General features: G+C 42.7%; 5 protein-coding genes, 1 long non-coding RNA gene and 1 pseudogene across 15 annotated transcripts; 4 read left to right on the top strand and 3 right to left on the bottom strand.

Annotated features, from left to right (window-relative positions):
• Positions 1 to 6,645: 6,645 nt before the first annotated feature.
• Positions 6,646 to 13,252, top strand: LOC120643476 (protein ZINC INDUCED FACILITATOR-LIKE 1-like). Of its 2 annotated transcripts, none has more exons than XM_039919846.1 (17): positions 6,646 to 7,036; positions 9,355 to 9,395; positions 9,584 to 9,644; positions 9,750 to 9,852; positions 9,941 to 10,043; positions 10,117 to 10,170; positions 10,258 to 10,320; positions 10,397 to 10,446; positions 10,528 to 10,603; positions 10,702 to 10,905; positions 11,138 to 11,225; positions 11,541 to 11,626; positions 11,712 to 11,819; positions 12,116 to 12,160; positions 12,249 to 12,337; positions 12,693 to 12,736; positions 12,830 to 13,252. In XM_039919846.1, exons 1-17 carry the CDS (start codon positions 6,880 to 6,882, stop codon positions 12,931 to 12,933), a joined length of 1,476 nt encoding a protein of 491 aa, XP_039775780.1. In that variant the 5' UTR covers positions 6,646 to 6,879; the 3' UTR covers positions 12,934 to 13,252. The 2 variants fall into 2 exon arrangements, with proteins under 2 accessions (XP_039775780.1, XP_039775781.1); XM_039919847.1 differs by lacking the exon at positions 6,646 to 7,036 and adding an exon at positions 8,007 to 8,579.
• Positions 13,253 to 13,590: 338 nt separating this feature from the next.
• LOC120643480 (protein ZINC INDUCED FACILITATOR-LIKE 1-like) lies at positions 13,591 to 31,461 on the top strand. The gene is made up of 17 exons (XM_039919857.1): positions 13,591 to 13,738; positions 27,860 to 27,900; positions 28,013 to 28,073; positions 28,216 to 28,318; positions 28,446 to 28,548; positions 28,682 to 28,735; positions 28,832 to 28,894; positions 28,969 to 29,018; positions 29,109 to 29,184; positions 29,425 to 29,595; positions 29,672 to 29,756; positions 29,921 to 30,006; positions 30,079 to 30,186; positions 30,357 to 30,401; positions 30,499 to 30,587; positions 30,770 to 30,813; positions 31,028 to 31,461. Exons 1-17 carry the CDS (start codon positions 13,591 to 13,593, stop codon positions 31,123 to 31,125), a joined length of 1,425 nt encoding a protein of 474 aa, XP_039775791.1. The 3' UTR covers positions 31,126 to 31,461.
• LOC120643482 lies at positions 18,632 to 23,081 on the bottom strand. Its single transcript, XR_005663020.1, has 5 exons — positions 22,544 to 23,081; positions 21,986 to 22,190; positions 20,453 to 20,623; positions 19,659 to 19,750; positions 18,632 to 19,410 (listed from the first exon to the last, which is right to left on the bottom strand). It is a non-coding gene; the product is annotated as an uncharacterized LOC120643482 (long non-coding RNA).
• A 664-nt stretch (positions 31,462 to 32,125) lies between the features above and the next one.
• Positions 32,126 to 33,213, bottom strand: LOC120646482. The gene has a single exon (XM_039923040.1). The coding sequence runs from the start codon at positions 33,211 to 33,213 to the stop codon at positions 32,188 to 32,190; it is 1,026 nt and encodes a 341-aa protein (XP_039778974.1). The 3' UTR covers positions 32,126 to 32,187.
• Positions 33,214 to 33,655: 442 nt separating this feature from the next.
• LOC120643478 lies at positions 33,656 to 37,730 on the top strand (annotated as a pseudogene). Its single transcript, XR_005663019.1, has 13 exons — positions 33,656 to 33,875; positions 33,989 to 34,042; positions 34,228 to 34,333; positions 34,417 to 34,495; positions 35,021 to 35,194; positions 35,318 to 35,416; positions 35,595 to 35,769; positions 35,933 to 36,036; positions 36,111 to 36,250; positions 36,331 to 36,403; positions 36,854 to 36,966; positions 37,072 to 37,189; positions 37,344 to 37,730. The product of XR_005663019.1 is annotated as a glutamate-rich WD repeat-containing protein 1-like (transcript).
• A 513-nt stretch (positions 37,731 to 38,243) lies between these two features.
• Positions 38,244 to 39,638, top strand: LOC120643481 (neo-calmodulin-like). Its single transcript, XM_039919858.1, has 3 exons — positions 38,244 to 38,539; positions 38,628 to 39,003; positions 39,479 to 39,638. The coding sequence occupies exons 1-3, from the start codon at positions 38,455 to 38,457 to the stop codon at positions 39,558 to 39,560; spliced, it is 543 nt and encodes a 180-aa protein (XP_039775792.1). The 5' UTR covers positions 38,244 to 38,454; the 3' UTR covers positions 39,561 to 39,638.
• A 138-nt stretch (positions 39,639 to 39,776) lies between these two features.
• Positions 39,777 to 45,253, bottom strand: LOC120643479 (CBL-interacting protein kinase 32-like). Of its 8 annotated transcripts, none has more exons than XM_039919852.1 (15): positions 44,997 to 45,253; positions 44,024 to 44,082; positions 43,769 to 43,946; positions 43,482 to 43,544; positions 43,256 to 43,327; positions 43,005 to 43,112; positions 42,848 to 42,928; positions 42,626 to 42,679; positions 42,395 to 42,520; positions 42,224 to 42,313; positions 41,366 to 41,488; positions 41,159 to 41,269; positions 40,740 to 40,853; positions 40,552 to 40,608; positions 39,777 to 40,469 (listed from the first exon to the last, which is right to left on the bottom strand). In XM_039919852.1, the coding sequence occupies exons 3-15, from the start codon at positions 43,937 to 43,939 to the stop codon at positions 40,296 to 40,298; spliced, it is 1,344 nt and encodes a 447-aa protein (XP_039775786.1). In that variant the 5' UTR covers positions 43,940 to 43,946; positions 44,024 to 44,082; positions 44,997 to 45,253; the 3' UTR covers positions 39,777 to 40,295. The 8 variants fall into 8 exon arrangements, with proteins under 8 accessions (XP_039775786.1, XP_039775787.1, XP_039775788.1 ...); XM_039919853.1 differs by having other exon boundaries at positions 39,777 to 40,188; positions 40,395 to 40,469; positions 43,769 to 44,082; positions 44,997 to 45,250; XM_039919854.1 differs by lacking the exon at positions 44,997 to 45,253 and adding an exon at positions 44,683 to 44,956 and having other exon boundaries at positions 39,777 to 40,188; positions 40,395 to 40,469; positions 43,769 to 44,082.
• Between the last annotated feature and the right edge of the window lie 7,177 nt (positions 45,254 to 52,430).

Below are 52,430 nucleotides of genomic sequence, written 5' to 3'. Positions count from 1 at the left end.
TGATAATAGAGTTTCTATAGCTTGGGCCATATTATAACACTTTGGGCCTTTTTGGGAGCACTATGCTCCATGAAATCTATCTCCGCTCCACCAACTCCAGCATGGAACAACTCTACCTCTTGGCTTTAGAAAAAATGTGCAGCTGATGAACCTATTTGGCTGATAATGCAGTTCCAGCTCCTGTAATAGTAGGGTATGGTGGGAATAGTCTATTTTACCCATGTTGGATAGATGGGCACTACTATAGCAATCATGAAAAAAACAATGCTGCTGCGGGCGCTAAACTGCATGTGAAAAGAAAATTGATGCTGCAAGTGTAGTACGAGATGTGGCATCCATGCATGCTAGGTTAATACTTTTGATATGAAGTTTGGAACAAGTTCAAGGTTATATAAATATGTGGACCTATCTTGATTGTTATAGACAAATTTAGCTTTCATGTGTTGTAGATTTATAGTGGTGAATGTTAAGATGGTTGATGGTCTGAATCATTCACATAGAAATTGAATAAGTGCTTAGAAAGAAATTAAGGAAGTTCCATGTCTAAGAACAATTTATCTATAACATATCAATCATAATGTGTAGTAGTAGCAAAGCATAAATAAAACAAAATCATAAGAAGAATGTGTCATCCCATAATATTATCAGCTACTTATATCCAATAAGTATATCTTCTCATTCATTGATGATGAATTTTTGAATGATATATTCTTGCTAGGCTGAATTTTTTTATAGAAAGTGAGTTGCATAAACTTTTCAGGAGACATTGCATATGCACAGACTTGAAAAAAGAGAAGATCAAGCAACTGATTTACTAATGGCACATTTATCTAATTCTGAAGATTTCGTTAGGAAACACAATACTTCAACTTGGAGCTTATTCAAAAATTGGCCATTGATGTCATCTATTATTCTCTTTTGTATTACCTGCTTTGATGATATGGCTTATTTAGAGGTATATTGTAATATTTAAATTATTGTTCATTTTCTTTTCTATTAATTAAGTATTGATGATTGACTAATCAAAATAATATATATGAATAACATTTCTACCCTTCCTATCAATTAGAAATTGTACGAATAAAATCCTATCATGTTGTCATACTATCTACTAATTATTTGTATTAACAGAATATTATTTTATTCCACTCCGTCTAAATCAAAATTTGATAAACATAAACAGTTTTATATCATTTTTGGTTTCTTTGAAAGCATGAATTCCCTATATGACCACTAAATTTAAAATTTCTTTATTGTATACTACTAAATGACTAAAAAAGAGTTTTGTAGAATATTGTATATATTGTAATTTAGAGAAAATATTAAGTACAAATATTTTAGATTGAAATTGCTATATTCTAGCATTTAGTGCAACTTAAAAATTAAGGTATCTACAATTTTATTTATGGAATACTAATCCTTACTTGTTAAGATGGTTAATCTGACATAATGCATAATAGTAGTTGTTTTGTCATCATGGTTGCACTTGATAATTTCTCTTTTCTCACAACTTTCTATGCTTAGGGGAAAATAGATTATCCAAAGCTCAAGCTATTTTTGTTTCTTTGATGATAAATTTATCTATTTTTCTAGAGTATTAGCCTCTATATCTAAGTCAACTTTTGATATATCAAATTGCGAATTAGATATTTCCTTTATGGGCGGAAAGCAACAAAAAATATGGAGGATTAGGCTTCTCAACTGAAGATGTTGGTAATGTACTTTTGGTGACAGGTATCAACTTCCTAGTCCGCCAAACCAATTTATCAATTGTATTGTTATTCTTATGGTCTATGATCGAGGTGTGACATTGGTTCCCTATTCAAGATATGTGGCTTTTAACAAACCTTGCTAGATATCTTATTTGATGGTGAAAGAGACATGAGCTTAGTATGGATTTTCATATGTGCACAAAACATTGAACTCACAAATATTCTACATATGTTGTGTATGCTACTAATATGGAAATTTTTAGTGTAATGCAAGATTTAGGATAAAATCAGATCATGACATTAGTTCAAGAACTTTTGACATGACCTCACTACAATATATAAAAGAAAATTAATTGAAAATAAATTTATTTTGATTTGAAACCTTTCTTTAACCTCATTCTTCTACAATTTGTCATAATAATTATAACATGATTTAATCTATTATTTTGCAGGTTCTGGTGTACTTTTGTATCAAACTTTTGTTTATCCTTGTATTATAAAAGTTCTTGGATTGATCAATACTTCTTGTGTTGCGGCTGTGAGTACAAGTTACCATTATTTTTAAATGTTAGTTTCAATACTTTATTTTTAAAATGTGACAATCAACGTTGCAGATTCTATCTATGATGCTTCTTCTTACTTATCCACCTATGGCGAATTTGTCAAAACCATGGTTATATTGTGCAATGAATATTGCATCACTGCTGAAAAACAATTGTGTCGTAAGTACCCTTGGAACTTTAAGTTCAATGTATGGACACCTAAAGCATTTATTGATATTCCAATATTTCCATTTGGTTATTTTCTTCATATAGACCAAGATAAAACTCCAATTAAAATAGAAGAGTTATTTATTGTAGTCCAAGATCAAAATTAAATAAGGTAGTCCATGACTAGGGATCTAAAGTTTTCTACAATAAAAATAGCTTATTTACAAAAAGTATCTTATACGTAACACACTAGCATAAAAAATTGTAGATGTCTTTTTTACATTTATAGGAAACAATTGAGTCTAATTGAATGTTATTATTAAGTATATATTCTTCAGTACCATATTAACATTTTCCTTCTATTTATTAGGCTACAATTGTAACATGCTCCTTCATTCTTCAGAATAACTCTGTGGTATGTGCATTTACAATCTATTTTCATTAAACCTACTTTCCTAAGTAAACTTTATAGATCTTGTTTAACTTACAGCCTCAAGATCAAAGAGCAACTGCAAATGGAATAGCAACTACTTTGATGTCCTTTTCTAAGACATTTGCTCCAGCGGGAGCTGGTATCATGTAAGTAAAAGTTTAGTTGCTCAAGTTTGCCAAGAATAAAATCTTGATTTCTATTAGGAATCTTAGAAGAAATCTTCCAATTTATTATTTTAACAATTTAATTTACGATCCTTTTAAAATACTATTTTGTAAAAAATAATCAGAATCTTATAGCTTTTTCAATTTTGTAGGAATAGTTGGCATGCTCATATTTTTTCCATATAACATCTTTTTCCCATTATTTAGTGCTATATAGGAAGCTAATACTAAGATATTAGTATATATGGTTCTATAAATATAATAAATGAGTAAATTTATGTAAAACATCATGCTCGTATTTTTATGTTAAGGTGAGCTGAATACACTTGCTAACAAAAAGAACTTTATTATCTAGTAAATACATGGTATTTATTAATTGAGAAATGTTTCTTAAACTGACTGTATATATTACTACCACACATGCTATGCTTCAATCATATCTTGTTGACATATCACCTTACTCTATCAATGTAGGTTCTCATGGGCACAAAAACACCAACATGCTTTCTTTATTCCAGGTAAATGTGTAAAGAATTATTAAGATCAGATTGTTTTACATGCTTTTGGCATCTAATAAATCATCATAAGATCTATCAAGAGTTATTTGGATTGGACCGAACCAAAATAACCATGAACCAACATAGCTTCTCTAGGTTTTTGTCAGTAGAATATGGCTAGCAAAGGAACCATGGAAAACTAGTCAAAAATTGCAGTTTAACTCTTGAATCGGGTGGTTTTCCTGCATTAGTATACTAGAAACAAAAGAAACATGAAAGGGAGGCCAATTGAGGTCTGAACCCACACCCCAGTCTTGGGAGGGAAGGATTTCCACCACCAATATATGTTTTTATTGTGACATAGGCATAGTATATCTGAACCGGCACCCAACTGTGGTAGACTCCAACAAATCGTGTACCGTGAGGTAAACAGTTACTTGAGTCTCAATAACTATCAACATATCCTAATTAATAAATACCTTATGTTGTTTAATTTAGTCGGATTAAAGAACTCCAGTAGGATAGTATTGTGTGCATAGGGGATTGTTGGATAGCCCTTTCTACTAGGAACCATATCTTGATTCTCCACCATGGCAAGTAATGTATTTGATATTTTAATGCGTTAAGAAACTCACATATGTGATGTCTACTACCTTCCCATTCTTTAAAAAAAAAGGAGTTTACTTTGTTCCAAATTACATGCCTATATATGCCTAATGTTGTCCACATTTCACCCATCCCCTTACAATATAAATGGAAGACTAATAACTTACCCTAATCTATCAATTATGAGCTTTTTGTATTTATTTGACCTTTTTATTGCATTACTTGGTTTTGTAGGTGACCAAATATTGTTCTTCCTTTTAGCCATGGTCGTATTTGTGGAATTTATATGCACGTTCAAGCCCTTTCTAGCCATGACAAAGGAATCTTCTTCTGGTTCATGCCATTGAAAAGTTGTGTCCTGTTTTATTATGACATCTCATGTCTACAATCATCTATACAGATGTCATTTTGAAAGCTTGCAATAACCCTGCTAGTAGTGTTAGAAATAAATATCTGGTGACCTTCTTTGGTTTCCACTAGCTTATTTATGTGTTGTATGTAATCTTGGATGCTTATCAACGCACCATGTTTATATATGAAAACATCGTAACAACTTTTTACTGGTTCAGAAATCATATTGTGACCTAATTTAAATATTAAGCTTAAGAGATGCTTGGATCAAGCCTTTGATAAAATGATACGCAAACAAATTAAAACAAATGTAGAGACTCTGCTCCGTAAAAGGGTGATATCATGGATTTTAGCAATTACCATAAGATTCATTGCTATTGAATTATTTGTATTATATAGATACAAGAAAGTTGTTTTTAAGCAACATGCTTTATCTGTACTAATAAAATATATTAAGGGGAACATGGTAATCGAAGTGATCAAAGAAGAAATCCAATTGATTCCGAAATGGATATTCTACTGTATGAAGATGAGCATATATACTGCAACGGATTTTCTTTTCCATTAAGCCTCGTCGGCTATTTACACAGAGTATGCGGTGGTTTGGATGTAGAGTAAGAGCATCTTTAGCAGTCCTTAAATGGGGGATATCTCCATACCACTCACCACTCTTATTAGGCTTATTGGGAGATGTTGAATCACTTCCCCAATAAACTCGCCAATATGCCCATCATCCTCTCCATTCATCATTTGCTTACTAGAGACACACAGCCTTGTTACATATACAGGGGCGGATCTAAGGGGGGCTGAGGGGGCTCCAGCCCCCCTACTGCCCAAAACTCCATGGAGCCTCCCCCTAAAATTTTGGAGACCATTGATGAAGGAAGAGAGGGAGCAAGGAAGAAGAAGGGTCACCAGCCCCTCCTGCCTTCCATTCCTGGCTTCGCCACTGTACATATATACTATGTTTACATAAAAACACGACAAAGCTAGACGTCTATATCGCTCTGATCATTCTTATTTCGCGAATCAAATTAGTGAATGCACCTGAGCATCTGAATTTGTTGGAGGCGAGCTTGGTTCTTTCCTTTCTGTTGATATGAATAGTGCACGAACTCGTGCCAGAGATATATAACCAGAAGCATGGAAGCAAGTTCTTCCTGGAAAAAAAAACAAGAAGCAGCAGCTAGAAGCATGCAAGTTGGTTTTCAACTTTTCCTCCTCATGTGGGATGACTCGCGTTCAATTATTGGGGAGAAAGAAACAAAAGGATGAGGAGCAACAAACTGATATCCCTGACGCATGAGCTGATGCCACGCCTTACTGGCATTTAATTAGGTTTGCGCGGCGGACAAGTAGCAATTGGCCGGCAATTCGGTTTGGCTTTCCTATTGCTTGCTTTTGGACATGACACGACTCGAGCTGGAGACCGGAGAGTGTAGAAAAAAAATGACTTAGTACTTATCATTTTCAGGATATAACGCCTAATCAACATAAGCGCAACCCAAAAGAAATGACAAGTTGTATATCTAGACCGGAAAGAAGTGGCATCGCAGACGTAGCAGATGTTCCAGCCATTATGGTTGGGGATGAGAGCGACGTAGGGGCTGTAGTCGTTCCCGTAGTTGTAACCGACGTAGTGGAAGGAGTTTGTTGTGGGTACCGCCTCCCTTCGGGTGGCCACCGGCACTGTCCAGGGACGGCGGCGGCGGATTGGCGACGGCCTTCAGGAGGCTCCAGCGCCGCCACTGATCGGGCGGTTGTAGTGGGGCGGCTAGAATTTGAACTCAGTTGGACTGACTTTTCAAAGGCCGGGCCCCACTATTTATTATGGCACTGGACGACCTGGGGCCGCAACCACGTGTACGGTTGCGCCTCCGATCAGGGCGCAGAACGGGATCTAACGGCGTTCTTATTCTCTTTTTCCATTTTCTTATTTTCTGGAATTTCGGCGTTTTTTACCACCAAAAAATCCAAGAGAGTAGTACTAGTAGATGAATCCAATCAGCTTAGGGTACTGATAGCAGCTTGACCACCACGGAAGCAGCTAGCCACCAAAAAACAGCACGTGGTCATTGATTCCATCTCTTCTGTGGTAGGTAGGGGTCGCGGCCAGAAAAAAAAAAAGAAGAAGAAGAAGGAGGAGGAAGGGCCGGGCGTGTTCGATCAATATGCACGTGCAATTGTGCAGAGATCATCAGACAGCGGTCCAATCAACTCCTACATATATAGTCGCCCTTGTCAGCCATTCGTTGGAATTCATTCATTCATCATATTAGTCATATATAGATAGGGATCAGAGTAGAACAGCCGATCGATCGCGCGCCAGGAGGGAGCTAGGACAAGAGAATCGAAGACAGCTAGCGAATCGAGATCTTCCAACTAACCAAGAGGCAACGTACAATAATGGAGGAGGAGGGGCAGTCGTCGGCGCCGTTGCTGGAGGAGAAGCAGCCGCAGACCGCCGGGTGCCCCGGGTGCGCCGTGGACAGGAGGAAGGCGGCCAACCCGGGCATCCCCTACGGCAGCTTCATCTACGTCTGGATCGTCACCCTCTGCACAGGTACCATCCTCCGATCCATCATATCGAAATTAATTATCGCCTGCTTCCTAATAATATAAGTTGCCAATTACTCCTACTAGTACTAATAATAAGCTGCTGTTACGGCTGCTAGCACGTATCGATTTTGGGTGTTGCTCGTTCTCATTCCAATTCCAACCTACGCGCCAAATCATGCATCATACGTGTGGTGTGCTTGATTAGCTAGCCTTCATGTACACCCCATCTTATTAAATTAACAAAGTCAACGTGCATGTGGCTGCTACCTATCTTCTAATTAATATAATATTGTGTTTTTCTTTAGCTGATGATGATGTGGAGTTGCCATCTCGATCAATAATATGCTGCATGCTGTCACCACTGCATTATTCCTTCTCTTTTCTTTTTGACAAAAGACGCACACGTACTTAAAAAAAAGGAAAAAGTCCGGTTTACACCCTCCAACTATCGAAAAAATCTGATTTTCAATTTTTAACTATAAAACCGGACAACATAGGTCATCCAACTATCAAAACCGGGCAAATTTGACCATTGGGTGGTTTTGAAGGTGGTTTTGTAGTTGAAGGTTGAAAATCGAACTATTGCGATAGTTCGAGGATGAAAATTGGATTTTTTTCCAAAAAAAAAGGAATAACGAGAGGCGCTGCTGTTGATGAAGAAGACATGGAAAAATAGAAAATCAGGTTCAACATGAAATGGGGCCAGAATCCTATTTAATTATATAGGCCTAGCCCATAGAAGAATCAGGTTCATAGAAGAAATTAATGAATAGGCTTGCTCAACCGTGTTAGCAGGCTGGGCTTTGGGCCTGTTTCCCATCCGATCCATTTGGTCTGGCGGCCCGGTTTACGCGACTCCCTCTGCCGCGAACCTTTCTTCTCCGAGACTCGAGAGGCTGCAGCCATCCACCCATCCACCTCCCACACTCTTCCGTGTACCCGTGAAGGTCGAGAACTCGAGATGCAACGCATGGCGATGCGCCGCTGCCAATGCCGTGATTGGATTGGATCCCGTTCCGTTTGGCGCCACCCCCGATGTGGACTGACGACGAGGTCGTGTTGCCTTCGTCTTCCTCGTCCTGTTGGCCCGCGGACGCCTCAAACATTGCAACACGCCCCTCGCATTGGCCAATAATTGCCCCCACCATTAGGGCAGAGCGAAAGGAAGCATCTTTGGCGATTCCCGTGGCCGACGGGACCGGCCGATTTTATTGGCCATCTGCCACCGCTGGAAGGATTGGTTTTTGCCTTCCTTGATTCGATTCTCCTGGCCGAGAGGAGAGGAGGAGGCATTGATTGCGCGCCCCCTGCTCCCATCTCTGCCTTCGGGCCTCCATCCAATTGCTGTTCTGAGCATTGAGGGGGGCGAGCAAGGAACTCGCTGCCCGGCCGGCCGGCGATGGGGGAGGAGGGCACTTGGCCGTTGCTCAAGGAGTACCACTACCACCCGGGGTGCCCCGGCTGCGCTTACGACCGGAGGAAGGACCTCCTCAGGGGAATGCCGTACAAGGAGTTCCTCTATGTCTGGATGGTTTCTCTCACGGCCGGTACACACTTCTCTTCCTTACACCGCCCTCTTTTCCAGCTCCTCCTCCTGTCGGGTGACTTTTCTCTTGAGCTCGTAACTTTGGATAATTTGAATGACCACATGTTACAATAGCAGAATAGCTATAGCAGGTCCTAACTTGAGGTTGGCAGGACAGAAAATCTTTGTGCTTGTTGTTGGTAGGTCAATGGTCCAGTATGCTAACTACAACTTTTATTCATTGGGGGATTACTGTACGGGGAAAATGTGGATACCATATAATTCTCTGCTACTGTGTCATAGCAGCTAAAGTTCAATCCTTGACAAAACTTTTCCTGCTGTAGCGATGTAGGTACTGCTGATTTTCTTCATAATTTTAGGTTGTTTTGCACTTGCAGTCATTGCGGTGTCTCCCTACCTCTACTATATAACACCTCCCTCACTTTCTGAAGATGTACTGACAGAGATACCATGCACCTCCCGTTGGATTTTTATTTGTGAGAAGTTGCAACATCACTCCAATTAGGCGGCATATATAGGACATAAGAGTTAAAACTTTTATACTTATGAGACTTGTTCATCATATTACAACTCCAATTATGCTTTTTTATTTAAGGTTGATTTTTCTGAGTGCACGACCACTTTTCTCAAGTCTTATTAAGCAGTTCCTCAGTTTCTATTATTGAACTAACATGATAGATGTCAGCATCTGCACTTTTTGACCTACAGAACATAACTGGGGTTTTTTCCTGTATTGCTAATATTTACTGTTTCTAATTTTCTTCTCTCCTTTTCAGCTTTACCAATATCATCATTGTTCCCCTTCTTGTATTTTATGGTATGTACACAATTTCGTACTCTTTTCTCTGGCTACTCAGGGTTTTGTGTTATATGACCAATATGTAGCTCGTACGTCAATTATGTTTTTGGATACCTTGACTGCCTATAGTTCTTTTTCATCTATACCATGCATCTGTTAAGTTGCTTCATCTGACAAAGGTTCATATTGTTTCTTGTACTACACAGATAAGAGACTTGAATGTTGCTAAAAGAACAGAAGATATCGGCTTCTATGCCGGTTTTGTAGGTTAGTTTTTTATGAATTTCTCCCTCATATTATGCTTAGCTTTTCAGTATTCATAAGTAGTGAAAAATTTGTGATTGATCAGTTACATGCTCCGGATTTCTTCAGGTGCTTCATTTATGTTTGGTAGATGCTTGACTTCAACAGCTTGGGGAATAGCGGCAGACCGTATTGGGAGGAAACCAGTTGTCATGTTTGGCATTTTCTCCGTGTTAGTAACATTTCGCCTCCATTTATATGAAGGAGTAGTGATTCAGCGTGGAAATGAAACTCAAACTTAGTTCTTATAAATTTCTCAGGGTTGTGTTCAATACTTTGTTTGGGCTAAGTGTCAACTATTGGATGGCAATTGCTACTCGATTTTTGCTGGGTGCTTTAAATGGTCTACTTGGACCAATTAAGGTATGGTGAATTTGCAAGCCCTTTTTATGTTACAATGTGATGCAGTCAATAGCATCTTGCTTGAATTTTACAGGCTTATGCCATTGAAGTTTGCCGACCAGAACATGAATCCCTAGCATTATCACTTGTAAGATACAAATTTCATGCTGATGTATTACTAATATTTCATATTCCAATGATTTTGATACTGGAACTCACCTTCATATAATTTTAGGTCAGCACAGCATGGGGAATAGGTCTCATCATTGGTCCCGCTCTAGGAGGCTACCTTGCACTGGTACAGCATCAGAGGCAATTTAGCAATGTTAAAGCATATCTAATTGTCAATGCTAACCTGGTTACCTTTATGGCAGCCTGCAGAAAATTTTCCAAATATCTTTTCACCTGACTCGTTCTTTGGAAGGTATCTCTTTTCAACATAGCACAAAACATAGTCTCGAATAATCATTTTAGTGAATACTTACTTTCGGCCTAAACTTGTCAGGTTTCCATATTTCTTACCATGCTTATGCACATCAGTCTTTGCTGTTGTTGTTCTCATAAGCTGCATATGGATGCCGGTATGTGAGATTCCTCTGAATTCATTTCACATTCACCACCAATTGCACAATTTTGATTATTCCGTACTCACCATAATGCATCTTAAAATATTTTCTAGGAGACTTTGCACAAGCATAAAGTTAGTGAAAATGAAAACCAGAGCATTGAAGCTTTGGAGGCTCATCTGATTGATCCAAAAGAAAAGGTTGAAGAAAGTGGAAGTTTGGGTACCAAGAAGAAGAGCTTATTCAAGAATCGGCCATTGATGTCATCAATAATTATCTATTGCATCTTCTCCTTCCATGACATGGCTTACACAGAGGTATTTGTTTATTACCACTTGTGGGATGTTTATTTATGATTTTAGGAAAAACTATGCATGTTATGAACGTACCTAGTACCAATATATAACTTTTGTATTTCCATGTTTATTTGAAAATGATCTAGATATATGATGTGTAGTTGCTTTTACCTAGAGGACATAGTCTTTTTTCCTTGAATACTCTAGAGAACTTTTCAGCATGTCATAGAGCACTAACCAAAACTAATTCCAGGTGTTCTCTCTATGGGCTGAAAGTGACAAGAAGTATGGTGGACTCAGTTTATCGTCCGAGGATGTAGGTCAAGTCCTGGCAGTTACAGGTGAATTTTTCTCATTATTGTTAGTGTTATTAACTTGGAAAAACCCCATTGTAGTCTAAAGTGGTTCATGCACTACGAAATATTAATTAGATGATGGTAAGTACCAAATTTTTTGATGGAAGGTAAGTACCCAATTAGAACCTGTCATATGGATGTAGAAAAAAAAAGATTACTCAATCATTTCACTCACGCCGTACAGAATCTGCAAATCCTCTCTTCCATCTGGTTGCATGATTGTGGTTCTCAATATTTTGTAACCAACTTTTTGTTATTTGTGGTACCGCCATTTACATTATTTTACCTCTTCCATTTCAGGTGCCAGTCTTCTTGTATATCAACTGTTCCTGTACCCTCGTATCAATAAAGTTATTGGGCCTATAAATTCTTCTCGAATTGCAGCAGTTAGTAAAAGCTTATGTTATTTAGTTCATGCAGTTTTTTTTCTCTTCTTTCTGCACATATGAACTATTTTACTCAATCTTGCAGATCCTGTGCATACCTATCCTCTTTGCCTACCCTTATATGACATACCTTTCAGAACCTGGATTATCAATCGTTCTCAATATTGCATCGGTGATAAAAAATAATCTTTCTGTGAGTATCTCTGCATCCCATGATATGACCATTTATTTGATCTTTTGGGACCAAATAACTACATGAATAGCAGTTTTGATACATTTACAAAGTCTTCAGTAATCTGCTCAGAAAATGGAAAAGAAAAATTAAAAGAAAATAGTTCCTAGTGATGGTTGGCAATATCAAACATATGAATCTTGTATATTTACCCACCACTTAGCAGTCTGTGCCCTTTTTCTATTGAATATTTAGATTGTACGTATTATTTATTTTTCTGTTATAATTTATTTCATTTCAATGACATACTATATCAGGTTACCATCATTACAGGCACTTTCATCCTTCAAAACAATGCCGTGGTATGCACACATGTGTTCAGCTCAATTTTTATATTATTAAGGATCTGCTCCTAATCTGTAACTGACCGATTACAATACTTGCTAACAGCCTCAGGATCAAAGAGGAGCTGCAAATGGATTGTCTATGACAGGAATGTCGTTTTTCAAGGCAGTTGCTCCAGCAGGAGCAGGCATTGTGTGAGTATAATTTGCTCCTTGTACCTTCTTAGAAGAAGTTTCATAAAAAAAACTTCTTAGAAGAAATTTTTTTAGTTCTAAGTTGAAATAAACTTGCAATATGCACCGTTGCCTTCATAGTATATTTAAATGAAATGTTCTTGAAGCTTTAATAATAGGAAGGCTGAGCTATAGTCTACTTTGAATTTTTCTACTGTGCTGCTAAATTTAATTTTCAAGTAGCAAAGCTGAGATATATACTGTATATTGGATCTACTACTGCCCTCCTGGCTACTGCTTGTAAATTTATCTGCAAATGTATCTGCTCCACGCGAAGCATGTACTGCTGCTAATTTTTCCTGGGGTATTTATTCAGGTTCTCGTGGGCACAGAAAAGGCAGCATGGTTTTTTCTTTCCAGGTAAAATTACTTTCCTTTTTGAGGAAATTTCAGATGCCTTTTCTTTTTCTCTTTGGCAGCATATAATTAATTCTTCTAATTCCACCCGTGCAGGTGATCAGATGGTGTTCTTTCTTCTGAATGTGATTGAGTTGCTTGGACTTATCCTCACATTCAAACCCTTTTTGGCTGTGCCTGAGCAATATAATAGAAATTAGAACTCAAATTGTAGAAGCTTAGGGATATTCAAACAGAGTCTTGCACCAGTGAGGTAGAGGGCATAATGCCCATCCACAAGGAGGAACCTGAAAGAGGGAGATTGAGTAGTTGTTGCGTGTAACTGCAAGTGTTGTATGTAATTGCAGCAATGCAGTAGAGGAAATGTATAGTTGGTAAATGGCAGCCAATCGATTTCTTGCTTTTGATTAGGCAGGCATTTTGTGCCGAGTTGCTGCACTGTAAAGTAGAAATAATGTGAGGAACAGGAGCTCGAAATTATTTGTTCGACGTGAAATTCGTAGACATTTCTATCCTAAATACTTGTCTAGTTTTATTTATTCTGCTGATTGGCTCATCCTTCTGCGTCGAGTAAAAAACATGGCATCCTGACGAAAAAGTTGAAGCAAAACTGCGGAGTACATACATTTTTTTTTGTCAGCAAAAATGAATGCCCACGTATTCGGTGGCTCAATGAGGTTGAAATCTTACTGGAGCGGACAAGTTCATTCTTATGCGTCGATCAAAGATCGAACGGCTTAGCATTGCCGTGCGAGGTGCATATATAGAGGAGCAGAGCTTGAGCAGCAGCATGCGTGCCTGCTGGCTGCTGTGGTGGTGACTTTGCAGCTAGCTAGGTGATCGAAGCGATCGTCGAGATGGGCAGCGAGGAAGCGCCGCTGCTGCTGCTGGCGCCGGTGGTGGAGGGTTGCCCCGGCTGCGCCATAGAGCGGCAGAAGGCGAGCAGCAAAGGGAGGATCCCCTACAGGGAGCTCTTCTTCGTCGGCGTCACCTCCTTCGCCTCATGTACGTATATAGCAAGCCTCCATCCATATCAATTACTGTTTGATCTCCATTAATGCTCTTGCATTGCATCTGGCCGGGGCAATGCCTTGCACGAGTGATGTGTTGATGTCCTTGCGCGGCAACAGGGTTCAGTCTTCAGACAATGCATTCAACTCGAGCTCTGGCCTGCACTGTGCCAACTCTGACTGTTGCTGGATTGTGCCTAGTTCGGTCGTCAGGGAATGCTTACATTATGCTCTAGTAGCGTCCGCCGCCGCTGCCTGCTCGCCGGCGATGAGCGTCGTCGGAGACATGCTGCCTGCTTGCCGGTGATGAGCGTCGCCGGAGACATGCTGCCTGGATCAAGTCAAGTGCAAGGTGTCTGGGCCAAACAATTGCAACATGTACGTATTACGGGTGTGTGTGTGTCCCTGCGCGATCGGCACTGCAGTCTCTGCAGGCACAGCGACGGCAGCGTCGCGCTGCTGCCGGCGCCTTCCTCTCCGGAGCCCCGGCCGGCTGGCCTCGGCAAGCACCGCCCTCCACCGCGTAAACGCCATCAAGGAGGACGTGCGGTGGGAGCGAGGAGCAGCAGCAGCAGTACTGGACGCGGCCATGGTGGAGATGCCACTGACGGGAATGCAGATGGCGCTCGAGATGATGATGGACAAAAAGTGCTGCAACAAGCTGCTAGACCATGATCACCATCATATCATCATGGAGATGAGGGATCAGATACGCCTCGCCCTCCTCACGCCCAGCAGCAACAAGCAGCAGACTGCTGCTGCTGATGGTGGTGGTGCTTTTATCTCCAAGCCGCAGATCAGCAGTCTGTGATTGCCAACAAGGAAAACGACGACGTCGCAGCAGCCCGAGCAGCTGGCTCCTCGGCTGTTCCTCTTCTCCCTCTATCAGCTCAGAGACGGCTTGTTGGTCGCCAACAATGCCAATGCCAGTGTCAACATGAAGGTCGCGCCGGCAGCCCAAGAATCCGAAGAAGAAGGGCGGCGGCAACAAGTAGCAGCAGCCACTGCAGACAACCCCTGCCGGTTCCGGTTCCGCCGGCGGCAGCTCTTGGCGGCTGCCAAGTGCGGCTTCTCGCTGGGCCTCGCCGTCCTGCTGGGCCTCCTCTTCAGCAACGACCACGGATTCTGGTCGGGCCTCATCGTCGCCACCACCTTCACCACGGCCCGCGAATCCACCTGGGCTGTGGCCGCTGTCGGGCGTCAACATCATGGGGCGCCGCTACGACGAGGCCGCCATGGCCTTCACGGTCGCCCGCCTCGTGGAGACCTTCATAGGCATCGCCTGCGCCCTTCTGGCTGACATCATCTTCCACCCTGGGGCGAGGCCAAGGGAGCAGCTCGCCCGCTGCATCGCCGCCGCGCTTGCAGCCGCAGCCGCTGATGATCCATCATTGCAATCACAGTCACTGCTCATCAAGAGCCTGCACCAGCAGCTGGCCCTACTCATGAGACATGCAGTAATTTTTTATACTTGAATAATCTTGATTTTTATTTAATTTTCTCATTAATTCGGCAATTGATAATGTCTTTATGCTGCAATTTGTAGACACGATGAAGAGGTTCAGGACAATGAAATCATTTCTTTTTCCCTGCTCCTACTCCTGTAATTTCGCTTCCTACTGTTGATGAAGATTGTAGGCTCTGGTTCACTTCCAACTATTGATGAAGATATGATAGGCAGGGACGGGAATGAACCAAATCGACATTGGTTAGGTATATTACTTCTATGGTTTAAGTTTTTATTAATTTTGCTATACAATTAAACCTAGAATTGACATACAGTATGTACTCTAAATCATGCACTTTGCGTGCTTATATGGGCTGAATTCAATGGTTAGATGAGTCGCCCTAGGCGTGAAAATGCTCCAGCTCCGCCACTGCATGGATCGGACTCGGAGACAAGCAAACGCAATGGCCGCGAGTGTAGGGCGCTGCTGGCTGCTTGCATTGCTGGACCGCTAGCTGACAGTAACGTCTCAGGTCTGCTTGTCTGTACTATGCATGTGTGGGCCTGCAGCCCTGGACGCTGGACCCCAATGCAAATGCAATGCATTTCCAACACTTGATGCATTTGAACCTGATGTATCTTAAGCACTGCGTAAAAGTCCAGGCAACATGAGGAAAACGCAAGATGATGAGCAAAATAGATGACGTCCTGGCAGAACGACAACCGACTGCTCATAAGTTAATATTTAGAGCCGTGCAAACTAAGCTCCTTCAGATTCGTATAGTCAAATTTCGCTCATACTCCATTGCATTAAAGGTTTATTATATACTTCTTCTGTTTCCAAATGTAAGTCGTTTGATTTTTTTAGTCTGAATTTGACCACTCGTCTTATTCAAAAAATTAGTTATGGCTTGCTTTATTAACTAAAGGTCTTTAAGAATAACTTAAATTTGACCATGTTTGCACCAATTTTTTGAATAAGACAAGTAGTCAAACTTGTAATCAAAAGTCAACTGTTGTGATCCGGAGGGAGTAAAAAACAAGTCTTCTTGCTTTGATTTCCTCTTGAAGGGAAGCTTGTGATTGGAGTAAAGTTCAGGCTGTGACTGACTTCGCAGCACTAGCCGTTTGACTTGAGATCACAAAAATAGACTTCATTTAGTATTATAATTAATGGTCAAATTAGGGTGAAAATTTTTTTCACCCACCAACGACTAGAGCAGTATCAAATGTGCTATCAAGGTGAACGGGTCCTCATTACTAAAAGTAAAAGAAAGGAAATGCAGCCTATAATTCTCAGCAAACGCCTCACAAAACTGCATATGGTAACTGCCATGGAAATCCAAATGAATGATAAAAAGAGAATACTATGTTGTTTTCATAGGAATGACACATGGTGGGATATTAGATTTGATTTTATTTGCTCTTCCCTTGGACCAAACTCATGTCTTTATGGGCTGACTAGACCCTTTTGGCCCAACCGGCCCCGCCACCCCGAGCGCACCGACGACCGGACCCCACCTGTTGCCGCCAAGCGGGCCCCTCCGCTTTCCCCCTTCCTCTGTTCCCCTTCCTTCCCAAATCTGTCGCGGTTCCTGTGTCCTCCCCCTCACGCGAGCGGGCGCGCTCGACCACAGCACGTGTGGTCTGCCTCCTCAGCGGGGTTTTCTTCGGTGCCAAGAAGCCTAGGAACATTCCGGAAGGAAGCGGGAGGCCGCAGGATGGACGCCACGCGTTGCGCCTCGGCACGGACGCCGGGGATCCTCTCCGCTCCCGAGCTGCGAGCCCTAGGTGCGCGGCTAAAAAAAACCTCGGCCACACTCCTTTCTGCAACCTAGCTGCCGCCACGCCAGAGAGAGAGAGTAGGAGAAGGAGAGAGAGGGAGAGAGAGAGAGGGAGAGGCAGGAGCGTGGGAGATGTTTTCACTGTGCCTGGCGCGTGTCGCCGCCCGGCGCGGGGTGGGGGCCTGCCGCGGAGGCGCGGGAGCTGAGCAGGGCGCTGCTCCAGCGGGAGGGTCGCGTCCAGATCTAGATCCAGGAGGAGCCGCCCCGCGCGCTCCAGCGCTCCGGGGAGGCGGGGCGGCTCGCGGAGTACCCAATTGGCCTGAGGGGCCTGCTCCGGGGCCTGCTCCGCCGCCGTTACGACACCGGACCGGCACCGCCTCCCTCCTTCTCCGACTCCGCCACCGGCGAGGAGGCCGTCGACGACTCCACCGCCGTCGACGACTCCATTGCCCGCGAGGCGGACGACGACGACGACTCCGCTGTCGCCGACTCCGCTACCCGCAAGGAAGAGGACGACGACTCCGATTGGGAGTTCGATGTTTGGGAGGACTTCCTCAAGTCCCACGGCTCCAGGGTTCATCCTTCGGCTCCCGCGTGGAGTTGATTGGACATCCAGCTCCCGCGTGGAGTCGAGTGGAAGGATGAGCACGACTTCTGGCTTCCCGGCTTCATCAGCCTTAGGGGTAGACCTGGCACACTACACCTGGTGGTAGATATCAAGATCTACAAGGAGGGGGGAGGATGGCGACGAGCATGAGGAGGGGGAGGAGGATGGCGAGGAGTGCGACTTCCCACGTTGGATGTTCTCCTGGATGACAAGGAGCGCTATCTGTACTTCCTACCGGACATGTTCGAGCTGGAGGAGGCCGAGGCGAGTGCCATCAAAGATGGCGTCTTCCTTATCACCATTCCCATGGTAGTTGAGTAAGAGGAGGTAGAATCCACATCGCCCGATCAATACAAGTTTGGTGTCGTCCTAGTTAGTATGAGTCACTGTTTAAAATAGCGGGATAAAACATTTAGCGGTTGGTATTTGTAGAGGCTAGGAAAAGCTATAGCGGGCTACAGTTTAGCTAACCCATATAGTGGGTTTATAAATACCATGTGTTGAAAAATCAGCCCACTAACTTTGACACCTTCTTTTTGTAAATATTATACCCACATTACACCGAAAAAAACCTCACATAGACACTAATATGAGAGACCAACTCTATATGAGAACTCAACTCTTTATTCACCATAACTTATTACAACACAAGACTCTTGTACTCTTTATCTGGCTATCCTACCATGACACTACTACACTACATGACAATCTTATCATCTCCTATTTGACACCTCTTATGCCATGGTGTGGCAACAGGGGAGGGGAGCACCCCTATTTATATGACTCTATGGCTCATATGGTTTTGCCATGTGTCATCTTCTACACATTTTTTACAAAACTAGGTGTATGCCCGTGCGTTGCTACGGGAGTTAAAAAATTCATACTCCTAATACTACTATTTATATAGAATACAATGTTCCAAGCTTGCATAAATCATTTGATAAATATGTAATCCAATATCGACATAACATTGTGGAGAGCAGTTAGGATTTCACCATGATAAACTTACACGATCAGTATTTTCAACATGGCATGCCCCAACTTGCACAGTTTTATCTCAATCTGTAAATATTTAATCAAATCTCGTGTATCCATAAATCATAACAACCAAATGTATAATAAACAGTAATACAGTATACATCCTTCGAGAGTGCACATAGTCTACATGGGGCAGCTTAAGCAACTCCATCTCAATAGCGTTTATAAGATATATAACCCCTGGCAAGACAAAATAGCACATGACTGGAAGTCGTACTGTGCAAAAAGCCATACTGGAAGCAAAAAGCACGCTGAATTCTGAAGCTACGAACTGCTCTCTTAGATAACGAAAGCCTTATTGTCTAGCCTTACAACAATCAATTGGACCAGGAACAATGTGACCTAAATTGAAAAATAGCTGCTCAGATACACCATGGAGGAGTACAAATAGCACCTAAAGAAATAGAAATACTGAACTTTCAGCTTACAGAAAAGAATGCATGGCATTTATGCTACGCTAATTTTTTAGTTAGCGGAAACGTTTCGGAGAGCTAGAAAATCACTTGAAAATCACTACCAAACTAAAATATAGAAGGCTGCATTTCACACCTAAAAATATTTTATTCATATCATTGCAACTTCATGCATGAGTCTCCTGGCCAAAGGGAATGAATACATGGGAATTTGGGAAGAGTGAATCACTTATCCAGATTGCATCCACTATTAAATGTTGTGGAAGCAAAGCTCAGTTTTTATAAACGCCATGCAAGCTCTGTGCTGCTACCGAGCTGCCACTGCATCGTAACAGGGAAGCTGCAGCTGTGTGAGAACTGAGAAGGCGACAATCAGACCTGCACAACCATCCAAGAACAGTTGCTATTTCTTCTCAAGATAGTAATCAATCAAATAGAGAGAAAGATTTGTAAAAACCAGAACATAATTGGAAATGCAAGCGAGATGCAACCCATACACCTGATCTTTCAGTTCATGCACTGAATGATTCTGCATATGCGTAGGCATCAAGCAGACTACATATATGGTGAATTTATATCAAGATCCACTTTAAATAAAAAGACGACAAGAGATGATGGTCTGATACCTGCAGCAAACAGGAGAGCTTTCTGATCATAGTCATTAAGATCATTAAAAAGTATTCCCCAATCTCACGCTGTTCACCATGAATCCATGATGCTGCAACCAAACATTAATAATCATCTCCATTACTTGTTCTCGGGGCCAGATAAGCATGATAGCTATATATTGCGAAATACTGAATCAGAATACCAACATAATAGCACTTTTTCAGATGTCTGGATCAATTCAAACATGAGATTTGCCATGCATCAGTGACAACATCAAAATTGCCAGTTCAAATTATTACAATTGTCAGTAACATAAAATGAACAGCTCAACAAACAAACCTTGATATAAAAGTAGTCACCTTATCATTTTCTCTTTACTCTAGGAAAAAAGATAGGATCGAATTTATCACATGTTTGTTTCTACAAGGAAATGTCTAAATAAATCTACAAGGAAGTCTTTATAAGTTCAGTTGTCACATATAATTATATTAATCCAGGTATGAAAACAATTCAACTTTGTAAAAACTTCTACAAAATTCAACTCTAGTGGTAAAAGTTTTTATAGCACGACGATGATCTTAGCTACATGCTATTTTAAGGCTAACTGAGACTCGAACAAAATTAAGTAACTGAGACTCGAACAAAATTAAGTAACTGAGACTCGAACAAAATTAAGTAATTGATGAAATGTCACATATTTATGCAACTGCCTTGTGGAGACATAGAAGACAATAGCCATTGCTAAAATGAGCTTCTAAAAATTTGAGATGAATAAAATAATACAATATGTTTGATATGTACAGAATAATACCAAGAGCTCCAGGTATGATGCAAAGTATTGTCAATATCTTGCATGTGCACCACCAAAAGCTTCTTGCCAAGTATCTATCTTGATGGTGTTACGAAGTATGTCTCTCTCAGCAACATGAAGATGGAAATGTCCCCACAACTTTTTGGGCAGGACAAAACACACGACGGTTTGCTGCAAAATTGTTTGTCAATTGGGTAATATCAGAACTAACATAGCAGAAGCAAATATTGTACATGCCAGCAACACCATGGAGAAAGATAACTGAGAATGAGATTGCCAAAGAGATACTTGTGTTTCAATAAGGTCTAGAATATTTGAGGTTCTACAGTAATGTATTACTATAGTATAAAAAATAATCTTCAATAGCCGAAGAGATGTAAATCTAAGCTACATCATGCCGACTAAGCTAGCAGACTTCCTGCCTTGAGCAGCTAGCATATTTCAACTCTGCTATCTCTGCTCGTGATCTAATCATGTTCCGGAACAAAATCTTTTTAGAAGAGAAACATTCTAAGAAAATAGAAATTTCAATTGTGTCCAAGTAGCACCTGCATTATTAACTACTTACTATGTACTGAAGGCACCCAGATGCAGCATGTGCAATTATGTAGTCAATGTTTTCCTAAACGGTAAACACTAAACGAACGGCGACGCTCTGTTTAGCGTTTAGGCTGTTTAAACGCCGTTTAAACGGGTTTAAACGGGCTAAACGGTATGGTACTGTAGCACAGTTTTGCATGTATAAAAAGGAAAAAGGAGTCCACAACCATCAACTATCTGGCCCATATACAAGCCCACATGACCCCCTTTCTTCTCTTATCTGCTCTGTTCACGACCCCCTATCCAGCCTACAACACCTCTTCACGGTAAAAAAAAGAAAGAACATTATCTCTTCACCCGAATCGTGCTCTTCTCGTCTCCCTCTCCTCTCCCAACGCCATGGCTCCACCTTCCACCTAGAGCTCCGCTCAGATCTAGCCCCACCCTGGTGCCCCGGAACTCCAGAGGCAACATGCAGGGGGGCAGCAGGCCTGCGCGGCGGCGGCGAATCAAGAGGTTCCCTCCTCCCCTGATCTCTGCTCCTCGATGGCTTGCGCGGCAGTGTCCTACCCCTCTCTTCTCGTCTCCCCGCTGCTCCTCCAATCCTCCCCGGCTCTCTGCTCCCCGCCCAATCTCCCCCCTACTCCCCTTCAATCTTCGCATTTCAGTTGTCATGTCTTCTCTCTATCGCCCAAACGGGATGGTACACGGGCTGAACGCCACTCAATCCGTCCAGGAACCGTCCCCGTTGAGGCCGTTTTTGCCGTTTTTCCCCGATTTTGACCGATTAAACGGGTCAACCGTTTAGGAGACCGATTAGGCCCTAAACTGTGCGGTTAGGGTGCGTTTAGTGTTTAAACCGGTCTAAACGGCCGTTTAGAACCGTTTAGGATAACATTGTATGTAGTATGTACTGAAGCACGACAGGAGTAAATAGTTCATGGTCATGAAAAAAAAATGAAATTAATCAAAGTCCAGATGGAGGAAGGATACCTGCAAATGGGACCACCATGGCACAACCATCAGTTGGCCAAATTAGCTGCCATTCAGTTCCTAGCACTGATTTTTCCAATCACGACATCTGTTCATTTTGTTCAAGGAAATAGAACAATCTGACCCAATTTTAGTGTATATAGGTCCTCTATCCATATGAAGAATGATCATCATGCTCCTATTGCAGGGGCAGGAAAAGGGATATCTAAAATAGTGAAGAACATGTATTAGCTGTCAGTTGATGAAGAAATAGTCTGTTGTTTACACAATGGTAAAGGACCGTAAGGAAGCAACCTGGGTAATCTGGACCAAATTCCACCCAAATGTGACAATGGAACAAAAGCACACTTAGAAAAGAAGAGAGCCACGGAAGCGGCTGCAAAGTGAAGCAACCATTGGGCTTCCAGCCAGAGCCAGCAATTTTCATAAAAATATATTTTTATTCACGTCACCACGAGAGATCGGAAAGGGAAAACTATTCACATGGTCATTCAATGTGAATTGGATTATAAATTGCGGATTGGTCGAATGGAATGAACGAAGATTGCAAGTGATTACCTCAAGGCCTGCACGGAGCCGAACTTGCTTGCGGAGAAATCCAAATGCTGCAACCGGGGGAATGGATGCGGCTGTTGTCGTTGTTGGCGGAACGCGACCAGTGTTGCTGCCGCAGGGAGGAGAAGCCACCGCGCCTGTCGTTCCGCCTGGCGGCGCGAGGGCACAATGTGTCGACGGTGCAGCACCGGAAAGCCGGTGATCCGCACTCGTCGGAGAGGCCGGAGTCGGACGCGGCGAGCGGCGTCCGCTGGGCGAGAGCGAGGAGCCGAGGAAGCGATTGGCGAGCGGATGTGAGGGCGAGCGCTGCGGCGGCGCGAGGCGGCGAGGGGAAGGGCGGGGCGCGGGGGTTGGCGATTGCGAGGGCGGGCGCGGACTGCGGCGGCGGCGGCGGCGCCGTGCGGGGGGCGCGGCGTGCGGGCGAGATTGGATCGGAGGAGGACAGGGATCGGAAGCGGACTGCGGCGGCGGCTGCGGCGTGTGGGGAGCGCGTCGGGCGGGCGAGATCGGATCGGAGGAGGACAGGATCGGACGCGGACTGCAGCGGCGTGCGGGGGGCGCTGCTGTGGGAGAGCTGGCGTGCGGGAGGAGGAGCGGGCGGGCGAGATTAGCGGGCAGAATGCAGGGAGCGGGCGAGATTGAATCGGAGGACAGGGATGGCAGGTGAGTTCACAACCGTTGTAGGCTTAACTAAAGTTGGGGAGGTAAGGATGTACACTAAAAAAACGTCACCCTTAGCCCCCTTTCTAGTAGTAGAGAAGAGATATATAACTCTAGAATTTTCCTTGTACTTATCTAATCATACAAATATCTAATTTCTAGAGTATTCCATATTTCACCATAAAGCATGGTAATAATAATTCATACATATATACTCTCTAATCTTCTAGAACCTTCTCACAATTATGAATTTCTACTTCAACACCATGCATAAATCTATGAGCAATTTTGCATATAAACATGAAATCAAGAAAATTTTATGTACTGAAATACGTCTTGGACTTCAATCCCTCGTCACATCATTGACAAAATACTAAATTTTGTAAATGACGAAGTTCAATACTAAATTAACAATAAATAAAGACTAATTCATATAGTTTAGCTGGCTAAATAACTCTTAGTTTAGCGGCTATAGCGGGATATAGTTGTCTATTAGCGGATTTAGCGTTTTAGAGCTAAGAGATGGAGATCCTAGCTTTCTTCTCTCTCAAAAGCTATAGCAGGCTATAGCGGTGGCTATAGCCGTCTATTTAAAACTTTGGTATGAGTAAATGTCAGACGGAAGATTTTGGTGGCATGTGTTATCAATCTTTGTTTTGATGTAAGGCTGCAAAAGCCCGATCTATCTATCAATGAATTGAATGGAAATCAGTTTGGATGCTGTCTTTGAATCGTTCCTTATTTGTTCAATTCAAATCTTGAGTTGATTGCAAATCTTGAGCTGAGGAAAACGAGTTCTTCCCCTTCCTCTGATCTACCTCGGCGGGCCCAAGCAGCAGAGGCACTGGCGGGAGACGCCGCGCACACGTACAAAAGCTGACTGCTGATGCAAAGAAATCGTTTACTGCATACTGGGTTGCTCGAAAATCTTTGCAGCCATAGCAAAATCGCCTCCCAATGCGTTTAATTTGTCTGAATTATACAGGTTGATGGATGCAAAAGGTACTGCTGCTGGAGGTCTAACAGGTACGTACCTCAATGCTTCTACCCCTGTTGTTGTTTATTTGTTACTAGCAAAGTTCACTCTATCCATGAAACCTAGCTTCATCATTAGTAGTCCCTTTTATTTGGTGTCAGTAAATACTGAGGATGGTTGTTGTTTATTTATATTTTTGAGATGCAACATCCTGAGTCTTTAATATAATAAATCAATAATACAGGGCCACCTTCCTGTGTGTGGTCACATGTCCTCGCAGTTTCTGTCTTTTGACGCATGGTGTTTTCTGCTTGGTTCGCATTATTTCCCTTAATCTGAATCTAGGTATATGCACTACTGATGCTCATTTTACACGGTTGTCTGCAAGTGTCCATGCATGTAGGATTTGGTGAGCCTTAAATAATTGAGAAACCGTGTAATATCATGCTTGCTTTGGAGAATTAGTTTTAAGTATTGCGCACTATAGGGGCATTCGACACTTTATACATTGTATTTGGTTTCATGCTGTCACCTCCCAAATAATTGAGAAACCGTGTAATATCCTGCTTGCTTTGGAGAATTGGTTTTAAGTCTTGCGCACTATAGGGTATGCTTCATACATCGTGTTTGGTTTCATGCTGTCACCATTATCATAGTTATGGTTTCTGTTGTTCGCCTTTCTATTATTTGTCACTTGTACATTCATTCATCTTTGTTCCTCTAACATGTACCCATTCTTATTCATAGTGTTCTCATCTTCATTATTTCAGCACATATCAAGGGTTCAGCTTTTATGTTGCAATGCCTATTTCAGTTTGTTTAGCTACTACTCCCTCTGTATCTAAATGTTTGACGCGTTTGACTTTTTACTCAACGTTTGACCACTCATCTTATTCAAAAAATTATGTAATTACTATTTATTTTGATGTGGCTTGCTTTAGCATTGAATATATTTAAAGTATATCTTACATTTTCGCATAGTTATCTAAATTTTTTGAATAAGACGAGTGGTCAAATGTTGAGTAAAAAGTCAACGGCGTCAGACATAAAAACACGGAGGGAGTACATTTTTATTACTGTTTGGGAGCCACTGCAAGTCTAATTGGCTAGAGTATCCAACAACTTGAACCATTAGTGAAAATACTATGGGAATTCAATTAGTCTGCCTCTTTTTGTAAGTATATATTACTGCTTCGGGCCGCTATAGGTCTAAATGGGTAGAGTATCCAACAATTTTAACCATTACTAAAAATACTATGGGAATTAAATTAGTTCGCCTTCTTTTGTAAGTATATATTTGTCTATCATAAGGACAGTTAAGGATTTCCAAATTCGAAGATCGAGGATGGTCTTATTTTGACAAGCAGCGACATCTGGTGGCCCATTTAGGCTAGCTCTGTTTGGGCTTCAGGTAGCTACCATCGTGCATGGTTTTGCAAAAAATGAAATCTGGGAGCACACTTTTGAGAACTCCTTTCTAAATGCTGTCAGCTTTCTTAGAGAATAGGCTTCTTTTTCAAATGGACTTACAGGTAAGCTTCTAGGATTGATTAGTTGCTTCAGAACTGTGCAGAAGTGTCAAAAGAATGGGCCTTTGTCGCTTTCTATTCCTCAAATTTGGTTCTAGATAGTTGGCTCTATTCTGTAAACAAAATTCCAGGATAGTCTGATAAAGGAATGCCATCAAGCATGTGCCTTTCCATTTGTGATTTATATTCTGGGCTCTAGATTTGCAGCGCACTCTTTGCTTTCAATCTTAGATTCTGCGTTTCTTACTATTCGTCTTCCTATGTCGCAGAATTGTCTACTTCAATAGCCCCGCCATCAACCTCTCATGGTATGCCCATCGACGTAAGTTCTTCGTTAGTCCTCTTTCCCTTATGTTTCCTTCTCTATTATGTCTATGTACCTATCACAATAATGATAGTAATGTTACTGGCGATGCTCTACAGATACCAAATACATGCCTTCGTTGATGATGTTGCAAAACAATACGGTTAGATGTGGCTGAAAGATACATTGATGATTCATCATTCATCATATGAAGACTTGGCTGCTCTAACAATCTTCATAAATTCGAGGCTATAACTTGTGATCAGATCTCGGTCAATGTAACAGACAATGTTACTGGCAATGTATGAGCATATTATTTTTTTCAATAATTTGTACTCTCGAACTTACATTAAACAATGTCTCTTTAACCATTAAGGGTTGGATGTTATGCATCGCTAGCCCCACAGCAGTTGCTGTGGGGCCTGCACTGCAAGCCGTCCTGCTCCGCGCTCTTTAACCCCTTCGCGCGTGTCGACTTCGCCACCAAGAGCTGGATCTGCCCGCTCTGTTTCTATCGGAACCACTTCCCGCCGCACTACGCCGCGATCTTTGTAGCAGAACCGTCCAGATTAAACCAGCTTAAGTGAAGAAACTATAATTTTAATAAATAATCAAGTTACTATGCACTTAAAACGGTGTAATCTGATAGTCTATCGGGTACTTCCCAATTAAACTACTACTCCAGAATCACAATGTGCACTGATAGACTCCTACGAAGACGAGCCGGGAACGACGGTGGCCGCGGCGAGGTCGGCTGGGAGCGCCCAGAAGAAGCAAGAGGCGGCCCTGCATTGCTGCTACTACTACAAGCCGTCCTTGGCAGCCAGCCACCGGGCGGCGCCGGCGCCCGCGGACGACTGCTCCGGCCGCGGGTACTTCTCGTCGTCCGAGGTCGAGTACTCCCTCCGCCGCCTCCGCCCCATCCGCACCTCCGGCGGCGTCGGGGCGGCCTCCGTGGCTCCCGCGGAGAAGCCGCAGCAGCAGCAGCAGCAGGCGGCGGCGGACAAGGCGAGGGGCGCGAGGAAGCCGTCCGCCGCCTCCGCCCGCGGCGGCTGCCGCAGGCCGGCCCGCGCTCTTGGATCACCAACCTTACGTTCACATGCACACTGATGATGTGGACACGACCATCCATGGGACAATGGGACCTGAAAATCCAAGGGACAATGCGGCACGACCATCCATGGGACAATGTGGACCTGAAAGCTGAAAGCCACTTTATTTCTACCTGGCCTGAAAATCCAAGGGAGCTCGCCGGCCGGCCACCTGTCGCTCGCGCCGGGTGCCCTCCCTCCCTCCCTCTTGGCACGCCTACCAAGGGACCTTGAATGAAGTCAATAATATAAAGCGCGGCAGCGGCGCCTCTCACGTTTCCTTCCACGGCTCCATTCCCCTCCTCTGTCTGTCCTGAGTCCTGACGCCAGAGCGCTGAACTGAAATGCAAATGGGGGAGCAGCCGCCGCCGCCGGCGAAGGTGTACTACGACGGCTGTCCCGGCTGCGCCATGGACAGCAAGAAGGACAGCCGCCAGGGCGTTCCCTACAAGGAGCTGCTCTTCGTCGGCGCCACCACCTTCGCCTCGGGTAGGTTCTTTCTGTTCTGTTCCTGTTCATGTGCACGCGTCATCGTCCATGCGACCAACGTATCTGCTGATGCTGCCGTATGCTAGCTGCTACCCCATTTCTTAATCGCTCCATCTCCATGGATGCATGCATGGTCTTATTTTACTGCAACTCTTGTTCGATTAGCAGCTACTGTATATATAGATGCTTTCCTCTGAAACGTTTTATATAATACTACTGATTGATTTAACTAACTGATTTCTCAATACCACTTCTCTTGTCCTTTCTCAGCTCTTCCCATAACATCCTTGTTCCCGTTTCTCTACTTCATGGTAAGCTACCATGCCGCTCTGTTGGCATGCATATTCCTCTCTTCCTCTGAATTAGAGATATGTGTTTTCCTTTTCTGCAAATAATTAAAACTGCTAATTATGTCTAGAACAGATAAGGGATCTGCATGTTGTTCAAAGAGAAGAAGACATTGGATTCTACGCTGGCTTTCTCGGTAAGATTTGTTGCCACAAAGTGTCAAAGTGTGTGTTTTTTTTTGCGGGTACCGCAGTGTTGTTGAGTAACAAAAACCATGCATACTTCTTTAGTGTTTTCGAAAATGATCATATTTTTGAATATCGCATCCTTTTATTTAGGTGCATCATATATGATCGGCAGAGGTCTTGCGTCAGTCTTTTGGGGTATCATAGCTGATCGTATTGGACGAAAGCCTGTAATTGCATTTTCGGTATTTTCAGTGTAAGTACTCGTGCTATATATCTTTTTCACCTGAGAAATGTAACCAATGTACTCCAAAAGTAGAATGGCATTATGTTCCATTTAATGTATGATTGCTAATCCACTTCCAAACCCACATTTATTTCAGCATTGTTTTCAACACATTGTTTGGACTAAGTGTGAAATATTGGGTGGCTATTGCTACAAGGTTTCTTCTTGGTGCCCTCAATGGATTCCTTGCACCTGTAAAGGTACTTTGTTGCATAGAAGTGGCAATTCCTAAAAACAAGGATAGGAAATATGTCATTTTCAGTTTCTGCATGCCCTGATTCCAGCAGAAGTCTAGTAGTCAATATAAAATGTAATTGTTGCTTTCTGCCACAGGCCTACTCTATTGAAGTTTGTCGACCTGAACAGCAAACTTTGGGTATATCAATTGTAGGTTCCAATTCTGCATATAAACCCATAACGCTGCCGCATATGACATAACTATTGCATACCATGAACTGAGTTTTATCCATTCATCAAATTTAGGTCAGCACAGCATGGGGAATGGGAGTTATAATTGGCCCAGCAATTGGGGGCTACCTAGCACAGGTATCTCACAAAAAATTATATCTCTCAACAATTTGGATTATTTTTCACCTTTTATGTCTCTTATTTATTACCAGCCTGTCAAACAATACCCACATCTGTTTCATGAGAAGTCAGTGTTTGGAAGGTATGCCTTTGGACTAAAATTAAATTATTTTAACACTAAGATAGAATGATTTTTTTTTTACTTTTGTCTTCTTGATCCAACACCATGCAGGTTCCCATATTTATTACCATGTCTATTTATCTCATTTTTTGCTACCTTGGTTTTCATAAGCTGTGCATGGCTCCCAGTAAGTACAACCCTACTCTGACTCTGTATGTTCTTTCTAATTTATTTATTTTATTATTATTGTGAAGAGTTTTTCATGTTCTTTATGATTTATTCACACATTATATGTCTTCTTAGACGACCAAAATATTATCCTATCCTACCTTAAAATACACAAAAAATCTGCTAAATAATTTGCACATGTGAGCTTATTCCCACTGTTTTTTATTTACTTGTCATTTTTCATCGAGTAACTAAACAGGAGACCCTACATAAGCACAAAGGCCTTGAGAGAACAGTTGAAATGGTAGAAGGTTCTACAGCTCAAGAAAGCACAGAACCACCTAAAAATAGTTTACTTAAAAACTGGCCTTTGATGTCCTCCATTATCACTTACTGTGTCTTCTCGCTTCATGACACGGCATATGTTGAGGTAACATCTACTCGATCTGTTCTGCTACTTTGAAATACGACTTTTCTGAAATTTATTTGTTGCAATTCGACATCAGATATTTTCTCTATGGACTGTGAGTAATAGATACGGCGGCCTTAGCTTTTCATCTAAAGATGTGGGCCAAGTTCTTACAATTGCAGGTAATTCTGAGTCAATCAACTGCTTTCCCAAAAACTTTAAAGAATCTTAGGCGCCAGTAATTACCTGCAACTGTAAGGATGAATGACGTTTGTGCTTTATGGTTAATAAGCTGTACTAAATGTAATTTTTGGAAAGTCAATAATCATCCTTTGTTGAACTGTAGGCACCAGTCTTCTAGTATATCAACTCTTTGCTTATCGTTGGGTTGACAAAACTTTTGGACCTATTCAGTCAACCCGAATTTCGTCGGTGAGTTGCTAAAATCACAATAATTTTAAAAAAATATTTATAATTCTTAAAAATCGACCTTAAGCATCGCAGGCACTGTCTATACCAGTAATTGCTGCTTATCCCTTCATGACACACCTATCAGGAATAAGACTTGGTGTGCCACTCTACATTGCAGCAATTCTGAAAAGTGTCTTTGCAGTAAGTCGTTTATGACTAATAGTTTTGAGATCCAACCCATTAAATACATCACCAGTTACCACTGTACTATGTAAGAAAATTTGGACAAATGAAGTGCTGGTTATATTAGTTTAAACCTCTGTGTATTCAAGTATCTATTTTTGTGATACTAATGTGAGTATCTTGATCAGATAACTAGAGTTACTGGCACTTCTCTGCTGCAAAACAATGCTGTGGTAGGTGTCCAACTTATGTCAGTTCATGATTTACTAAATGATATCCTGAAAAGAAATTATTATTTAACCGATAACCTGAATTGGGTGCTATTTGTAGCCACAAGAACAAAGGGGTGCTGCAAATGGAATAGCTACAACAGCAATGTCTTTGTCGAAGGCTTTTGCTCCAGCTGGAGCAGGCATTATGTATGTTGCATTCTTGTTATTATTCACATAATGTTATCTCAGTTCTCATCGAAGAATTTTTGCTAATTTAAACTATTATTCCTATTGCACTATACCTAATAAGCATGAAAGCATGGACCGATTTGAACAATTGAAGTATTTTGAAGAAGAGACTCATATTGTTGAAATACCGGTGGCTGCAGATTCTCATGGGCACAGAAGCGCCAACATGCCACTTTCTTTCCAGGTATATACATGCCAACAAGCGCTAGCAGCAATGTCTAATGTAAAGAACAATGTGATAACTTACCCTAGCACCAATATATATATGACCCTAGAGTACAATCACCATAGAGGATGTGGATTGATAAATGTGGTTTCTGATTGATCCTCTTTTTTTTTAAAAAAAACAAAAGTGTTTTTGATTGATCCTCACATGCATTTTGCATGTGTATATGCAGGAGACCAGATGGTGTTTCTGCTACTGAATTTGACAGAGCTCATCGGGCTCATACTGACCTTCAAGCCTTTCCTGGCAGCTCCCCAACAGTACAAATGAAGCAAGCTTGCAATGCATAGAGAAGATTGAAAACACAGTGGTGCGCACATGCAATTTAGTTTGCATGAGTCCGTTGCAAGTGTTCAAGTTGATGCACACTGCACATGGAGGACCTAGTCTGTTCTATAATCGCCTGGGAAACTGGGTTATTGCACTGCACTGTTGAAGTGGTGCTTTGGTTGCTGTCTCGATCTGTTGTCCAGTGTACCATGCATGAGGGAAAGAAGCAGAGCTCCTCAAGAACAAACAAACCATGTACACTAAATTAACCCTTTATATATGATTAGAGTACACTCCTAATTAATTGATTTCAAGTCCGATCCCGGCTAGCAAGCCAAATTGGTAGCAATTAATATGATTGATTATACCGACAATTACAGATCATAGGGCAGCTTTGAAGGGAAGCTAACTCTGGCTTGAGTCATGTTTCTTGCACGCAAGCTCCATCCGCTATATATGGAGTCCGAGGTACTGCAACTATTAAGGAAAGAGTTTATTAGTTCCTCCTTTGAGTGGAACTTCAAAGGAAGAACGATCGATCGAGATACCAGCCTGTGAGACCTGAGTCACTGACTGCTGGAGTTCGGTACGGGACCCCTGCTCCGCCGTGTGTTCTGTTCATTCCATTGTCATCGTCATCCATCATGTCTTGCAGTTTACCATGGAGTACTATATTTTTAGTACTAGTTATTTTTTGCCCCCTGAACATTCATGTGTAGCAGTAGTTACAAACGCGTACGCCTTACCTTGTTCGTGCTATGTATGATGCATTCGCTGCGTGACGATTCATCTGATAGATCTGACTGAATGGAAGCTGACAGGGTTTCAATCCATTGCTTTTGCTTGCTTCTATGTCTCAAACAGACATACTAACTCCTATCAAGTAGCTTGCTTTACTCACAACGCAAATGTTCCTTGCATCCACAAGCCAAGCAACATCGATCTCTATTTAATGGGACAATCTGGCTGCTCATCTCTTCGCTCATCCATCGTACTCAAGAAATAATTGAAGCTGCACACACCAGTCATCAGAGCTAGTTGCAAGTTGTCAGAGAAAACTAGTTAACAATGGAGGGGAAGAAGCAGTTGCTTGCTACCTTGGTCGGCTGCAACTACGCCGGCACGCCCCACGAGCTGCGAGGCTGCATCAACGACGTCCTCGCCATGTTCGACACCCTCGTCGCCCGCTTCGGCTTCGCGCCCGGCGACATCACCGTGCTCACCGACGACGACCGCAGCGCCGCCGCCGTGCTCCCGACCGGCGCCAACATCAAGCGCGCGCTCGCCGACATGGTGGCCCGCGCCTCGCCCGGGGACGTCCTCTTCTTCCACTACAGCGGCCACGGCACGCTCGTCCCGCACCGCCGCGGCCATGGCGCGCGCCAGGACGAGGCCATCGTGCCCTGCGACTTCAACCTCATCACGGACGTGGACTTCCGGCAGCTGGTGGACCGGGTGCCGCAGGGCGCCACCTTCACCATGGTCTCCGACTCGTGCCACAGCGGCGGCCTCATCGACCAGGAGAAGGAGCAGATCGGGCCCTCCGCCGTCGTCACCGACGACCTCGCCGTCGACGGTACCACCACGCGCGCCGCCCGCGCCCGCTTCCTCCCGTACGCCGCCGTCGTCGGCCACCTCTCCGGCGCCTCGGGCGTCGACGCGTCCCACCACGTCGCCGACCACCTCCTCGCGCTCTTCGGCGCCGACGCCAGCGCCAAGTTCCGCCACCACCACGACGCGCCGACGCCGAGCCCCGACGGCGGCATCCTGCTGAGCGGGTGCCAGACGGACGAGACGTCCGCGGACGTGGCGGCGGACGACGAGGCGGCCGTCGGCGGAAAGGCGTGCGGCGCGTTCAGCAGCGCGGTGCAGGCCGTGCTGGCGGCGCACCCGGCGCCGGTGAGCAACCAGGAGGTGGTGAGCCGGGCCAGGGAGCTGCTCCGGGACCAGGGGTTCGAGCAGCACCCCTGCCTCTACTGCAGCGACGCCAACGCCGACGCGCCGTTCCTCTGCCAGCAGGAGGGGGCCGCCGCCATTCCCGCCCTGTGATTCTCTATGATTTGTGTCAGAGTGGTCTTCAACCTTCATTACCTGTGAGGCTGTGAATATGAACACACACGAACAAATCATGATGATGACATGCCAAATGCCATTGTTACTGATTTTCTGCTTATAAGTGCCTTGGTAACTTTCCTTGTCAAAGGATGAAATTTCCGCTTATATTGACAATGTATTCCATCAACCAACCTGATTCCGTTTCTTAAATTCATCCAAAAAATTGGTCTTATGTTTTCTCTGCTTAAGTTCAGACAGAGATGGAGCACTCCATAATTTGTTTTTCAAAAAGGAAAGGAAATAGAGCAACCTTTTAAATTTCATCATCATGGGCTGGAATTCTCTGAGAAAAAAGTTCCTGGGCTGGAATGACTGTCCACTAAGTAAGCAATGTCCACACGGCCCACTATGAGCCTATCGGCCCAGCCCAATATTGGTAACGGAGGGAACACGAAGCTTCGCTGCCGAAACCCTGGGGCTGGGGCACGGCCGCCGCCGAAACCCTGGGGCTGGGGCACGGCCGCCGCCAAAACCCAAGTTCCCGACCACCGCCCCTCCTCCTTCCCCGTCCCCTGCAGTCGCAGCTCCGCCGCCCGGGACCAGCCACCTCCGCGGAGCTCTATTCTGCAAAAGTTGTTTCACTCATGGGTCGCACCATCAAGAAGGCCAAGAAGGCCAAATCCAAGAAGACCAAGGTACCATACAGGACATTATTATTTCTGGAGTCCTGATTGATGCCTGTTCCTTCAGTCGTTTCAGTATGTTCTTTGTTTCACATGCCTAATTCTGCTGTATTTATGGCCTGAAGAAAGTTGAAGCTTCCACGTCATCTAATCCTGCGGTTGCCCCTGGTCCGGCCAAGGTGAGGAAGGAATACCCCATCCTTTTCTTTCACACAGCCAGAATAGTGATGTTTGCTCGCAAAGTTACGCCTAAATGAATCGCCTTTCTGCTTAGGAGTATTTTTTTAGTTTTTCCCCTTTTAGATGATTATGCATATTGTTTCAGCGTGCAAGCTATACCCAACTAGTTAGTGCTTCGTTTTAGGTCTGGCAACCCGGTGTAGATACACTGGAAGATGGGGGGAACTCCAGTTTGATCCTGAGGCTTACAATTATCTCCGAGGGTTCGACATTGGCTGGTCTTGCTTGAGGTAATGTTTCTCAGCATAGGGCATTGTTTTTTTTTTTGTGAGGTAATATATGATCCGTTCTCATGAATAATCTTCCATTGCAGTTTTGATGTTGTGCGCGATCAACTTGGACTCGTACGATCAGAGTTCCCCCATACATTATATGGTGTTGCTGGAACGCAGGTTTCGTTACTCTTTACGCCTTCAAAACCTAAACATTATTACTGGCAAAGCTTGACTTCATTTCTATACATAGTTTTTTTTTAAAATCCTGAATTATAATTTCTATAGGAACATTAATTGTGTTCTGTTGCACCTATTCTTCTGTATTTTTAATTTTAATTAAAATTTACAGAAAATATCATGGGAACATGCTATGATATTACCTATTTGTATTTATGTTCTTGTTAATATGTTTTCTTAAGCAGCGTGCCTTTGCTGACTCTAAGCTAAAAAAGGGGAATGTGCCAGAAACATATTGTGAGCACTCATAGGCACTTAATATGATGATTCCTGCTAGAGATTGTAATTGGTTTCTAGTGAGCGAATTCGGATCGCTAAAAGATTAATTTAAGCCTATTCAGCAACTTTCTTGAATCTTGCTATTGCATTCAGCTTAAAGGAATGACTTGATTATTTGGAATACTTTAATTTAATCATTAAACTTTTAGTTTGTCTCTCTGAGTTTGGAGCTAAACTGTTCTTCAGGCTGAGAAGGCTTCATCGAATTATATTGGCATTTTCAAGCTTTCTAACATAAGGGGGAAGAAGCGGGAACCTATACCAGCTTCAACAGTTGATGCTGACACTGATGTGGATAGTGACAGCAGCAGCGATGAAGAAGATGAAGAAATTAATGAGGATATAAAGCCCATTCTACATGTATGTTTTTTAATCGATATCATAACTCTACTTCACCAAAAAACTCAAGTTTTTTCAGTGTTGTGCAAGCTACGCTGATATACAGCTTGTGATGTGTTCTGTTGCTACATTTCAATGTATCAGCTAAAAAAGGTGGCTCATGCGGGTTGTGTAAATCGGATACGCTCAATGACTCAAAAACCACATATATGTGCTACGTGGGGAGATACTGGTCATGTTCAGGTAATTTAGTTCTTACCTCACATTTGTTTTTTTTAGTTATTTTGTCGCTGGCAACCTAAACCTGTATATCAATTCTATATATCGTATTACCTTTTGAAAACAGGCCCTGAAACTGAATGCACCGTATTGACTTCTTTTTTATGCATTGCCAACTGTTACCCGGCTTCTAAATATGCAGGTGTGGGACTTGAGCTCCTACCTTAATTCCTTAGCAGAAGCAGAGTCAGGGGCACCTGCACCCAAAGAAGATGACATAATTCACAAACACTTGCCTCTGAAAGTATTTAATGGCCATAAAGATGAGGGATATGCAATTGATTGGAGTCCGCTTGTTACTGGAAGACTTGTTTCTGGTGTGTACCTGATCTTGTGCATTTCACAATGTTTGTCATCTAAAATGTTTCCATAGTTGAGAACTCAATGCATGATCCCTCTATTCCATGTCCATGAATCATTGATACCAATTAATTTGGTGTATAGATATTTTCGGAATAATTTAATGCTTTTTCTATGCAGGTGACTGCAATAAGTGCATTCACCTGTGGGAGCCAACTCCAAACAACTGGAACGTAGATGCAAATCCATTTGTTGGACACACTGCAAGTGTTGAAGATCTACAGGCATGCCACTGAATGATGTATTATGTTATTAATATGTTTCCTTGAATATGATTTTCTAACTAATATCCTTGCAGTGGAGTCCCACGGAAGCTGATGTATTTGCCTCTTGTTCTGTGGATGGTACGATAGCGATATGGGATATACGTACAGGGAAGAAACCTTGTATTTCTATAAAAGCTCATAAAGCCGATGTGAATGTTATCTCATGGAATAGGTATATCCAGCGGATAACTCTTGAGTACTACAACTTCTGCTTCATAAATGCACGTTTTGACTTTTGACTTGCATTATCAGACTTGCTAGCTCCATGATAGCTTCAGGGTGTGATGATGGCAGTTTCTCAGTTCGTGATCTCAGATCAATTCAGGTATTCCTTCTTGATATATGACAATTTCTATGCTTGTGAGTTTCGGATGTAGCCAACTTGACATTTTCCTTAATTTGTGTTTCTTTAATTTACTTTTAGTTGGGGTTCTGTTTGCCTCTATGCAATATGTGGAATGACAATTGCACATGATGGGTGTTCTGAAGATATTAGGAAATGAGTAAACCATCTCAGCAATAAAAATATACAAGTTATGCTTTTGCTACTAGATTTTTGAAATAGATAGCCTACATTAGATAGCGTTTCATTACTGCTAGTATGTAAACAGTGCACCGTGCACAAATTAGTCCAGCTCGCTACCATGGTTGTACCCTTGTCGTATTGCCCTGTTTATCTAGACATATTCATACTGATTATAGTAATTCTAGTTTTGTATTTCTTTAGTGTTGTTTGTGAATCTTTTTCCCTTAGTACTCTCTATCGTACTGGTAGGAGGACTCATTGGTAGCCCATTTTGAGTACCACAAGAAAGCAGTTACATCTATTGAGTGGAGTCCACATGAAGCGGCGTCACTGGCTGTAACGTCTGAAGATCATCAACTCACGTAATACTCTCTCCTTCCCTTGTCATTCTTCTCTTAGATACACTGGACTGTCAAAATGTTTTGCCCAGTATTTGCTGACACCTCTCACGAATTGTCTGGGTATAGAATTTGGGACCTTTCACTGGAAAGAGATGCTGAAGAGGAGGCTGAGTTCAGAGCGAAGATGAAGGAGCAGGCGAATGCACCTGAAGATTTACCCCCACAACTTCTCTTTGTTCATCAGGTAGTACTATTAAATTGTTCTCTCATTTGATCATGATGATGGCATTGGAGACTGACTGACTTGTGGCCTCATCTTTAGTGGCTGTATCATTTTTCTTGCACAGTTCTATTGCTTGTAAAGAGTGATACAAAACACTGACTGTTTCTATGAGCAGGGCCAGAAAGACTTGAAAGAATTGCATTGGCACCCACAGATACCCTCGATGATCATATCTACAGCAATTGACGGTTTTAATGTGGTGATGCCCAGCAACATTGATACAACCATTCCTGGCAACACTGATGCAACCATGGCATCTGCTGAGTCATAGATGTTTTTGGTAGCACCATGCAACTTGTAATTCCAGGGTTATGTATCCAGTATTATCCTGTTTAGCTGCCAGCCATCTTTGTTGAGCAGGATGATAAATTTTGATTGGCTGACATTGTATGCTATATAGATAAAGATGTAATGTGCACAGTTTTTGCTATGTAATGTTGATACAGCATATATCAGCCCATACTGTGGCATTGAAGCAAAAGGTGCTTCCTTTTCACAGCTAGCAGAGCAACCTAAGGTGCCATTGGTGCTGAGGTTACAAAGACAATTTTTCTAGTTGTCATGATGCACGATTTGTTAGATGTTATACCACAGAAATGTTTCTGAAAGTAGGAATCTGATTTATTATGACTCGCATAGGTAGAGTCGGCTGGAAGGACCTTTTGTGGAGCACGGTTGGCGGTTTGATGCCGGCTTTGTTCATTTTTGAAAATTTGGCAGCCGCCCATTTAGATATGCTCCATTGCCGCTGCGTATATTCTGTGCTCCCTTTGCAGAAAATTAAATGTACACATATTCTTTCTATTAAATAAATACAAAGATAATGAAAAGATTGAAAAAAATGTATGGTGAGATCTCAGGTAATTATTTTTCCAGGAAATGATTTCGAACTAAATATTTGAGAAGCCACTGAGAATCAAAGTCTTAAAAGTTTGACAGGATAAAATAAAAAAGTATTTCTGAGCAGGTATATAATTCGCCCAGACTCCTTATTTTGGCCAGCGCAAGAGCAGAAGAATAGAGGACAAGGAGGCACAAACTAGATAGGGGAATGCACCTTTACCGTTCCTGCGATTCAGGCACACAAATTAGTCTGCATCCATCGTGGCTTGTCGTGAATTTGTGATCGAGGGCACACAAGGCGTCGTCCATCGATCATGTGTTTTTCTCCAACGGAATTAGGAGATCGATCAGCAACCCATTGAATCGATCGAGAGAAGAAGAGAATGGACGAGGTGGAGCAGCAGCTGTCCAAGCAGCAGATCGAGGAGTTCCGGGAGGCCTTCAGCCTCTTCGACAAAGATGGCGACGGTATGTAGGGCCATGGCTGAATCGCATTGTTCATCGATGAATTGCAATTGCAATTGACAGTTGATGAGGCGCAAATTGATGGACGCAGGGACGATCACGACCAAGGAGCTGGGCACGGTGATGCGTTCGCTGGGGCAGAGCCCGACGGAGGAGGAGCTGCAGGAGATGGTGAACGAGGTGGACGCCGACGGCAGCGGCGCCATCGACTTCCAGGAGTTCCTGACCCTCCTGGCGCGCCAGATGCGCGAGGCCAGCGGCGCCGACGAGGAAGAGCTCCGCGAGGCCTTCCGCGTCTTCGACCAGGACCAGAACGGCTTCATCTCCCGCGACGAGCTCCGCCACGTCCTCCAGAACCTCGGCGAGCGCCTCTCCGACGAGGAGCTCGCCGAGATGCTCCGCGAGGCCGACGTCGACGGCGACGGCCAGATCAACTACACCGAGTTCGCGAAGGTCATGCTGGCCAAGTGAGTGACCATCCAAATTCAAAGATCTCTCTTTCTTCTTCTTCTTTGCATTACTGAGTTATTATAACTTTCTTCCATTGCATCCCTCGCATTCTTCTCGCCTAGATTAGCACAAAGACTCATCGTTGATTGATAAATTAAACTAGGTATTGATAGGTGCCTGCTCAATTAATCGATTAGGCTCGAATTGGAGACAGCGGAACCGGCCATGCCGTCGCTCCTGAAAAACGGATACCGCGTCTGTCGCTGGGTTCTTGCATTTCGGATCTTGCAAATGGGCCGACAAGTTAAACGCCGACGGTACTCAACAAATGCACTTACTTGCATTGCATTGGGGCCTTGAAACTTCAGCAGTGTAGTTTGCAAGTAGCAGTACACTCATGGATCAAACTTCAGCTGAAAGAATTACTCGTGCATGATTTTCATCTGAAGCCTGAACCTGACACTTATGTTGGGTTCTTGGGTCATTGTGCAGGCGAAGGCACCAGGAGATGGAAGGCCATGGGAGTGACTCGGATCACGCTAAGAGCACCTGCCCCTCCTGTACAATCCTCTGAAACTCACTCTGCCACCCTCATTTCTTGCTGACAGCTGAGTGAAATGTAACAAAATCCACTTTGTAAATGGGAAAAAAATGAAATGGTAACCAACATGAGTTCCCAATTAACTTGCCAGGTTTTCCCAATTAACTTGCCAGGTTTTTCTTGAAACAATGAAAACCTGCTTAAGCTCTTCTGTTCAGTACCAGAAAATGGGGCAACATAGCAAGGTCAAGGGTGCAAAAACCATACTTGGCTTCATTTCGCGGATTTTGTGCATGGTGTTTCAACATGATTCATTGGCATACATGAATTTACAAAGCTCACATACTGACAAAATCTACTGAACGAGCTTCACTCCAACTACAGTCTACAGCAAGCAACGCGACCTCTCAAAATGCAGCATTTACAACAGTAGTGGAGGACCAGCACAATTTGCTGGGCCACACCAGTACATATATAATTCGGAGAACATATTTGCTGATCCAGGCTACCAAAATGGAATCTGCTTGGAAGAATGAGACACAAATAGTTTTCCATCCTTCCTCTCCTTAGGTTCTGCCGAGTGCTAAGCAGCAGGTTGCATTTGCAGATCCTCGGATTTCCAGACAACGTCCTTTAAGGTCTTGGAAAGGTACTTGTAGAACTGCAGAAAGTTACAGTTTACACATAAGTACCATATACTGTTGAAGAGCAAAGCTAAGTTATGAATCTCTAACTTAGTCAACCCAAACTATTGGTGATTGAAGAAGCCTAAGTATAGGAATTAATCCACTTCTCCAACCAATGGCTCAGCTTCATGAATAGATATGTTTCTTTTATAAGCATGATCTTTGCGCGTATGGTAGTTACTTTATGGAATTCCAGAGTGTCGCCTTTTGCTTTTCGGACTTCTACCATATGAAGAGAGGGTGCAACTTGTAGTATCTGAACCAAAATGCATAATAAATGTTAGGCTGACGAAGTTTACTTTAAAATAGATTACAAGTTCAGGATTTTCTTGCATTACCTCAGTAGCAACATTGAGGTTTCCTTTCCTCCCTGCTTTCACCTTTTCGAGCCTCAACTGGTTATACAATAAGACAGAATGCATAAAGATCTATCTAGAGTTTGTATACATTATTGAGAAGTTTAAAAACTTAAGGAAAATATTCAGAATTTCAGATAATCAGTTATCATTGAGTTGTGGGAAGGAACCTTGTAATTTTTCTTCTGAACATCGAATCCTAGAGGTTTTGCAGCTTCCTCAATCTTGCGGACAATTTCCTTGGGTGGACATTTTGAGGTGAACCTTGTTTCTCTTTTGAATTCCTGCAGATACAAATTATTACAAATATAAGTAGAAAATATAGAAAAAATGATAATCCTAAATTGCGAAAAAATGTAAAATTTCCAAAACCAATGTTCTAATCACATACTAGGCATATAGTGTATTAGCTTGTCAAATGCATTATAACTGTGTAATTGACTTGACCTTTACTAGCTGTTAGAAAGGAAATGCATATCACAGTCTGACTCTTGAGGCAATGTCCTTGGAAAATCATGATAATTTAAGCAACCAACCACACTGCGTTTTCAATTACTACAGAGGAGTCAGGAACATCCAGATCCAGTACCTGCTCTGAGTCGAATAAGTTTCCAAGATTTAGGCCTGCTGACATTGAAATCAGTTCAAATGCATTCAGAGCTACTGGCTCTTCTTCTTTCTTTTCTGTCACGTGGTGCTCCTGAATGATGGCAGATAACATTAGTAAAACTAGTTGGTAACTAAAATCCGTGAAATTATGCAAGAGATATAAAATAGAAATGCACCAATTACTTACTTCTGAATCATTGAAGACAGCATCCACATCATCCAATGTGGTGTCATATTTTTCGTCAAATTCCGGGCGCTTGTAGCCCTTTTTGAACCACTCATCCTCTAATATTTCATGGATTGTTATTCTCTGCCATGGTTTACCAAAAGATGAGCCTAATGTTATGGAGCAAGAGAGAATTATGAAGGCCCATTCATTTTGAAAGCAGAGTTGGCACACACTCAAAATGAAGATGAACCACAACCCATTTTTGTCTCTTTCTTTATGACTGGAAGTTGCAATAGTTTACACAAAAAAAGGGTATCATTTTGAAATATGGTTATGTGGATTGCCTATACCTTTTCCTAAAAGAAAATTTTCCTCAACTGCATCTCATAGTGGCCATGTGCGTACTAGTAAGTACATTTGTGTCAATCTGACTTACATGACAAACCCTGGATCAGTGGGAATATCATTTGGTTGACGGTTGACATTTATCAGTGATCTTTTTTCTCGAACACAGTGCAGTGCGGGAAGCCTACGGCACTGGGTACGCCTTTTTTCTCGAACACGCAGGAGAGCTGCGTATCAATATATTAAGAAGAAAGAAGGGTATAGTACCCAGTCACCAGTACAAAAAAGTCCCTTTTCATGGGGAAAAGACCAACCCCCCCCCCCCCCCCCCCCCACACACACACACTATATTAGCCTTTTAACCAACAACCCATGACCAAGGAGACCTATCAGGCTAACACGTTTATCAGTGATATATCGGCCTACTAGGCGATACATTTGTATGGGGAGTATATATTTGTTCTATTCCATTATCTTAAGATTATTTTGCTAGTATTTTCCTTTTCAAGAAGCTTTTGTGATCTGGCATACCGTCATTGGATTTGGATCAAGGATTCTTGTTAACAGCCTCTTCGCAGGAAAAGACGTCCACGGTGGAAATGTAAATTCTGCATTTGATATCTGCAAGGAATATCAGGTAAAGTCAAATAAGCACGAATAAACAAGAACGCTGCAGTAATCTAAAAGCCTTGCAATGCTCACTTTCTTATACAACGTCATAAGATTAGAGTCCTCAAAAGGCAAATACCCTGCTAGCAGAACAAACAGGATAACTCCACATGACCACAAATCAGCCATTGCACCATCATAGCCTTGATCTTCAAGGACCTACAATGAAGTTGGCAGAAATATTTATATCATTGCATTCCTAATGAAATGGTAATTGCCATGGCATCCATTATTGATTCAGTCTCTGCAGTTTTTTGGCATTACCTCTGGTGCAACATAGTTCGGAGTTCCACAAGTTGTGTGCAGCAATCCATCATCCTGAACAAGATAGAAGAGAGAAGAAACATGCTTAAAAACATGTTGAGGGACTCAATTTTTAAACATAAACGGGTATGATTAATTGCTGATGCAAAGAGTGTGAATTTTACCCTCTCATACTCAAGTACTCATTGGTAACTTAGATGCATATAGGCGAGAAGTCATTACCTTGATCTGCTGAGATAGGGCGCTCAGCCCAAAGTCAGAGACCTTCAGGTTTCCATATGAATCGAGCAGTACATTTTCAGGCTGCAAGTATCTTAATTTAGATTCTGAAATAGATTCCTTCATTACAGAAAAAATCACACAAAGAAAATGAGCTCACTTTTAGATCCCGGTGGTACACACCCCTGCTGTGACAATAATCAACTGCATTGATTAATTGTTGGAAGTACCTCCTGGCCTCATCTTCCCTCATTCGACCATGGTTAGCCTTTATGATAGGAACATAAAAGGTTTAACTTTAATCAAAAAATTTCAGTGATAAACTGAGCTTTGTGGACACTGAAACAGTAAAGTAAGGCAGTGGGTATAGCAGAAACAGCATGAACCGGAACGGACGTGTATATCACTTACAATTATGTCAAAGAGCTCGCCACCTGTAGCATATTCTAACACAATGTAGATCTTTGTTTTACTTCCCATCACCTAAAGATTAATGAAACATTGATTTGTCAAATATCAGCAATTGACTGCTCCCAGTGAAAAGAAAATAGGCATGTTAAATGATTATATTAGGAATTTATTGACTTGGCTCTTTTCTGATATCTTGTAAGGTCAAATAGAATATCAAGAAAGGTACCTCATATATGCGAACAACATTGGGATGCTTGATCAACTTCATTGTTGAAATTTCCCGCTTAATCTGCATTCGACCATGTAGTTTTTTCATCAACGACAGATTACTTCGACAAGGAGGTATTAATTCAATGCTGAGAAAAGTTGCCAAGCTCATAGACCATTCAAAAATAAGAAATACAATAAAAGGGGTACAGAATCTGATGGAAGGGGCCACAATCTTCAAGATGTGAAATATCACCAAACATTAAAAAATGCAGCAATAATTCAAAGTGTGAAATCGACAGTGACCTGTTCCACCATCTTGTGCTTGAGGACCTTCTCCTTATCTACGACCTTGATGGCTACTGGTTCGCCTGTCTCAGTGTTTTTTGCGAACCTGACCTTTGCGAATGTGCCTTCACCTATGGTCCGACCGAGCTCATACTTCCCCACACGTCTCTTCACCTTGGTTGTACTCATTCCCTGCCTTATCGGGATGAGTCTCCGCTGACTTAAGTCAGCGGGACTCGGGCCACTGACGTGTGGGCTCCACGTGAGCGTGGCCTTATCGGCCCTTAGAAATATCAGGAAGTTTCTAAGCGGAGTCCAATGGTTTCACTGTCCTGTGTGGAAAATTTTACCCAGATTGTTACAGGTCAAGATGAAAATTGAAAAAAAAAAATGACATGCTGATAGTTGTCTAGCTGCATAAAATTTCTGAAATTAACTAAGAACCCTCCATTACACGGGTTCAGTTTGGACGTGTGATAGATTCACGTCTTATTTCTTATCTCCAATGAATCATCACTGATCTGTAAATTTTATGGGCAAGGCCAAATGCAAATCCACGACTAGTGAACAGCTAATGGTCAGTTTGTTGGTTATTTATTCCCTACCACATGCTAAGTCAGAAAATTGGTGAACGACTTAATCAGTGGGGTTAGCAGAAAAGATCCTGTGAGATCGAAAAACTATTTTTTCCCCCTCTCTCGCCTAGAACAGGAATATCGAATTGGGAGTCAAAGAGAAGTTAGACCATTCTTGGGACCTGGAAAGAATAAATGTCAATCATCCACGAGGGGGCTGCAGAAAGATAGGAATTGAACATTCAGTCCATCCATTCAGAAAAGCATAACATAACATGGGAGGGGCTGCTCATGGGCATATTCCATTCCAGCGATCGGACAGCCCAAGAACATGAAACTTGCAGCCAGGGCTCTCACCTCAAACAGGGAAGAAAGTGATCTCTTTTAGGATAGGGGAAAGAGATTTTTTATTTTTTTTTAAAAAAAAAGAACTAGCAGAAACAATGGAGGTTGAAGAAGCTGGGCCAATAGCCCCCGATAAAAACCTGCGTGCTAGAAATACAAGGCTGAAGGGCTTGGGGAATTAAGAGGGGAAAACAAGATTGCTGGAAAGAATGCATGAAGCAACTGTAGTTGGGCTGAAAAGGAGCGGATCACATCGCTGCATACTAGCTAGAAACAGGAAGAAAAAGGAAACAAGGAAGAGAAGAGGCAGGCAGAGGAGCTCTTACTTGCAGTCTCTCCGGTTGGACTGGATCAGGCGAAAAATGCCCGAGTAGATGCCCTTGCTGTGCCCTGCTGGAGTGCCGGTGCTGAAAAAGATCTGGGAAACGGCTGTTGGGGCGAGGAAGAGCTGCTAGGCTTCTGAGGAGGCCGCTGCTGAGCAAGCGGGGTGGGGGAGAGCTTGGTGGCCCTGGTGACACCAGCAACCAACCAAGCCGGCTGGCAATTATAGCGGCGGGCAGCAAAAGATAAAGGGTGAGGTGGGGAAGAGGAAGACGGAAGGGAAGGAGGACATGTTTGTTGTTCCGAAAAAAAATTCAATTCCAAGTTCAACTGCCTCCACAAGGAGGACGTGCCTCGGCGGCGGCTGTCAGTGGTGGGTGGGTCCCACAGGGAAGTGGGGACGAGAGGTACGGATGCTCGTATCGGACGGCAGTGCCGGCGTGCAGCATGATTGATGATCGCCGGACTTCCCGCTCCGTGGATCGTGAGCTTCATCACTCGCTCGTGACCGCGACGGGTACGGATCCTCTGTGCGTGCCCACATCCACATGCTGCCGATGCACATGCACTCGTGTTGTTTTGGCAAAACGCCAACCGACGGGGAATCTGTAACAGTGAAACTCCAGACAACGAAGGAACGGAATAGCCTGCTGCCTGGGTTGTCTCCTGATGAACAGCGATCAAATCCAACATCCAACGCGGTGCCCGTGTCATTAGGCCGCATTTAACAGTTGAGCTAGTAGTACATCAACTCTAAGTTTATCCGTCTGATTTGATAGAAAAATAGTAAACTTGTTTGCAGATGATTGAAACATATGCTGGGAGTAGTGAAAATAAAAGGAGAAACAAATAAAGGGAGCAGGTTAACTAACCTGATGTGTGTACTAGTACTACTGCAGTATCGATGAATGCAAATCTCCTTTAAATCAGACATTTCAATTAGAATCCTTGCATTGGAGAGAAATTTTAATTTGTTGTCCGAAAATAGCATCAAAGTCGTAGTAGTTAGATCACGGAAAAATGCGGGTTTTGAGGCCAAATAAAAGCAGGCGTACTACGTCTAATTAAGAAAAAGGAAAATAATTAAACAAGGTGAAGATGGATAAATTTTGATGAGTAGCGACAGTACAGATGATGAATATATAATTGCTTCAACGACTGACAACAGTCGTTCATCAGTCTCAGTACTTAATTATGTTTGTCTAGTAGTTTACATATGTAATAAGGCCTTGTTTAGATGCGTAAACTTTTGGGTGTAAAGCATTGTAACACTTTCGTTTGTATTTGGTAATTATTGTCCTACCATGGTTTAACTAGGCTCAAAAAATTCGTGTCGTAAATTATAGATAAACTGTATAATTAGTTATTTTGTTTAACTACATTTAATACTTCATGCATGCGTTAAAACATTCGATGTGATTGGAAATCTTGTAAAGTTTTGGAATTTTAAAGGGAACTAAACAGGGCCTAAATATTTGAGTCTCAAGTCATCAGCAGCAACTCGATCATGCATTCATATATATATATATATATATATATATATATATATATATATATATATATATATATATATATATATATATATATATATATATATATATATATATATATATATATATAGACACACACGTGGTGGATCGAGACTAGTATCCACCACCACACAATAAGATATGGATATGACTGACCTAATTAATCACATCTTCATCCAATAATCATCTCCAGGCCGGCCGGTATACGGCTAAGGTCTTTGCTGCTAGCGTACTGTGTACACAGATGGTCAACACAATCAGGCGGCTGAGCCCAAATTATATTAAGAAAGGACCCATCCAACTAATTATGCATGATTTGCAGTGGCTTGGATCGACGACCAATCAACAAGAAGATGATGACCAACGACCTGCAACTCTGCAAGGCTAGCTGCAACTTTTGATTAAGAAGCTAGTGATCTGATGATGCAAATGGCTAGCTACTCCATTTACATATCGTATTAGGTTTGTTCAAAGTAAAATTTAGCAAACTTTGATCAAATTTATAGAAAAAATAATAACATTTGTAATAGCAAATTTGTTTCATTATATTGAATCTACCATAAAGTATATTTGTTGATAGTGCATATGTTTGATAATATAGTTGTTACTATTTTTTGTATAGACTTGATCAAAGCTTAAAAAAATTAACTTAGGACAAACCTAATATGTTATGTAAATAAAAATTGAGGGAGTAGTAATGAGGACTCAGTTACTTTTTTTGTTGTTAGCTGTCCGTCAGTTTTTCCGTCGTCAGTGTACTTGCATTATTACATTATTATCGCGTCTCATTCATCCAACGTGAAATAAATGTCCAAGGATTGGATCGGAGCAGGTAATTAATTAATTAGTGATCGATCCACCCAGGACTAAGAAGGAGCCGGGAGTCAAAATGCAAGCGGCGCGGGCCCGGGAGGGAAGTTTTCTTCTTCTACGTTGCTTCCATATATCGCTAATCCATGCATCGTTCTCGCATCTCCGCGATGCTGATTACTTCCATCGCTGATGCCTTATTTTTTTTCTGAGAAAAATGATGATGCACAAGCAGCAGCGGCAACAGCCAACGAGCAGCACAGCACAGCAGTGCGGGAGGGGCTAATGGGCCTCCACGAGCTGTCCCGGAGTAGTTTGGGCTCTGGTGGATACAGATACAATTATTTCTTTTTTCCTCTAATTTTGGGCTCACATTGGATTTCCTGGCCCAAATAGTGCACCCAGAAGCAAGCGGTTTTTTTCTTTTTTATATTTAAAAAAATTAAAATTTCAAAAATATATGTCCGTTTTGGAAAATTTCAAAAATATACCCCGGTCGCCCTATGGGGGCCGACAGGGGGGCCTGTCGCCCTCCCCTCGGGCGACCGCTGGGCCCAGCCCACGGGCGCGGCAAGAGGGCCTGTCGCCCCTCCCCCCCGCGGGCGACCGGGGTAAGCCCCTCTATATAAGCTCCAACCCTCCCCTTCCCTCCTCATTTGAGCCCGAAAATTCCACCAAAAATCTAGAAAAAAAGAGAGGAGTGAGGAGAAGGAAAGCGGCGAAGCCCTGTCGGATTCAGCACTTGTGATCTGCCGGTTAGTACATTTAGTTTATATATTGTTATATTTAAGTACTATGTATTTAAGTATGAGTAATTTAAGTAGGGGTGAGTAATTTAATTTAATTATTGGTATAGTAGAACCATTTAAGTAGGAGTTTAATGATATTTTAGTTTGTAGTTACGTAGTAGTAAATTAGTTTAGAAAATTAGTACTACGCATTTATTATTACAATTGCAGTACTATTAGAGACGTGTATATAAATTAATTATGATTTAGAATAGAATTTGGCATATGCAGTATAGAATTTGAGTGTCATCACGTAGTTATGAATACTTATACGTTGTAGTTGAATTTCATACTTAGTTTTTACGGATTATTGAATAAGGTAGTGAAGTAAAGAGTATAACTCGATAAGTATTATGTGATATACAGATATGTCGAGCAAGATGCAGTTTCAAGTATTTTATGGTGAATACAATGTTATGTATGGGCCAAATGGAGTAGATCTTTCTGCCTTTAAGTGCACATCTAGCGGCATAGATAAACCTCTGGAAAGGAGTTTTAGTTCCATATGTAAGTGGCTGCAGCGTGGGTTCCATGTTGATCCGTTGACACATGTGATCACTGTCCAGTCTCTTGTTAATTGGGAGGTAGAAAGTGAATTATGGGAATTGATGATGATACACAGCACTGATGACTGGCAGAAGTACATGCAAGCAGCTCTAGAGCGTGGCTGGCCTCTGGCCATTCTTGTTCAAATCCGGAAGAAGACACAAAATGAAATACAACATTGTGCAGATCAAGGAACTCCGAGTATTCGAAGAGAGACCAATTATGTTGAGCAAGATGAGTCAGAAGAGACAGAGAACCAAAACATGGGACCACAGGGCCTTGCTGATGAGGGAGAGAGGATACATAGCATTGTGGAGGAGATGGAGGCAGAAGACCAAACCACAATAGAGATGGAAGAATATGAGGGCTCATCTGATGACGAGTAGTACTCATTGCCAAAAGAGTGGAAGGAGCATGGTTTTGGCAGTCATGTCGCAGAAGATGTACGAAATCAGGAGTGGGAGTACAGAGGGAATGAGGTAGTGCAAGTTGCAACATATCCAAACATTGAAGCTGTAAAAGATGTTGTGAGACTATGGGCAATCTCATTGAAACGAGAATTCAGAGTCGTAAAGTCTGGCAGTAAAGAATATGAGGTGAAGTGTGTGAATGCTGGATGTCCATGGCGAGTACATGCATTCAAAGGAAAATGGAAGTCAAACTGGAAATGTTCCATTGTCACAGAGCACACTTGTTTGCTGTCAGAAGTTGTTCCCTCGCATCGCAATATATCATGCGACTTTGTTGCAAAGCAAATGTATGGGTTTATTATGGACAACCTAAATTATGAGCCAAAAATGATTGTTCGACACATTGAGCAGACTTACCAGTACACCATCAGTTATTTGAAGGCATGGCGGGCTAAACAAAGGGTGTTGGAGATGCGGTTCGGCACATACGAGGCATCATATGATAACCTACCTCGTATGTTATCCCAGGTTGCTGCTAGAAATCCTGTAAGCTTTTATGACACATACCTTGTACCAGCCTTGACTAGGGGACAAAGAATTATGCAACGAGCCTTCTTTTGCATAGGTGCTTGTGTTAGAGCATTTCAGTTTTGTCTTTCGGTGATCTGCATTGGTGACACATTTTTGACTGGAAGGTATAAAGGTCAGATACTCACCACAATCGGTGTAGATTGCAACAACCAAATAGTTCCGCTCGCATTTGCATTTGTTGAGAATGAGAACATAGACAGTTGGTATTGGTTCCTTGAACGAGTGAAGATTCATGTTGTTGCTGCACGTCCAGATGTGTGCCTTATTAGTGATAGGCATGCAGGTATCCTGCAATCAATACTGAAATTGCAACGTGGAACTGCGACAACGCCTCCATTATGGCCCGATGTCCAAAACAGGTGGTGCATTAGGCATATGGGTGCAAACTTCTATGACCACTTCAAGAACAAGGATCTTAAGAACCTGTTTAAGAGGTTGTGCACCCAAAATCAACAGAGAAAATTCAATGCATTATGGCAGATGCTTGATCAGTTGACTGCAGAGCTAGTGAAGGTAAGGGCATCAGGAGCAGGCACGAGTCAGGCTGCAGAGGCTAGGGATTCAATTGAAAAGCCATTTTCACACTGGATTCGAGGTGCACCTAAGGAGAAATGGTCATTCCTTTATGATACCAATGGAATACGGTATGGTATTCAGACAACGAACCATGCAGAGTGTTTCAATATGGTTATGCGTTCTTGTCGTGCCTTTCCTCTTGTGGGAATTGTTGAGTTCATCATGTATGGGTGCATGAAGTATTTCAGAGAGCGTTACACGGCTGCAAGCATAAACATCAGCAACCCCCAAATTCAGTTTTGCAAAAGAGTGACGCAATATATGCAAGAGAAGATTGAAAAGGCCAAACTGCACCGTGTCATATCGACAGGTACAATGGAGCATAGATTTGAGGTTCTATGCAAAGATAGAAGTGGTCATGGTATCCGCAGAGATAGGGTGGTACAGGAGAGTTTGATTACAGTTGATGGCAAAGCCTTCTGCTCCTGCATGAAGCCAAAGTTATTGCATATGCCATGCTCCCATCTCATTGCGGCATGTGGAGAGTCTGCGTTGCAGCCAGGAGTATTTGTTTCACCGTACTTCAGCAAGGAAGCAGTTGTATCCACCTGTGGACATGAGGTATACGGGATTGGAATTGTGGGGCCTTTCACTCAGGATAATGAGAATAAGATGTTTATTCCTGATCCAGCCACTAAGAAAGGCAAAGGCCGCCGTCAGACACGTCGTATTTGGAATGGTATGGACGAGTCGGAAGCAAGCAAGGCACAAAAGCGTTGCAGCCAATGTCGAGCATTGGGTCACAACTACAAGAAGTGTCCTCAGAATGCACTTCACGATGCTGCTGACGTCGGTCCTTCCGGAAATCCCAGAGATGGAGCACCTGCTACGTTCAGACGAGCATCGGCGAGAATTGCTCGTGGAAGGCATTCGGTGTCATGATCCACAATTGTATTTCATTATTTGTAATATGTTGTAATGAAATATTGCAGGTATGTAATGAACTATTATTTTACCTATGTGTCCAATTTGTATGAAATATATATTTACCTATGTGTTCTCATATATTTTTGAATGCAGGTATGGAGATGGACTCCTTGCTAGACCCAATTATCGACTCAAGCCACAGGTCTTACTTTGCAGCTGTTGAGCACCGAGCCCTAGAGGTGCTATGTCCTCGTCCACCCGGAGAGGCGATCTCTGTACACCACGATTGGTGTGACCGGTATGTAATGAAATATTATTGTTTATCACTTATGTATTCGTCGGTATTCCTTTGTTTCGACAATTTTGTTTTTTTGCAGGTTACGTGACGCCGGTCTACTGACTCTGAGCCGTCTTGTCGAGGTTGGGCCTATTCAGCTCGACCGATCCCTCCTGACGGCGCTCGTTGACAGATGGAGGCCGGAGACACACACGTTCCACCTCCCGTGTGGGGAGATGACTCCTACGCTGCAGGACGTGGCCTACCTCCTCGGCCTCCCTATCGTCGGGGAGGTTGTAGGTCCGCGTGTGGTCGCGGCCTCGTGGAAGGATGACCTGGAGGCCCGTTTTGCCCTGGTTGACCGCGTGGAAGAAGCAGGTCCGATCAACCCGCACCCGCGAGCAGCAGGTCCTTTGAAGACCTGGTTCCTACAGTTTACAGTACGTATTCATTCCATATTTAAATTTAATTGTTATAATTCACATGTTCCATTGTCAGTTGAAACCATTAATCTTAATTGTTTATGCTGCCTGCCCTGTTGGCTGCGGATGCCGATGAGTACAGTGTGACCAGATCGCTGGAGGCGTACCTACTTTGGTTACTTGGTTACATCATGTTCAACAACACTCATGGCAACTCGGTCGATAGGATTCTCCTTCCGTATGCACGGGAGATTGCGGATGGGGACGAGGACGTACCGCCCTACAGCTGGGGTGAGGCGGTACTTGCAGCCACTTACCGTGGACTCTGCAACGGCTGCATGAAGACACATGGGAACGCTATCCTGGCAGGGTGCCCACTACTGCTACAGCTTTGGTCGTACGAGAGGCTAGCCGTTGGTCGGCCCAGGGTCAGCCACGAGCCTTACCACGGGGCCATGTACGGCGACGAGGAGGACGAGAGGCCCACTATGGGAACTATCTGGATCTGGCTTCAGGTACGTTCGCAACAAATCTAATTTTGTTATTCATTGTTACATGATGCATTAGCGCACTTTTAATTTTACTTATTCGGAACGCAGAGGTCCTGGGCCCATGCGCAGGTT

This window comes from Panicum virgatum, chromosome 8K (genome assembly GCF_016808335.1).
Source record: "Panicum virgatum strain AP13 chromosome 8K, P.virgatum_v5, whole genome shotgun sequence".
In the NCBI taxonomy this organism is placed as follows: Eukaryota; Viridiplantae; Streptophyta; class Magnoliopsida; order Poales; family Poaceae; genus Panicum; species Panicum virgatum.
This window is presented reverse-complemented; position numbering and strand designations above follow the sequence as displayed.

Coding starts and splice junctions, on each gene's coding strand:
- LOC120643476 (XM_039919846.1), top strand. CDS start 6,880: ATGGAGGAGGAGGGGCAGTCGTCGGCGCCGTTGCTGGAGGAGAAGCAG. Junction 10,604..10,701: donor TAAGCTGCATATGGATGCCG/GTATGTGAGATT, acceptor AATATTTTCTAG/GAGACTTTGCACAAGCATAA. Junction 11,627..11,711: donor ATTCTTCTCGAATTGCAGCA/GTTAGTAAAAGC, acceptor TCAATCTTGCAG/ATCCTGTGCATACCTATCCT.
- LOC120643480 (XM_039919857.1), top strand. CDS start 13,591: ATGGGCAGCGAGGAAGCGCCGCTGCTGCTGCTGGCGCCGGTGGTGGAG. Junction 13,739..27,859: donor CGTCACCTCCTTCGCCTCAT/GTACGTATATAG, acceptor GTCCTTTCTCAG/CTCTTCCCATAACATCCTTG. Junction 29,185..29,424: donor TAAGCTGTGCATGGCTCCCA/GTAAGTACAACC, acceptor GTAACTAAACAG/GAGACCCTACATAAGCACAA.
- LOC120646482 (XM_039923040.1), bottom strand. CDS start 33,213: ATGAAGGTTGAAGACCACTCTGACACAAATCATAGAGAATCACAGGGC.
- LOC120643481 (XM_039919858.1), top strand. CDS start 38,455: ATGGACGAGGTGGAGCAGCAGCTGTCCAAGCAGCAGATCGAGGAGTTC. Junction 38,540..38,627: donor CTTCGACAAAGATGGCGACG/GTATGTAGGGCC, acceptor TGATGGACGCAG/GGACGATCACGACCAAGGAG. Junction 39,004..39,478: donor GCGAAGGTCATGCTGGCCAA/GTGAGTGACCAT, acceptor GTCATTGTGCAG/GCGAAGGCACCAGGAGATGG.
- LOC120643479 (XM_039919848.1), bottom strand. CDS start 43,939: ATGAGTACAACCAAGGTGAAGAGACGTGTGGGGAAGTATGAGCTCGGT. Junction 41,489..42,223: donor TTGATCCAAATCCAATGACG/GTATGCCAGATC, acceptor AAACCATGGCAG/AGAATAACAATCCATGAAAT. Junction 41,270..41,365: donor CTGTCTTCAATGATTCAGAA/GTAAGTAATTGG, acceptor GCCATCATTCAG/GAGCACCACGTGACAGAAAA.